At 35.6% G+C, this 72,089-nt stretch overlaps 3 protein-coding genes and 2 long non-coding RNA genes across 5 annotated transcripts; 4 read left to right on the top strand and 1 right to left on the bottom strand.

Annotated features, from left to right (window-relative positions):
* Nucleotides 1–14,602: 14,602 nt before the first annotated feature.
* Nucleotides 14,603–16,806, top strand: LOC109133644 (uncharacterized). The gene is made up of 3 exons (XR_002038772.3): nucleotides 14,603–14,868; nucleotides 15,733–15,798; nucleotides 16,497–16,806. It is a non-coding gene; the product is annotated as an uncharacterized LOC109133644 (long non-coding RNA).
* A 7,915-nt stretch (nucleotides 16,807–24,721) lies between these two features.
* LOC130589833 (uncharacterized) lies at nucleotides 24,722–25,108 on the top strand. Its single transcript, XM_057391429.1, has one exon. It carries the CDS (start codon nucleotides 24,722–24,724, stop codon nucleotides 25,106–25,108), a length of 387 nt encoding a protein of 128 aa, XP_057247412.1.
* Nucleotides 25,109–25,510: 402 nt separating this feature from the next.
* Nucleotides 25,511–27,796, top strand: LOC104894430 (uncharacterized). Its single transcript, XR_007268957.2, has 3 exons — nucleotides 25,511–25,928; nucleotides 26,782–26,847; nucleotides 27,547–27,796. It is a non-coding gene; the product is annotated as an uncharacterized LOC104894430 (long non-coding RNA).
* A 16,745-nt stretch (nucleotides 27,797–44,541) lies between these two features.
* LOC104882814 (probable dolichyl-diphosphooligosaccharide--protein glycosyltransferase subunit 3B) lies at nucleotides 44,542–45,835 on the bottom strand. Its single transcript, XM_010667213.4, has one exon. The coding sequence runs from the start codon at nucleotides 45,663–45,665 to the stop codon at nucleotides 44,667–44,669; it is 999 nt and encodes a 332-aa protein (XP_010665515.1). The 5' UTR covers nucleotides 45,666–45,835; the 3' UTR covers nucleotides 44,542–44,666.
* Nucleotides 45,836–66,015: 20,180 nt separating this feature from the next.
* LOC104882815 (nuclear transport factor 2A) lies at nucleotides 66,016–69,977 on the top strand. Its single transcript, XM_010667215.4, has 2 exons — nucleotides 66,016–66,373; nucleotides 69,781–69,977. The coding sequence occupies exons 1-2, from the start codon at nucleotides 66,074–66,076 to the stop codon at nucleotides 69,853–69,855; spliced, it is 375 nt and encodes a 124-aa protein (XP_010665517.1). The 5' UTR covers nucleotides 66,016–66,073; the 3' UTR covers nucleotides 69,856–69,977.
* Nucleotides 69,978–72,089: the final 2,112 nt, after the last annotated feature.

Raw genomic sequence — 72,089 nt, 5'->3', positions numbered from 1 at the left:
CTACACAAAGATAAGTGCAATTGAAGCACATTCTATACTAAACCTGAAGTTTACTGATGACTTTACAATTTGGCATGACCGGTTAGGCCATCCCGGTTCTGTGATGATGCGAAAAATCATTGAAGAGCCAGCAGATTCTTCAAAGTCATTATTGTGCTGCTTGCTCATAAGGCAAGTTAATTATTCGGCCATCACCAGCCAAGATAAATTCTGAATCTATTAATTTCTTAGAGCATATACAAGGAGATATTTGTGGGCCAATACACCCACCATGTGGACCATTTTGATATTTTATGGTTTTACTTGACGCATCAACTAGATGGTCACATGTATCATTGTTATCAACTCGTAACCTGGCGTTTGCGAGACTACTTGCCCAATTGATCAGATTACGGGTACATTTTCCAGATTATACCATCAAGACTATTCGTCTTGACAATGCTGGTGAATTTATTTCTAAGGCCTTTTATAATTATTGCATGTCAATTGGAATAAGTGTTGAACATCCTGTAGCGCATGTTCACACACAAAATGGTCTTGCAGAGTCATTCATTAAGCGACTTCAGTTCATTGATAGACCATTGCTCAATAAATCTAAACTTCCCATTTCTGCTTGGAGACATGCCATATTACATGCAGCAGCACTCATTCGCATGAGGCCAACAAGTCATCATAAGTTATCCCCATCACAATTGGTTTTGGGTCAGGAACCAAATATCTCCCATCTAAGAATTTTTTGATGTACTGTATATGTTCCAATTGCTCCACCACAACGTACTAAGATGGGTCCTCAAAGGAGGTTAGGAATATATGTTGGGTATGAATCCTCATAAATAATCAAATATTTAAAGCCGACAATAGGGGGATCTGTTCACAGCTCGTTTTGCAGATTGTCACTTTAACGAGTCGGTTTTACCAATATTAGGGGGATAAAACAAACAGCTGGTAAAGGAAATCAGTTAGAATGAATTATCATTATCTCATCTTGATCCTCGTACTAGATAGTGTGAAATAGAAGTTCAAAAGATAATTCATTTACAGAACTTAGCTAATCAACTGCTAGATGCATTTTCTGACCCAAATAGAGTGACTAAGTCACATATACCAGCTGTGAATGCTCCTATAAAAATTGATGTCCCAGAAGGACAACATCAAGTTGCTAATGATTCAAAACCACGCTTAAAACGTGGTAGACCAGTTGGTTCCAAAGATAAGAATCCTCGAAAAAGGAAAAACAATTGACAATGGCCAATTTGAGGATCTGACACATTCTGGTGGATCTCCAGAAGAGATCGTGGACATGACAAAGAATATTATTCCAGAAGAAATTCAGGTACCTGAAAATGAAGAGATCTCAACAAATTATGTCATGTCTGGAATAACATGGAACCGAAATAAAGTCGACGTCGATAATGTTTTTGCATATAATATAACACTTGATGTCATGAATAATGAAGAGGATCAAGAATGAAGATCCATGGATCAGTGTAGACAAAGAGATGATTGGCCAAAATGGAAAGAAGCAATTGATGCAGAATTAAAATCTCTGGCAAAGAGAGAAGTGTTTGGACCAGTAGTCCCACACCTGCAGGTGTTAAACCAGTGGGATATAAATGGGTCTTTGTGCGCAAGAGAAATGAAAAGGGCGAAATTGTAAGATATAAAGCACGTTTAGTTGCACAAGGATTTTCACAAAGACCTGGGATTGATTATGAGGAGACCTACTCCCCTGTGGTGGATGCGACTACTTTTAGATTCTTGATCAGTCTGGCAGTAAGAGAAGGACTTGATTTACGCTTATTAGATGTAGTCACAGCTTATTGTATGGCCCACTGGATAATGAGATATATATGAGACTTCCGGAAGGATTTAGGCTGCCAGAAGCAGCAAGTTCAGGATCTCGAGGACAATATTCTATTAAATTGAATAGATCCCTGTATGGATTGAAACAATCTGGGCGCATGTGGTACAATCGCCTTAGTGAATATTTGTTGAAAGAAAATTATAAGAATGACCCTATTAGCCCATGCATTTTTATAAAGAGATTTGGGTCAGGTTTTGTCATTGTTGCTGTATATGTTGACGATCTAAATATCATCGGAACTCCGAAGAGATTTCGGTGACAATAGAATACTTGAAGAGGGAATTTGAGATGAAAGACCTTGGAAAAAAAAATTTTGTCTAGGACTGCAAATTGAGCACCTGAAAGATGGAATCCTTGTGCATCAAACATCATACACAGACAAGGTGCTTAAGAGATTTTATATGGATAAAGCACATCCGTTGACCAGTCCGATGGTAGTTAGATCACTTGATGTAAATAATGATCCATTTCGTCCTCGGGAAAGTAATGAGGACATCCTTGGTCCTGAAATACCATATCAAGTGCAATAGGAGCATTGATGTACCTTGCTAGTCATACAGCCTGACATATCATTTTCTGTTAATTTATTAGCAAGGTTTAGCTCATGCCCTACCCGAAGGCATTGGAATGGAATTAAGCACATATTTCGTTACCTCCAAGGTACAAAGGATAAGGGCTTATTCTTTTCTAACCTATCGAAAGAAGCAATGATTGGTTTTGCAGATGCAGGGTATTTATCTGATCCTCACAATGCTCGATCACAAACTGGATATGTGTTTACACATGGTGGTACTGCCATCTCCTGGCGCTCAATGAAGCAAACCATTGTAGCTACTTCTTCCAACCATGCAGAAATTCTAGCAATTCATGAGGCTAGTCGTGAATGTGTGTGGTTAAGATCTCTAATCCAGCATATACAAGAAGATTGTGGTCTATCATCTGAGAGGTTGACTCCAACAGTTTTGTATGAGGAAATGCAGCATGTATTGCACAGCTCTCGGAAGGATACATCAAGGGCGATAGGACAAAACATATCTCACCAAAATTCTTCTTCACTCATGAACTACAGAAAAGTGGCGATATTGATGTTCAACAAGTTCGTTCAAGTGAAAATTTGGCAGATCTATTTACTAAGGCACTTCCAACCGCTACTTTTAAGAGGCTGGTTCGACAAATTGGAATGCGTTCTCTCAGAGAACTTCACTGACATTTTTATGAGGGGGAGTTAATGCGCGCTGTACTCTTTTTTCCTTAACCATGGTTTTTTTCCCACTGGGTTTTTCCTGGTAAGGTTTTTAATGAGGCAGCATATCTTATGCGCATTATGAGACATGTTTTGTATGTAGGGCATCCAAGGGGGAGTGTTATGTAATAATTATTATGCATGGAATAATTATAGGTGGATGTCCAACCCTTTACATTACCTAACCTTTAACATCCCCTCATGACTTTTCGCATTATGTAACTCTAGACTCTTCCATTATTGTGTATATATATATGTACCCCATGAGGTGAATGAGAATAACCTTCTCCATCATCTTTCTTCTCAACACTCTATAATCCTCTCAATTTTATAATAATTTAAAGTTGTCAAAATTATGGAGGAAGACTCCATTAAGTGTTGAAGTAAGGTGTAATACCCCGTAATTTTCACCCTTTATTTTTGGTGTTTGTTTATATTAAAATGATATTTTTTTTTTAAAAATAAATAATTAATTATTTAAATTATTTTGGAATGTGTTGTGAAATGTGTATATATTTTTATATATTGTGATATATTTATGTATATTTATTTGAAAGGTTGGTTATTTATTTTATTAGTTATGTTAGTTTCGTTATTTATTTAGGCGTTTAGGATGTGGTGTTGTCGCGTAGCGTGTTTGTATCATTGATTGACCGACTTGGGTGATGAAATGTTGCATCACATATGGCGTGTCATGTTGGCCAAAAATCAGCAATGATGGTATGGATGATGAAGAGTTTTGGTGCTCATTAAGCTAACCTTTGAATCTCTTGTAACCCCCTCACTTAGGGTGCGTTCTCTTCAACTTATTGGCCCTGAACTTATCTGAACTAAACTTATTGAACCTGAACTGAACTGATTGGAACTTAGTAAACTTGATTGGACCTGATTCAACTTATTGGACCTGATTGGAACTTATTGAATCTGATTGAAACTTATTAGACCTTATTGGCTCTAATTGAAACTTATTAGACCTTATTGGACCTGACTGAAATTTATTAGACCTTATTGGACTTGATTGAAACTTATTTGACCTTATTAGACATGAAAATTGACGAGTAATAACATTAATATTACCCCTAACTTAAATACACCCCTCAAATTTTATTATGCAGTAATAAGTATTAAAATTCGTCCTTTAAAAAATAATTATTATTAATTATCACTTATGATAAATAATTTAACAATTTTTTTTTTACTATTTATATATTTGCCTATACATAACTTTCACCACTTATATATCTAATACTCTTGTTTTGATTTCATAAAGCACTAGTATTAGAAAATCAAAAGTTGATTAACATTTATTGCTAACAAGTGAGAAATTGGCACATATGAAAAATTTATGACTAAGTAGTAGAACTCATTAATTCTTCGATGAAGAAAGATACTCCGATGAAGAAAGATACGCCAATGAAGAAAGATACTCTGGTGATGATAATAAAGTAATCAATTGATAACATTTATATCTTTCATTGTTATTAGTAACGAAAACATGTTATCTCTAGTTATTTAAAGATGAATTGCAAAATATTGTAATTATAATGATTATTATTGTTAACCTTATTTGATCATGATTATAATATTTTTTTTAATAATAATATAATCAGCTAATAGTAATATGAATAATCAAACAATAGAAATAATACAAGTACAATACTATATATTGTGGTACTTTAATAAAAAATTCTAATAATAACATAATCAGCTAATAGTAATATGAATAATAAAATAATAGACAATAATACAAATATTTAATAAAATAATAGACAATAATACAAGTATAATACTATATAATCAGTGTGGTACTTTAATTAAAATTCTAATAATAACATAATCAGTTAATAGTGATATGAATAATAAAATAATGGACAATAGTACAAACCGTTAATTGAACATTGACTATTTGGCCCTTATTGGACCTGATTATACCCGATTAAAACTCATTGTACGTAACTAGAACTTATTGGACCTTATTAGACCTGATTGTAACTTATTGCACCCGATTGGAACTTATGGGACCTTATTAGACCTGATTGAAACTTATTACCCTGATCGAACCTGATTGCAACTTATTACCCTGATCGAACCTGATTGCAACTTATCTGAACTTATTGGACCTGAAACTTAATTTTTTAAGTTGAAGACAACGCACCCTTAATTCCTCATTAACCCACCTTAATGCACCCTTAACCTTTTGCTTAATGAGGTGAATAATATCATTCTTGTACTGCACTTTAACCCCCTCTATTATGCTGGAAATAAGTCAGGAAATTCGTGCATAACAACTCCTCTTCTTCTCTCTTCCGCATTTTCGGCTATTTTCGTACCCCTATCTTGTTTGCTTCATAACTCCTTAGTCTCTTATCGAAATTGGACGTGTGAGTAGTCAAAATTCATCTACTCGGAAAGATCTTGCTCATGGTGTAATTTTTTTTGAAAAAAGTGAAAGATGCATCTGCAATTTCCATTTCAAACAGACGACTCATCCGCTTTCTTGGAGTTTTTAGGAGCAATGTTATTCTCTTCTTTTTCTAGTATTATTTTCCACCTAAAATTTAGATAACTAGCATCTCTTCTAGCACATTAGGATTAGAGTAGTGATTTTGGTATTGTTAGGATTTATGTTAGTAGGCTAGAAATCATGTTATTAGGCTTACGAATATGTTAGGATGCTATTAGAATTGTTCTTGTTATTTTTTTTATTCATGTTAGTATCATGTTAGAATTATATAAATGTGTTTCTTCATTCCTAATGATACTCTTGTGATGTTATATGTATTTTTATCATGCAAGTATTAGTAATTTGTGAAAAATTAGTAGCATGATGTTAGGTTTATGTTTAAGCATGTTTGTTGAATGTTGCTTAAGGTTGTATGTAGTTTTGGATGAATTTCGGTGGTTTTAGTGATATGGAATTTATTTATTTTGAGCCATGATTCACGTATTTTGTGATTAATCATGTTAGAATAGAATATATATGTTGAATTATCATGTTTGGTGACTATGTAATTTATGTTTCATGTTAATCCTCTTGTTAAACTAGTTAATTTCTATGCTATAATCATATATTGGCTTGGGTATACTTCGTTATGGTGTATGAGTATATGTGGTGAAAGTTTGGGTGAAATAACATACCTACTATTGTGCATGAGAAAAATAAACAAAAGGCATTTCGCGGCTCGCGAGCTATTTCACGACCCGCGACCAGTTTGGACAGTGTATGTTCAAAGTGTCATATGTCACCCGTTTTAGATCGAAATTGAGCTTATGACCATTCGTTAGAAAACTATTGAGACAATATTTATCATAAAATTGGAATCTCATAAAAATATGGTGTATGCTAAAAGTTATGTATATTTTAAGTTGCTGCTTATGTTTAAAATTATTTCAAAAGGCGTGGTTTGTTGTGTTGAAGCATGTTAAGACTTGTTTTGAGGTGAAATCTTGTTTTGGAGTTTTTTTTTTGAAGAGCTGTTGGATGTTTTATTTATTTATTTCACTATGATTTTTTTTTATATAATTATTTTTACTTTTGGAAGAATAAATATTGTTGAATTGAGATTCTTGTGTTGCAATCCTAGTCTCTGCTGATTTTAGGTGTAAGGCCTTAAGGGCAACCTTATTAATTTTATTTGAGGGTTAATTGATGAATAAATTATAGTATTTATTTGTGGAACTATTTTTTTTGAGATTTAAGATATCCAGCGGGATAGATGTAGTCCCTGGTGAAGAACATGCCAACCACCTAGGTTGCGATTTAGGGGTATTACATGGGTTAAATATTGTCGTCCGAGAGGTTGGGAAGTACTGAGCTGGGTACTATCCTGCATCAGGAGTTTGGCCATTCTTAGACACGGGCAGTCTAAAGATTTCGATCTTACAAATTTTAGGAAGTGGGTTGCAATCCACTCGCGTTCTGCTCTTTCTCAAAACCTATTATAATATTTTGTTTAATTATTTTGGAGGCTTATGCTACGGATCTTGTGTGACTATTTTAAGTTCATTATTGTTGATTTACTTATTGTTACCAGAAGCGTGTTGTTGTGTAGTAATATTTATTTTAACTTTACTTAAAATTGCTATTTGGATCCTATATTAGGCTGGGATCGGAGAGCTGTTAGTTACTCCCCACTGATTGTGGATATTTGTTGTATATTTGTAGGTTTTGTTGATGGGGATTTTCTTTTATTTTGGGCTCGGGTTGAGATGCGAGAAATAATGTATTAGGTGTTTTAGTTTTAGACTTCTTTTTAGTTGGAGATAGTTTTCTCATTTCGATTTTAATTTAAGTAATTAACTTATTTAAGTTTGTTTCTATCACTTAGTTATTTAAAAGCATTTCTTGTAGTTGTGACATTCCCAGAAGATGATGTTTCTGTCATCGTCCTATAATACTATTACTATTTCTTTCTTTTTTCGCTTTGAAATTATGGGGTGTTATATAAGGAGTGAAGAAAATGTAAGAAAGAGGGAGAACAGATTATGAGGAAAGAAAGATATAGAATATTGAATGAAATAAAATTACAAAATATCAACATATTTCTAGAAGATCTAAAAGTAATCTAATAGTAGTCACTAAGCAAGAGATAAGCATGCATAAGCGAAGAAAAAGACAATCTTGCCATTAATAGAAAACTGGATTGACCACTCTATAAGTATTTGTGTTATAGGTATAAATTAGCACCCCTCAAAAAAAAGGTATAAATTAGCAATTAGAATATGACAATTTGAACAATGAAGTGTGAATTTTATTTAAGACTTTAATTAGATATAATAATCAATATATTTATGAATCATGAAGTAAACAAAAAAAAAAAAGGCATATTTCATGCTTTCCAATTAAAATGTGGCGTAGACACAAACACACAACCTAGAGCCTTAACAAGCACAATCTTGTGCCATGTTGTGCTTGCCTCGTACTTGTGTTGTGTCGTCCTTTTCGTAGTGATGGATCATAACAGAAAATGCATAGATCAAAAGATACCAAGGGATATCGATCATATATTTCTTGATATCTCTATTCACTGAGAGGTCATGCTAAACTACGGGATGCTCCTAACCAGTGCCATCGTTAATCTGACTCTGAGCCAGATAACTATTTTGACAGCATGGAGAAAACAACTATACTACATTCAAGCAAAGAGTTACGTTTCTGGTGTACGAACTTAAATGTAATCTACTAAATATTGAAGAAAGCCAACATTGAGTTCTGAACTCTAAATTTACCACTAGCAGAGCGTTACACGGACGGACGGACCTCACATATTAGTACACTTCCACACAAAACTAAAATCTTCCAAGTACCACACTATATATAAGACTGTCATATTTAGTCCCATTTCCCATATCCATTCCCCAGCTAAACTTTTCACAACACAACAAAGAAAAAATGGCAGCTAGATCAATGTCACTCTTGTTCCTTGCCATCAGCTTGGCCATTATAACGATTTCCCGTCCTTCAGTAGCAAGCATTTACGAGCTCGACCTTGCCCCCGAAAATAGCTTGGCACCTGACTCTGACATCATCTATTCTCCATCACCTTCCTCCGACCCAGCATTTTTGGCTTGCGCATCAAAAATTACCTTAGATTGTGCCGTGGAGGTTGTAAGTAACGACTTCTTTCCAATTCATTTTGAAGCCAAGTGCTGCAGGCAGCTCATTCGAATGGGGAAGAAGTGCAATGGCTTGATTGTGGATGACATGTGTGCTGAGATTGACAAGGATAGGTCTTTTGGAATGCATAAAAGGAGTGATCATTTATGGAACAAGTGCCTTAAGGTTCTGGAGAAGTCAAAGTAGTATCAAATTACAAAAATGCTTGCCATTGGCAGCATATCTAGAATGCACTAATGAAGTAATGATTTTGAGCAGCTTGTAATGAAATTAGTAGAAATGGCTTGTTATATGAAGTAATGTATTATCCTATATGAAGTAATCTATTATCCTATAGTGCTTGATTGTTCTTTCTTCTTCAACTAATTCAAAACATTAAAAAGATTTGGCTTTGGAGGAAATTTGTACTGATTTATAAAATTTTATTACAATTGTGTCACTATTAAATTAACACAACCACTCACGTAAACACACATAAATTTATCACCTATCTACCTAACAACAATTAATAATCTGGCCTTTCCCTTCCTTTTTTTATCCCCCTCCCAAACATCATATTTGTTTTAACACTCTATCACATTCTCGATTCTTCTCAATTCTTCTTATTCCTCTTTCTCTCTCTCCTCAATTATTGAGAGTTCTCTAAAGAACCCTAATTTTGAAATTTCTCTCTTCTTGAAGAATCCTAAGGTTCCTTCCTCTTTCTTCAACACAATTTCACTTTGCGATTCTCTCTCTTCTTCATAAGAACCCTAAATTTCACTCCTCTTCTTTGTGATTCATTCTCTCAACGACCCTACTTTATGATCGAGCCTCTGTTTTTGGGTAGAGATTGGGATTTTTTTACCCCATTTGGTTGTACATCTAAGATGGCCTCTAAAGTTACATACGAGTTGCTTTTCGGAGAATCGGACACCAGATCCGAAGAGGAGTCTTGGTTGCTGCCGCTACAACAATGACTCCTTTTATAATTCATCTTTGAACTTGGCTTATGTTCAGTCTGAGACACCGACTTCAAATTTAGGGTATGTTCTCTTCGGCATAAAACAGCTGAACTGAACTGAGCGGAGCGGAGCGGAGCGGAGTTGAGTTGAACTGAACTGAACTGAACTGAATTGAACTGAACTCAACTGAATAAAATAAAATAAAATAAATATATAAATAATATTTAAACAATAATAATATGAATATTAAATAATTATTATAATGATAAGTAATAATAATGAATAATTAATTATGAATAATAATAATAATAATATTTTAGATATTTTCAAATGATAATAATAAATAAATAATATTAATAATCATAAATTATTAATAATAATAATTAATGATAATAATGATAATTAATAATAATTATTTTATATTATTTTTATTAATATATTAATACTAGATGATGATTATATAATCACAATAATATCTAAAAAGTAAGTTAATATTACTATTTTAATAATTAGATTTAATATATAATAATATTTAGTAAAAAAAATAATGATTGGGTCGGACCGCACAAAATTGCATCATAAATTATATTGACGCGATTTGATTGGTTTATGGGCTGAAAAACGTGGGTTTATTTATGCTTTTAATCTAAACCATGTTCCTCCTAATAATAATAGCAATAATAATGAGTAATGCTATAATAAACAAAATAATATATAGAAATAATAATAATAATAATAATAATATATAAAAATAAATAATAATAAGAGTAATTAGTAAAATAAATTAGACCAACATAATAATAATATTTTACAAAATAGTTATAAAAGAATAGAGCTGAACTGAACTGAACTAAACTGAACTGAGCTGAACTGAACTGAACTGAAAAAAACATGGGGAGAATAAGCCCTTAATGACGTCAGAGCTTCATTCTAGTTCCGAAGATGAAGCATCTGGGTTCAATGTATGGAAGAAAATCATTTTTGATGATTCAAGTCCTCTAAAATCTACTGATCTTAGAGAAAGTGATGATTTACCTACTAAGTTTGGTAAATCTGGCGATGTTGGTGATGGAGATTAGTCTTCTAGAGAAGATGATGTGCCAAGTACTTCATCCCAAAATACTAAAAAATAGGATTCTCTAAACAAATGATGTTGCAATGTCTCTCCAATAGTGAAATGATCTTAAACTCTTGTCAATTTTCAGGTTTTTGTTAATTAATCTATGTGAATTCTTGTGTGTGGCTTTAATTGTTCATAAATCTATTAGGATTTAGGGGGTTGAGATTTGTGGCTCAAATGTTGGAATTTATGTTGGTTGTTGATGAGCTTTGCCTGTGTGTTAGGATTGCTGTTAGTTGCTTTTAATTGTTGTTAGTTAATTAAGGTTTCATAAATTTGACTTAAATGGTGCTTTTTATGGATCATTTTTGCTGTTCATTGATGATCTTTGACTGTGGGTTAAGATTGCTTTAGTTGGTTATGCTTTGAATTGTTGTTAGTTGATTAGGGTTTCATAAAATTTGGCTTAAATGTTGTTATTTATGGATCAATTTTGTTGTTGATGATCTTTGACTAGGACCGGCAAAAACTAACCCAACCTGATAACCCGACTTGAAACTGACCTGAAATTTAGGGTTTGGGTTGAGATTTTCGACCTGAAAAAAAATGAGTCGACCCAACCCGACCTGAAAAAATAATGGGTTAGGTTCAGGTTGACCATTTGAACCTGAAAATAACCCAAAATGACCTGATTTAAAAATAATTTATATCATGTTAGGTTAGCCCTTAGCCGGTTAGGTTATAATATTGGGCCAAGCCCAACTCACTTCAAAGTTCAACCTGAAAATTCTGGCTTTGAATGTTGGAACTTAAACATGTTACATGTACAATACCAACCTGAACTAAGTTGGCAGTTTTATTACCATTGGATATTTAGATTTTTATTTCAGGTCATTTTGGGTTGGTTTTGGGTCAACACGAAAAATATAAGGTCGAGTTTGGGTTGAGGTTTTCGACCTGAAATATAAATCAGGTCGGGTTTGGGTCAGGGATAAGTGACCTGAAATATAAATCAGGTCAACCTGAAACTGACCCAACCCGACCTGATTGCCAGCCCAATATTTGACTATGGGTTAAGATTGCTGTTAGTTGATTAAGATTTGAATTGTTGTTAGTTAATTAGGGTAATTTAGCTTAAATGGTGTTATTTATGGATCTTTTTTGTTGTTTGTTGATGATCTTTGACCGTGGGTTGAGATTGTTGTTAGTCGATTAAGCTTTGAATTGTTGTTAGTTGATTAGGGTTGCATAACGGTATGTCCTAGCATGATATCATGTTAAAATTGTGTATGGTATGTTTATCATGTTAGGTACATCTTCCAATCTGAGACAAGAACATCCCTGGATGGAGTGATATGGTCACATGACAATAATGGTTTGTTATGTGCCATTCCACCCTATTTGGGATACGTATGTGTCAATGGTTTGGCAGATGGGATATGTCAGTAAGGGTTGATCCTCCATGATGTGAAACTTATTTCACTCTTTACACAAACTACATTTAGTTGGCCTACTTGTATGCCACCCAAAGAGTAATTGTTAACATTTGTAGAAGCAAAAATAGGGGATAATTAGCCTTTGTGAAATGTCTTGTTTTATGATTGATAACATTGACCTAAGATGTTTATATCCTCTATGATGAATGAGGCCATTTATGATATAGATTTTGTACAAGACCTTACTAGTTAACCAACACCCCATACTACCACTCATGTTTCAACTCTTGTTCTGTTTAGGAGGCTACATATATGGTCATTTTTGTTGTTTCTATGGGTGATTGGGGACTTCCTGAGTGGACAACCTTATTCCTGATTTTGTTTTTTTGGTTCCCTTTACATGTATCATCAGATGAAAACCAAATTATGATTTTGGTTTCAATAAAAATTCCATTCATATTCACTTTTACACATGTTTATGATTTACAAAAAGTTGATATACCAACCTCTAAGTATCCTAAATCACATGTTGCTGAGTTAGTTCTTTGATGAGTCTTCTGTAATATGACCTCTGTTGTGTGATCTGCCTAGCTTCTACACCTCATCTGAACCAAGGACCATTCCATCCCACACAAGTCGAGACCATTGACTATGTCTTGATTAAGGAAACTAATTGTGTTAGTTAACAACTCATCATAAACTTCTACATAAATTGGTAGATGACCAAGTCTATCAAATTTTCTCTTGCCTTTGTGGGGATTTCTGTAATTTTTTCCACCCTTTACCTTCAATATTTCAACCATGACATACATTAGGTGCAACCAAGTGTAGCTGATCAACTTGGGATCATAGATGTTATAGGCATCCACTACACTTTGAAAAAACTTGGGAATGCTTGGTGTTGTATAGACTATTTGCTACAGAAAAAACCTAAGTCAAGTACGTTGAGATCTGGGGACTGAGCTAGTTGTTGGATTAGGTTGATGTCAAACCCATCCTGTTTTGCTGCTTCTAACTACAGTGGATCATTTGGTGCTTTGTGTGGTCTGGCATTGTCCTGTTGTATCCAAATAGTTTTGCATCCAAAAGTTGGTCATTTAGCCATGATTGTCGCCAACAGTGTGTTTATAAGCATGTGTTTCATGGTTTTCTTGGTGATACTTTATTTTGCTTTTAATTCTAAAGGGCCCCTTTCTCTGTTGTTGCTCCTTCTTTAGGCTGCCACTTCATCAATACATGAGTATGTGCCTATTTTACCATCATATGTACACACCCCATTATCAACAAAAATAGTTCTTGAAATCCCCCATAAACACAACTTTTGTTGTGAAGTGTTTTGCTTGACATGTTTTGTATGGATCTTCCGCTTTTGATAATAAATATTACCTCTGTGTTATCTTGCTCATGAAAAACCATTTTTCATATATCTGTATCATATTGTAAAGTATGTCAAACCTTGGTTTCTCTGTTATTATTCTTGAGATTATATGTGACAGAACAAACTGCAATCTTGTGGTTTTGTGTCTATCTGTGAGATTTGGTTTGATGGTGTAACACCCCGTATTTTTATACCCGTTCAATAATTATTTGTATTAATTTATTTAATGAAAATGATTCCATATTTCTTTTATTAAAAATATATATTTTTTTACTAACTTTGACTCTACCTTTTGAAGTAGTAAAAAAAAAAAGAAAAAAACTAAATCCTAGATTTCCTAGGTGAACTAAGTCACCTAACTAATCTATTATAAAGATGGAGTAAGCAAAAGAAAAAAAAAAACAAAAGAAAAAAAAAGAGGCAAAAAGGGTTCAGTAAGCTTCCCCGTAGCCCTTCCCCTTTTATTTCTTTTTTTTTTTTTTGAAAGTAACATTAATTCATTGATTCAAAGTCATACGACATCTACAATAAAAGTCAATACTAAACAAATACATATCAAATGAAATAAATACAATTCTAATATGATAAAACCACGATCGTTGAGTAGATCTAACACTTCTGAAAACCCTTGTCTTTCACATCGCTGTCTGATGCAGCCTTCTGCAAGGGGTCTATCGATCTTTTGTAGTTTTGAAGTAGAATCGGATTCAATTCAAGTGATTGTAAACGAAGTCTTGACATCTGTTGCAACTCCGCACAAATTTTGATCAACAAATCAACATCTTGAAATACAGAAAAACCCAAAAATAAATTCTCTAAACTCTCACATGGAGAGAGATAAAACCCAATATATGGGTAGACATAACCCAATATATGGGTAGAAAAACTCTCCATTAGAGAGAACTAAGATTTATTGGAAACATAAACGTAAAAAGCTAGTAATAAAACCAGAAAAGGGCTTACCACCGCCCAAAAGGGTGGTGGTAGCCCCTAGATTGAAAATTAGGGTTTTGTGGGAGAGGAGAGAGAAGAGAGAAAAAGGAGGAGAGAGGAGGCTTCCCCTTTTATTTCTTCATTCTTCTTCATTCACCTTATTCTCCATCTATCTTTTCTCTAATTCTTGATCCAACACCATGAATTTATAAATTTTGTTCAACTTTATCACAATTCAAACCTTCTTCTCATCTATCTTTTATATTACTTGAGTTTGTGGGTATTTCAAAGAAGGAAAACTTGGCTCTTGATCTAGTGAATGTTTGGGGCGAAAATCAGATCAAAGGGGTGACTTTTGAGTCTTTTCTTGAGTAATTTCATTTCACTGTTCAAGTAAGTTCTAACTTATAGTTTCAATTTCGAATTTCAGTTTTGTTTAAGTTTCAAAGTTTGGGTATGTTAAATTAGGGTTCTTGGGTAAATTAAATTGGGGAAAATTTATGGTGTGCGAAATTTTTATGAAAGGTTCATGTTTGATGGTTAATTTGATTTAGTTAACATAATTTGGGGGTTTGATTTGCTAGTTGTTAGTTTCAAAATTATTATGAAATTTCCATTATGTTGGTTTGATGTGTATTGGTGTAGGTTGTGGTTTCATTACAAAACAGAGTAGTAATCTAAGCTTGATTCAATATGGTTTACTGTTATAAAAGTTTGTTTTCATTGTATGTTCTGTTTTGCACGCAGTTACTGTTTTGGCAATTTCTCAATGATTCTGTCGTTTTTAGACCTTGCTTCCTGCATGAAAGTTGTAGAGCTTGAAGAGTTAATGAATTTAGGCTCAAGAATTGCGTGATTTGGAGTTGTATACTAGGAGTTATGCCTTGTGCAAGTTCTTGCTGTTTAGCTGTTTTGGTGTTATGGTGGTGGCGGTAATATGTTATAGGGTAGTGAATAGTGATCATCTAAATTAGTTTTACAAAGTTCTAATACTGACATATTATTCTTTGGTCTTAAATACCAATTAGTTATATATTAGTATACTACACATATACTATTATCATATATATAGTACGTGTTTAGATTTTTGCTTTACCCACAAATGTTGCCACTTTCCTATACGATATGACTATAAATGCTGTATTATTTTAGAGTTAGGATATCTAGTAAGTCCTAATTATGCAATGATAAAATAGTTTGTGAGACAACTCTAGGTATACCACGAGTAATTATACTACATCTGTTATTATATTGTAGATTCCGGATTTATAGAAGAATCCTTCTGACTTGAGGTTGAGTTTGTTTGACTTTATTGCTGATAAGGTAAGATTTCATACTGTGCTTGTACAGATGAGTTGAGAAATTGTTTCATAATGTTTGGAAATTTATTTTTCCAATGAGATTGTTTTATGAAGTTTATACGTTGAGATTTAAATGGTTCTCGATATTTATATTGAAAGAGTTTATGAGATTATTCATGAGATTTATATAAAAGGAGGAAGTTCCTCAATGTTACCAAGTTGAGATTTTGAAAGGAGGAAGTTCCTCACCCTTACGAGGGTTTATAGAGTTTTATTGTGGGGTTGCCGGTAAGCGGTATTCTCCGAGTTTGGAAGTATGTTGAGTTAACATTGTCTCAACAATATATTTTAGTACTTGGGTGTATGTTGATCAATACACTTGCCATTAGTCTTCCTTCTTGGTTTGTTATCAAGTTAGGGGTATGCATACTAGGGACTTTGGTGTTTACCTTGTCTAGTGAGCCTAGCTAACTCATTGGATTTCTATTACTTCCTACTCACAGATTTCGAAAGGTTATATTTGAAAGTTTTACAGAATAGTTTAGAAAGAAAGAAAGATGGTTATTAGAAAGTTAATTTTTATATATATAATCTGTACACCTTTTAAATGAATTTGTAAGATATTCCTACATATCTTACCTATACATTGAACAGTTTTGTTTTATTACAGTAATAAATCTTGCTCAGCCTTTGGTTGATATTGTAGTGTTGAATGTGCAGGGACTTGAAGATAGTTAGCGCCAGTTGGGTTAAAGAGTGCGTTGGATCCCTTTTGATTTAATAGGACTTTTAAAAAGACTTCCGCTGTTATTCATTTGATTATAAGATTTATGTTCTGGTTTGTAATAATTATTTTACATTCTATTTAGTTGGTCTGTAATAATTAGTTAAAACTTTTGGTTATTGTTTTAGTTAGAACCATTAGCCTTGCGGTTATTATTAATAATTATCGCGGCGTAGCACCTTTGGATTTCCGAGTTTATTTTTATTAAGTTGATTTTAGAAGTATTGGAAATTCAGGGTTGTTACAGTTGGTATCAGAGCCAGGTTACTAAGATTTCCTTAAGATGACTTTAAACAAGAATAGGTAATTAAACTTATTAAAATTGAAAAGCCGTTGTGAGGAAGTGATATGGGAAGGCAAGGAATTATACTATTATGAGCTGATATATACTTCTCTTTTCGTGTTCTTGCTTGATTCATTTATTTAATTTCTTTTCTTTCTTTTGTTAAGAGTAATTTGGTAAGGGTGAATCATTTTTGGTTTATCTTTGTTTCTATTTTGCTTTTAAGATGTTGCATAGACACGCGCGTGCCAGAAACTCGAGCTCGAATCGTATGATGCATGGGATAGCTCAATCCACTCGAGCCTTAACTGATGCTATGGAGAAACTTGCTGAGGCTCAAGCGGCTGCTCTTAATACTCCTGTTACTCCTAATGATGGCAATGTTAGTTCAAAAACCGCTGTGATTTCTAAGGCAATTGACCAGAAGAAACCCTCTTCTTTTGATGGAAAAGGTGACCCTACTAAGATGGAGAACTGGATTAGAGAATTTGACAAATTTTTTACCACTTTCACTAGTAGAAAAAGGTCAATTCGCGTCGCCCCATTTGCGTCGCACAAACACGGAAACGACGCAAAAATACTATTTGCGTCGCATGCAACAATGAATCGACGCACATAACGAACGATGTGTGTCGTTTGTAACTAATGTGCGATGCAAATCATCTATGTGCGTCGCATGAAGCCTGTAGTGCGACGCACATAACAAAGTAATCTGCGTCGGACCCTTGGCCCATCCGACGCAGATCGGCCCAAAATCCACAATGCACGACTTTTAAACACTCCTCTCCTCTAACTTCTCTCAAACCCAAACTTCTCCCAAACCCTAACTTCATCTCTCTCTCTCTCACCTACCGTCATCTCTCTCTCTCACCTTACCAGCGTCTCTTGCTCTCTCACCTTACCATCGTATTCTTTCTCTCACCTTACCATCGTCTCTCTCTCACCTTATATTACCATCGTCTCTCTCTCACCCACCTTATACAGAACTCAACAACGACGCACCTTACCTTCGACGCAAGTGAATCTCAACAACGAAATCATTCATCTTCTTAGTTTCGTGAATCTCAACAATGAAATCTCAACAACGCAAGTGAATCGCACCTTACCTTCGACGCAAGTGACTTTCAAATTCGTTTTGTGAAGGTTTCTTTTCTTTCTTATTTTTCTTATATCTGATTTTTTTGTTTATTTTGACCTTTTTTTCGTTTTCAGATCTTTCGAAGTCTTGTAGTTGCGTTTGAGGTGAAGATCTGGATTGCTATGAAATTATATGAAATTCTCGAAGATCTGAAATTTCGACTGATTGCTATGAAGATTGCGTTTGAGTTTTGTATTTTTATTTTTAATTTTATCTCCCCTTCATCTTCTGATTAGGGTTAGAATTTCTTTTTTCTATTTTTGATTTAGTTTCTTGATTGTTCGTTTTTTTTTAGATCTGATGAGGATTAATAGTTACGATAAGTCCCATAGTGGGTGGGCTATTTTTAGATCTGATGAGGATTATTTTTAGATCTGATGAGGATCGACAATCATCGTTCATGGACAGGATAAACTTGTGTTGGGTACCCTTCAAGAACTCGAGCTTTGGAAGGAGAATGCGCTCAAAGATGGGTTTGAAGTGGGATATAGAAATCATCTAAATCTTTACAGAAAGGGATTTACTGCTTGTAAAGATTAACTCTGCACTCCTCTCTTTCTCATCACTCAGTTATATTTTTTTCAATTAAAATTATATAAAACCATGTAACATCTAGTATTTTTTGCTGTTTTTAAATTTAGATCTGATGATTTATAAAACAGCTGTATTCGAGTTTTTTGATTGTTTCAATTGTTTATTATCATCAAGTTGTATTTTAGATCTGATGTTCTTCATTTCCTTTTCAATTACTGCACACCTGTAACTTCTAGTTTTCGCTGTTCTCGTTACCACTACCAACTCCACTTTCTACGTTTTCTAGTTTTTTTTAAATAAAAAAATTTTTTTTTTTTAAAAAAAATTACAATTTGCGTCGCACGTGGCCCAAGGTGCGACGCAAATGATTCATCTGCGTCGCATCCTAGGCGATGTGCGACGCACATTACCCTTTGAGCTTGGTGAATTAGGCTAGCAAGATTCACTTGCGTCGCACCGTATACAGGTGCGACGCAAATAGGTGAACCATTTGCGTCGCACCTGTATACGACGCAAATCGTTATGAGTCATTTGCGTCGAGGGCTTTGGCGTCGCACCAAAGTCCGACGCAAATAGGCGCCTCACATCCGACGCAAATTGCCTTTTCTGCACTAGTGTTTCCAAGTCCCGAATGAGATGAGGGTTGATGCTGCTGCCTATTATCTGGTTGAGGATGCTGATATTTGGTGGACTCACAACAAGTTTGATCTGACTACTAAGGTGACTGTGGATGAGGAAGGAGAAGAGCTCATGGAAGAGAGAGAGTTTGGTTGGACTGAGTTCAAGAAGGCAATCCGTGATGAGTTCTTTCAGCCCATATGAGGAAGAGGAAGAGGAGCGGAGTTTAATGATCTCGTGCAGGGAGATATGTCAGTTCATGAGTTCTATGTGAATTCTAGGAGTTGTGCTCGTTTCGCTAAGGGGTTAGTTCCTGATGGAGCAGGAGAGAGCGGTGAAATTCGAGGAGAAGTTAGACCCCGTTCTTCATTCTAGGATGGGAGCTGGTGAGTATGCCACAGTGAAGGAGGTGTATACTCGTGCTTGTAATGCTGAGAGGATTGAGGAAAAGAGAGTAGCTGCAAAGAAGTTGAAATCCACTCCAGCAGGGTCTACTCAGGCGACAGAAAAGGTTGACAATCTGGTTCACTGGTTACAACAAAGGCAGAGGGGGGTTTCAATAAAAATGAAACTTTGGAACCGTGATTCTGGTGGTAACTATAACAAGGAGGTTCCAGTCAGCAGTATTCAAAGGACAACCAGAACTCCACTCCTTCCCGTAGCCAGCCCAAGGTGGATTCAGAGGACTGATCGGATTTTCTATTGCAAACGTTGTAGTGAGAACCACCCTGGCAAGGATTGTGATGGTAATTTAGTGGAGTGTAATCACTGTGGGAGGAAAGGGCATCGTGCTTATGAATGTTTTAGTAACCCTAGATCGAGGAACTTCAAGCCTGAGATGAGTTTGAGGAATGAGGCAAAGCAGATAAGAGACCACAGAATGGTAAACAGTCGCCCTGCTTTTCTAACCAGGGAATGCTGCACCTAATCCCAATGGAGGGACTGCAAATGCTACTCAGGGGCATAGAGGTGATGTGAGGAGGAACACTGGGCAGGTTCATGTGATGAACCAGACTGAGGCAAACACCAAGGGCAACGTGGTTACTGGTACTTTTTCTATTCATTCGATGTCCGTTTATGTGCTATTTGATTCTGGTGCTTCTCATTCTTTTGTGTCTGAACTTCTTGTGAAAAAGTTAGGGTTAGAGAACTCTAGGACTTGTATGTAGACATCTCTATTCCTTCTGATGTGATCATAACTTGTAATAATTTGTATCCAGATGTCCCTATTATGTGTGGTAGTAACACCCTAGTAGCTGATTTGATAGCTTTTCCTTTACATGATTTTGATGTAATTATAGGGATGGATTGACTTAGTAGGCATAAAGCCAAGATAGATTGTGAGAAACAAAAGGTGTCTGTAATTGGTCCTAGTGGAGTTCATGAGTTTTATAGAGGGTCTTCTTTGAAAATCATTTCTGCGTTGACTCTAAAATCCTATTTGAGGAAGGGTTGTCCTATGTACTTGTGCCATGTTCACGACACTAGTAAGGAAGAGCCACGTGTTGAGGATGTTCGTATTGCTAATGAGTTTGTAGATGTTTTTCCTGATGATATTCCTGGCATGCCTCCGAGACGTGATGTTGAGTTCAGTGTTGACTTGATGCCTGGAACTGGACCTATTTCTAAGCCTCCTTATAGAATGGCGCCTGCTGAAATGAAAGAATTTAAGGCTCAATTAGAAGAGTTGCTGGATAAGGGCTACATTCGGCCTAGTGTATCCCCATGGGGTGCACCTGTTTTGTTTGTGAAGAAGAAGGATGGGAGTCTTCGTCTATGCATTGATTATAGAGAACTGAACAATGTTACGGTGAAAAACAAGTACCCCTTGCCAAGAATAGATGATTTGTTTGATCAGTTGGTGGGAGCTGGAGTTTTCTCGAAGATTAATCTGAGATCTGGATACCATCAACTTCGTATTGCAGAGAATGATATTCCTAAGACAGCTTTCAGAACTCGCTATGGGCACTATGAGTTTACTGTTATGCCCTTTGGGTTGACTAATTCCACTAGTAGAAAAACGACAATTTGCGTCCCCTGATGTGCGTCGCACTTAAACGGAAATGACGCAAAAACCCTATTTGCGTCGCACATGAAGAAGAGTGCGACGCACATCTAAGCTATCTGCGTCGCATCGACCAAAGGTGCGTTGCAAAAGCTCAATGTGCGTCGGACCACGTGGCCCATATGACGCAAATGATTTTCACTATCTGCGTCGCATCGTATTTGTGTGCGTTGCAAAAGACCAAATTGCGTCGGACCACATGGCCCATCCGACGCAGATTTTGGCCCATCCAAATATTTAACCTAAAAACTCACCGCGCCTCTTCATTTTCCCCTCTCTCTCTCTCTCGCGCCTCTCTCCTCACAGTCTCTCAAACCCTAAAATTCCCCTCTCTCTCTCGCGCCTCTCTCCTCACATTCTCTCAAACCCTAAAACTCTATCTCTCTCCTCAAACTCTCTCTCTCTCTGGCGGTTCGTTCACCATCTCAGGCACAGATCTACGAATCGACGAACTCAATCAGATCTACGAATGCGTTCATCGTTCGTTTCAGGAACAGAGTTGGAGCATGTAATCCGTTTTTCGTTTACATCTCGTTCCCCATCTCTCTCTCCGACGGTTCGTTCACCATCTAAGGCACCGACGGTTCGTTCTTTCTTTTTCGTTTCATTTCGTCACAACCTCTCTCTCTCCGACGCAGGAACGCAACCTCTCCGGCGAAGTTTTTGATGTGAAGTTCAACGAAAAACGCCCCGACATCTTTGTTCATCTCTAGATCTGCTCCATCTTCGTTCAAAGAAACGCGCTGACATCCATGGCGAAGCGAAATACGAATGGTTAGGGTTCTGATTTCAATTCTTTCTCGATTTTTGTAAAAATAATAAGTCTCTACTAATTTCGTTTCGTCATAATCATAGTCGATGAATTACATCAGTTTAGTGCTCATCTTAAATTAGGATTTTGATTTTTTTTTTATCTTTTCTCATTTCAGAGATTTCGGTATTGTGCTCGAGTATGAGACACGAGCAGCAATTGATAGCCCAAACAGGAAGAAGATATCAGATCATTTGTTGATTTCACCAACTTCTGTATTGTTGTAATTTTCTTTTTTAATTTTCAGTAATTTTCTCATCTTAAGTTTCTGTAAATCATGTATTGTTTTTAGTTTTTTTTTCTGTAAACGGATGATTTGGATTTTAGTTTGGACACAACGCAGATTAATTTTTGCAATACTATTAAGATTTTCATTCTGTTTTAGATCTGATGTTTGAAGGATGCAAAAATATTTTTTTTTTAATAAAAAAGACCTGATTTGCGTCGCACATAATCACGGATGCGACGCAAATTCATTTTTTTTAAGCAAAAAATACCTGATTTGCGTAGCTCCAAGTGATTCATGCGACGCAAATCACTTAATGGGGTTAGAAATAGGGGGCTGGCAAGATCCACTTGCGTCGTACCATATACAGGTGCGACGCAAATAGCTGAACCATCTGCGTCGTTTCGCATACGACGCATATCTTTTCTGAGTCATTTGCGTCGAGGGCTTTGGCGTCGCACCAAAGTACGACGCAAATAGGCGCCTCACATCCGACGCAAATCGCCTTTTCTTCAGGCCGTACCTGGATAAGTTTGTGGTGGTGTTCATAGATGATATACTGATTTACTCAAAGGATGCTAGTGAGCATGAAGAGCATCTTCGCACTGTTCTGCAGGTATTGAGGGAGAATAAGTTGTATGCTAAGTTTTCCAAGTGCGAATTTTGGCTGGAGAAAGTTGCTTTTCTTGGTCATATCATTTCTAGGGATGGTGTCTCAGTTGATCCATCAAAGATCCAAGCTGTTTCAGAATGGCCTACTCCAAAGAGTGTGACTGAGATTCGCAGTTTCCTTGGCTTGGCAGGTTACTATAGGAGGTTTGTGAAGGACTTCTCGAAAATAGCTCGGCCATTGACTGCATTGATGAAGAAGGATACTAGGTATCATTGGGATGATGATTGTGAGAAGGCATTCCAGATTTTGAAGGAGCGTCTCACCACAACTCCTGTGTTGACCTTACTTGATGGGAACCTTGAGTACAAAGTGTTCACAGATGTTTCGAAGAATGGTCTTGGTTGTGTGCTTATGCAGGATAAAAAGGTTGTTGCTTACGCTTCTAGGCAACTGAAGAACCATGAGTTGAATTATCCGACGCATGATCTAGAATTGGCAGCTGTTGTTTTTGCACTTAAGATCTGGCGTCATTATTTGCTTGGCACATCATTCAAGATATTTTCGGACCACAAGAGTCTGATATACATCTTCACTCAGAGAGAGTTGAACATGAGGCAGAGGAGATGGTTAGAGCTGATCAAGGATTATGATATGGAGATTCAATACGATGAGGGTAAGGCTAATGTTGTTGCTGATGCACTTAGTAGGAAATCTTCTCACTATTTGCAGACCATGCGTTCTAGGAATCGTCTTCGAGAGGAGTTCCATAATCTTGATGTGGAGATAGTGCAATTGGGAGCTCAGCTTAACTCTCTTATGATTCAGTCCACTTTGTATGATGAGATCAAGAAAGCACAAGTACATGGTCAATTCTTGAAGGACAAGCAAGCTAATGAGCCTGTCAATTTCATGGTGGTTGAGGATGGTAGCGTGAGATTCAAGGGGAGATGGTGTGTTCCTAATGTTCCTGAGTTAAAGGAAAAGATCTTAGAAGAAGCTCATTCAGCACAGTATTCAGTTTATCCTGGAGGGGATAAGATGTACAAGGATCTCAAGCAGACTTTTTGGTGGCCTCATATGAAGACGGATGTTGCTAAGTATGTCTCGAGATGCTTGACTTGTGAGAAGGTCAAGAGTGAGCACAAGAGGCCTCAGGGGATGATTCAGCCTTTAGAGGTTCCTATATGGAAATGGGACTCGATCTCAATGGATTTCGTTTGTGGACTTCCGAGGACACCAAAGGGGAATAATATGATTTGGGTTATTGTGGATCGTCTTACCAAGTCTGCTCATTTCGTTCCCATGAAGGATACTTGGAAGCATGAACGATTGGCTACTGCTTACAGAGCGCACGTGACTAGACTTCATGGTGTTCCGAGTGATATTGTTTCGGACAGAGATCGCAGATTCTTGTCTAACTTTTGGCAGAAGCTTCAAGAAGCTTTGGGGACTAAGTTGAAGATGAGTACAACTTTTCATCCTGTTACAGATGGTCATACGGAGCGCACTATTCAAACATTGGAAGATATGTTGAGAGCTTGTGCCTTAGAGTTTCAGAGTTCATGGGAGGATAAACTTGATTTGATAGAGTTCTCATATAATAACAGTTATCATTCTACCATTCAGATGGCACCATTTGAAGCTTTGTATGGTAGGCGTTGTCGTACTCCTTTGTGTTGGAGTGATATTGGTGAGTCGGTTGTGATTGGTCCAGAGATGATTCACGAGACTGTTGAGCTGGTCAAGCTCATCCAGCAGAAAATGAAGGCGGCGCAAGATAGACAGAAGAAGCTATGGTGATAAGCATCGTCGCCATGAGGAGTTTCAGGTGGGAGAGAAGGTGTTGCTTAGGGTCTCTCCTATGAAAGGAGTTATGAGATTTGGGAAGAAGGGCAAGTTGAGCCCTAAGTTCATTGGCCCGTATGAGATTCTGGAGAGAATAGGAGAGGTGGCTTATATATTGGCATTGCCGCCAGGCGTTGATCGTGCGCATAACGTGTTCCATGTTTCTCAGTTGCGGCGATACATTAGTGACCCTTCGCATGTGCTACAACCAGAGTCTCTCCAGTTAGATGATAACATGACTTATGAGGAGTTTCCAGTTCAGATTCTAGATCATAAAGTTCGAAAGACTCGCAAAGGTGACACAAAGATCGTGAAGGTGTTGTGGTCAAACCACAACTCGGAGGAGTCTACCTGGGAAGCTGAGGATGCGATGCGTCTTAAGTATCCCCATCTCTTCACCCAGGTAAATTTTTAGTTACGATGACGTAACTCCCTTTTAAGGGGGATAGAATTCATAATAATTTCATAGATGTGTGATTGAAAGTTATATGATAAAGTTTGTGCATGTGTGATTGAAAGTTTTATGATAAAGCTTCGATGTGTTCCACTCCCTACTTGTTATATTACGATGATTCCTATGATAAAGTTCGTGAGTTGTTTAAGAAACAAGAGTATAAGTTTAATCATTTGAGTAATACTTTAAGTTTTGGGACGAAACTTATTTTAAGGGGGGTAGATTGTAACACCCCGTATTTTTATACCCGTTCAATAATTATTTGTATTAATTTATTTAATGAAAATGATTCCAGATTTCTTTTATTAAAAATATATATTTTTTTACTAACTTTGACTCTACCTTTAAAGTAGTCAAAAAAAAAAAAAAAAACTAAATCCTAGATTTCCTAGGTGAACTAAGTCACCTAACTAATCTATTATAAAGATAGAGTAAGCAAAAGAAAAAAAAAAACAAAACAAAAGAAAAAAAAAAAGAGGCAAAAAGGGTTCAGTAAGCTTCCCCGTAGCCCTTCCCCTTTTATTTCTTCATTCTTCTTCATTCACCTTATTCTCCATCTATCTTTTCTCTAATTCTTGATCCAACACCATGAATTTATAAATTTTGTTCAACTTTATCACAATTCAAACCTTCTTCTCATCTATCTTTTATATTACTTGAGTTTGTGGGTATTTCAAAGAAGGAAAACTTGGCTCTTGATCTAGTGAACGTTTGGGGCGAAAACCAGATCAAAGGGGTGACTTTTGAGTCTTTTCTTGAGTAATTTCATTTCACTGTTCAAGTAAGTTCTAACTTATAGTTTCAATTTCGAATTTCAGTTTTGTTTAAGTTTCAAAGTTTTGGTATGTTAAATTAGGGTTCTTGGGTAAATTAAATTGGGGAAAATTTATGGTGTGCGAAATTTTTATGAAAGGTTCATGTTTGATGGTTAATTTGATTTAGTTAACATAATTTGGGGGTTTGATTGGCTAGTTGTTAGTTTCGAAATTATTATGAAATTTCCATTATACTGGTTTGATGTGTATTGGTGTAGGTTGTGGTTTCATTACAAAACAGAGTAGTAATCTTAGCTTGATTCAATATGGTTTACTGTGATAAAAGTTTGTTTTCATTGTATGTTCTGTTTTGCACGCAGCCACTGTTTTGGCAATTTCTCAATGATTCTGTCGTTTTTAGACCTTGCTTCCTTCATGAAAGTTGTAGAGCTTGAAGATTTAATGAATATATTGTGTGATTTGGAGTTGTATACTAGGAGTTATGCCTTGTGCAAGTTCTTGCTGTTTAGCTGTTTTGGTGTTATGGTGGTGGCGGTAATATGTTATACGGTAGTGAATAGTGATCATCTAAATTAGTTTTACAAAGTTCTAATACTGACATATTATTCTTTGGTCTTAAATACCAATTAGTTATATATTAGTATACTACACATATACTATTATCATATATATAGTACGTGTTTAGATTTTTGCTTTACCCACAAGTTGCCACTTTCCTATACGATATGACTATAAATGTTGTATTATTTTAGAGTTAGGATATCTAGTAAGTCCTAATTATGCAATGATAAAATAGTTTGTGAGACAACTCTAGGTATACCACGAGTAACTTATACTACATCTGTTATTATATTGTAGATTCCGGATTTATAGAAGAATCCTTCTGACTTGAGGTTGAGTTTGTTTGACTTTATTGCTGATAAGGTAAGATTTCATACTGTGCTTGTACAGATGAGTTGAGAAACTGTTTCATAATGTTTGGAAATTTATTTTTCCAATGAGATTGTTTTATGAAGTTTATACGTTGAGATTTAAATGGTTCTCGATATTTATATTGAAAGAGTTTATGAGATTATTCATGAGATTTATATTAAAAGGAGGAAGTTCCTCAATGTTACCAAGTTGAGATTTTGAAAGGAGGAAGTTCCTCACCCTTACGAGGGTTTATAGAGTTTTATTGTGGGGTTGCCGGTAAGCGGTATTCTCCGAGTTTGGAAGTATGTTGAGTTAACATTGTCTCAACAATATATTTTAGTAGTTGGGTGTATGTTGATCAATACACTTGCCATTAGTCTTCCTTCTTGGTTCGTTATCAAGTTAGGGGTATGCATACTAGGGACTTTGGTGTTTACCTTGTCTAGTGAGCCTAGCTAACTCATTGGATTTCTATTACTTCCTACTCACAGATTTCGAAAGGTTATATTTAAAAGTTTTACAGAATAGTTCAGAAAGAAAGAAAGATGGTTATTAGAAAGTTAATTTTTATATATATAATCTGTACACCTTTTAAATGAATTTGTATGATATTCCTACATATCTTACCTGCACATTGAATAGTTTTGTTTTATTACAGTAATAAATCTTGCTCAGCCTTTGGCTGATATTACAGTGTTTAATGTGCAGGGACTTGAAGATAGTTAGCGCCAGTTGGGTTAAAGAGTGCGTTGGATCCCTTTTGATTTAATAGGACTTTTAAAAAGACTTCCGCTGTTATTCATTTGATTATAAGATTTATGTTCTGGTTTGTAATAATTATTTTACATTCTATTTAGTTGGTCTGTAATAATTAGTTAAAACTTTTGGTTATTGTTTTAGTTAGAACCATTAGCCTTGCAGTTATTATTAATAATTATCGCGGCGTAGCACCTTTGGATTTCCGAGTTTATTTTTATTAAGTTGATTTTAGAAGTATTGGAAATTCAGGGTTGTTACAGATGGCGTTTGTATGGCATCTAAGAATACCCCTTTTGATTAGCCTATACACTATTGATGGACTAACTTCCAAAGTTGTAGCAAAGTACCTGATTGTGGTCTTCTACTTCATTGGAACCTCTCTCAGTTCTTCCTCTCCCATGATAACAAACCTCCTCCCATAGTTGCAAGCTTTCTTGCTTGCAACAATGACCTCAACTCCACTAATTTATGCTATTTAGCTATTCTCCACAATTTGAAAAGTGTTGTTTTACTAATTGCATAATTGAAGACTACATACTTGACACAACCTCTTGGTAAGGACAAGTCATGTGATGCTTATGAGAATAACTCAATTATGATTTCTCTTCTAATGTTGTTTGGTGATTTAGGTTTTTTTTGCCTAAATTGCAATTAATGTCATTAACAATGTTTTCATCTTCCATTTCAATGTCTATATCATAAAAGTCTGAAAAATACCATACCTCAGCATCATCCTCAACATCATCAACTCCATTCATGTATGACTCCAAAAACAGTAGCTCATCAACATCAATTTGTCACCTTCATGATGTTTTTCTTGTTGTTCTTGAAGCTGCATCAGCTCCTCTTCACAAATTTCAACACAATCCCCTATTCCACATGATAAAATCCACTGCTCTAGGCCCCCCATCTTCCATGGCATCAAATTAATTACAGTGTTATGTGTGCTTGTGTTAGAATTTTTGAAAAAGGACCTTTGTGCTTGTGTGTGCAAATGAGTGTATTCACTTGAATTTTTAGAATTTTTAATGTAAGTGTGTGCTGGTGTGTGTACAGAAGTGGAATTGAGGAGAAATTTTCTATCAATAGTTGTATATAAATAGGGTTGTGTAGAAATTTTGGTGGGAAATACCCCAAAAATCACCTTTGAATGTGAATAAATTTGAAAATGTTGGCGAAAATTCAGATTTGGTGCAAAAGTTAAAGTTTTCTCTTTTTTGGATGGAAAAACCTGGGTACATTAACTTTTAGTGACCCATGTGTTATTGTTTAAAAATCCTAATTGCTCTACTAATACGTGGGGTCCCAAATTTCTCTCTTTATCATCGCTATGCATGTACTTTCTCTATGTTTCACTTATTGTGAAACGGATCGGATGAAGTAACTTTGAAGCTTCAATTCACAAGCTTACAAATTTAAGAGAGCAAAAACAAACAAGTTTTTAAGATAATTTGACAAGAACATCATTTTGGACACTCTTTTTTTGCATCCACATTATGAGTCGAGCTGATGTATTGCCCTGAACATGCTTGTGAAGGGCCAACAATGCTAAAGGCTAGGCCGAGGCATGACATGATGGCTTGTCCATTCCAGGTAATGTAAAAAAGTCGTAATTTTGCCTAGCAAATTCACAAAAGAACCCCTAATGGACAAAATACGAAATTAATAAATTTTTATCAAGGTCAATTTATCGGCTTTACAAAAGTTCTTTTTTCTAAAATAAATCAATTTTTATAAGAAAAACCTCCGATAATTGCAAATTCAAGTGGGGGATTGACTCACTACTATCAATGTAGCTACACTCCTTTCCAATCGTGATCTTTTGCAGCGAAGTTCATGCCTAATATCGATCCATGCTTTCCAATTAAAATGCGGCGTAGACACTGACAGAACCTAGAGTCGTAACAAGCACAATCTTGTACCGTGCTGTGTTTGCATCGTACTTGTGATTTTCATAGTGATGGATCATATTAGAGAATACATATACCAAAAGATACAAAAGGGATATCATATATTTCTTGATATCCCTATTCACTGAGAGGTCATGCTAAGCTCCGGGATGCTCCAAACTAGTGCCAGAGTTGATCTGACTATGAGCCGGCTAATTATTTTGACAGCATGGAGAAAACAACTATACTACATTAAAGCAAAGAGTTACGTTTCTGGTGTACAAACTTAAATATAATCCATTAAATATTGAAGAAAGCCCACGTTGAGTTCTCAACTCTAAATTTACCTCTAGCAGAGCGTTATACGGACCTAACATATTAGTACACTTCCACGCAAAACTAAAATCTTCCCACACTATGAAACATATCTAGTCGCATTTTCCATATACATTCCCCGCTAAATTTTTCGCAGCACAACGACAAAGAAAAAATGGCAGCTAGATCAATGGCACTCTTGTTCCTAGCCATCACCTTAGCCATTATAGTGATTTCCCGCCCTTCAGTAGCAAGCGTTATCGAGTTCGATCTTGCTCCCGAAAATAGCTTAGCACCTGACTCTGACATCATCTATTCCCCATCACCTTCCTCCAACCCAGCATCTTTGGCTTGCGCATCAAAAATAACCTTAGATTGTGCCGTAGAGATTGTAAGCAACGACTTTTTTCCAATTCATTTTGAAGCCAGGTGCTGTAGGCAGCTCATTCGAATGGGGAAGAAGTGCAATGACTTGATTGTGGATGACATGTGTGCTGAGATTGACAAGGATAGGTATTTTGGAATGCATAAAAGGAGTGATCATTTATGGAACAAGTGCCTTGAGGTTTTGGAGAAGTACTATTAAGTAGTATCATATTACAAAAATGCTTGCCATAGGCAGCATATTCAGATGCACTAATGAAATAATGATGTTGAGCAACTTGTAATGAAATTAGTAGAATTGGCTTGTATTATATGAAATATTGTATTGTCCTGTATCAAGTAATCTATTATCCTATAGTGCTTGATCTTTTTTTCTTCTTTAACTAATTCAAAACACGAAAAAGATCTGGTATTGAAGGAAATTTGTACTGCTTTATAAAATTTTATTTAGTATAATCTGGCATACGGGAACAATTTGGAGCTCCCAGGATACTAACGGTCCGTTTGATAGTTGGGACTAAAAGGGTCGGAATGGTAATGAAAATTTCATTTTCGTGCTTTGGTTGTTTGGTAGTTTGGAATGGTAATGCCTAGTAATAAAATGGCTCAATAGAAGTGAATAGAAATGCGTCATTCCTAGGGGAATGAACAAAACGCGCGCGAATCATTAAAGTTGTTTAGAATACGCGTACATATATAAGCCTTTATTTTCTCTCTCCTCCCATAATCTCATCAATCAGCTTAAAAAACCCTACTTTTCTCTCTCCTCTCATATCTACATCCATGACTACAGGATAATTTCATTACCATTTGCTCAAATTTTTCAGTTGAATTGGAGTGAATCTGAAGTGAGAATTGTAGTCATTTGAATAGATTTTCGGTAATTAAATTGGTTGTAAAATTTTCGATGGAGATTTCTGTCCTTTTGATTTGTTTATCTTCTACTTAGATTTTCTCTTTCAATTTGAGAGTAGATCCGATTATCATTTTTATCTTCATATTTTGTAGTTGCGATTGTCATTGAATTCAAATTTGTTCTTTGTTGAAGGAAAATTTGCACAAAACCACCTTAAGTTTTCACATATTTAGAAACTCCCACTTTTATGTTTTTTTTCCTAAATTTCCAACTAAACTTTACAAAACCTTTATAAACTCCCACCACTTAACGGATTTTGCCAAACTCCATTAGTGGTCGGACCCACATCAGTTATATCTCTTGTTTTTCCCTCCAACCAACTCACTTACCCCTTCTTATAATTTAGAATTTCCCTCCAACTCATCACTTATCTTCCCCCCTCATTTTTTCCATCTGTCTGCCACAATTTTAGGAGGAGCAAAGCTTATAAAGCTTTCGATTTCTTCTACAAATTCAGGTAATTTTCATTCTCCTCTTCACCAGCATTGAAATTCAGTATGTAGGAATTTTCAATTTAGAATTTTAGGGTTTAGGGTTTACAATTTTTGTTTTTTCTGAAATTGAAATCCAAACGAGTGTTGTTAATTGATGAATGACTAACAAAATCTTTGCTTTGCAATGAATGGGTGAATTTGAAGGATTCTACCAAAGTGCCATTGTCGGCTCCCGATAGGTCGACAACAAACATGGACTGAGAGGAATCCAGGAAGAAGGTTTGTGGGCTGCAAATTCTATGAGCCAGAGACTGAAAAGAGGGGCTACAAGTATTTTAAGTGGGTTGATGAAGAGCAGGAGGAATGACAAAGGTTGGTGATCAACCAACTAATCTGGCAGAAGAAGGTGCTTGAGGGTGAAGTGCAAACACTTCAATCTGAAGTAAAAGAGTTGAAGGGACAAAGGAGTTGCTTTCTATAGGAGAATGAAAGCCTGAACATCAAGTACAGGGCTGTGAAGGGTAACAAGAATAAGTCCATTAACCAAGGGAATCAGGTTGGGAATTGCACGAGCGTGTTTTTAGTGGTTGTGTTGTTGTTGGTGTTGTTGATTGGTTTTTCTGTTTATAAGGGTTACATACAAGGCTGTGAGGGGCTGCATGTATTAGGTTGTTGCTGTTATGCTTGTTAGAAGCTTGGGCATGATTTGGAGTAGTATTATTTCCTTATATTGGATATGTATGCTTGAACGAAGCTTTTATATTCATTCATATGAATGACAACTTGAACTTTAATGGTTAATGAAGAAAGTTTTCTTTCTGATTTTTGTTTCTAAAATTGTGCAATCTTTATTACATTAGAATTTTCCCATAATGTAGTCAATTTTCCCATATTAACTTTCCTAATACCAGTAGAACTTATATACAAAATAAAATACCAGAACATTACTGTTCAAATCTGAATTATCAATATCACATTTGCAACAACAGATGCTTCAGATCTGCCTTGATAAAAAAAAAAATCCAAAGACTAGTGGCTACTAAAATAAAATTAGAGAACACAAAGCAAATTTTCTTGCTGTTCAAATCCAACACCAAAATCCAATACCAAAATCCAACACCAAACAAAAGTTTCATGTTGTTCTTGCTGTTCATCAAATCCAACACCAAAATCCAACACCAAACAAAAGTTTCATGTTGTTCTTGCTGTTCAAATCCAACACCAAAATCCAACACCAAAGAAAAGTATCATGTTGGTCTTGCTGTTCAAATCCAACACCAAAATCCAACGCCAAATTTTCAACAAGTAGCAAATTCAGTTCACAACACCGACATTGTTTAAAACTGAATTCCTAAGTAAAAATAGAACTAAATAAACTAATAAACTCTTCAATGTGCTTGCTGTGCAACAGAAGCTACACAATCTGACTTAGCTCCTTCGTCTTCAATTTAATCGGTAACTTTTCCCTGAATCTAGTAGTGCTTGCTTCCCCTTTCACTTGCTGTGACAGATTAGAGGATACTGCAGCAAATCTTGTTGTTCTTGCTGTTGTAGTACTTACTGCTATAGTACTTGCTGATGTTGGCGGAGCATGTGTGTTGTAGGTGGTGGTGCTGTAGCTGCAGTAGCTGTTGCATGGTAAATGTAAACCAAGTAATAATGTTAGAATGAACACTTGAAAATGAATTTTTTGTTTTAAAGCTAAGAAATTACCTTCTTTGTTACCCTAGCCTCTCTTTTCAACCTTGATCCTTCACCCACATCTTATCAGAAGGCGGTCTTCCCCCTTTGTTGCTTGTGTCCTTTGTAGCTTGAGGTTGTTTGCAAGTACGTACATTATGCCCATCTTGTCCACATTTGTTACACTTCACACTCTTCTTGGACTTTTTCAGCTTTTGTGTTCTATTTTCATCTTCCCCTTTTTCCTTCTTTCTCTTGTGAAGCTTAGGCCTCCCCTGCATGTTCTTAATCTGAGGTTGTAATGGGTGTGGCAGGTCAACCTTATCCCAATGATTCACACCAGGCATAGGCTGAATTGCATTCTCGTACGCTCGAACAAATGTAGCTCTGCTATACACCTCATCCACATAATCAAAGGGGTCCTCCCTATGTTCTAGTATGCTTCTGTATGCAAGTACACATGGTACCCCAGTTAGATCCCACTGGTAGCAAGTACATGTCCTTCGAGCTAAGATCGACTACACACTGATCTCCCCTGTAAGCAACCTCATATATATTCCTCCTCGATATTTCCACAACACATTTCCTCGATTCATCCTGAAGTCCCTCAAATATCTTATAAATGTACGGCATTCGATTGATTATTATGATACCTTTTCGGAAGCAACACGGGCCAACGAGTCAAACTAAGCCATCCGAGTTCGTTTAAGGCCCGAAATAAGCATTTTAATTATTTCCGGATTTTATTATTTTCTTAATTTCGTATTGGGGTTTAGTGTTAAGTATTTAAACAATATTAGGTCATTAATGGGAGGCAGTTTTTGACTTTTAATAATATCACAAGGTTGTAGCTAATTTATATATAACACTATGCTATTAACTCTTACCAAGGTTATAGCTCGAGCGGCATTCCAAAAAAGTTCTTTGTAGATAGTCCTGGTAAATTTGAGCTTGAAATTAGCCTAAATATGTCGAACACAGAACCGTATATCAGCCTTAGGGACAACCGTACTAAAAGCTCCAAGCAAACCCTTTAAACACAAATATAAGATTTAACAAACTAACCAAATACATCATATGTTATTAAAAACACATAAAAAAACAATATCTTACCTTCTGTCTGTCTGACATGAAGGTCAATCCAACACCTTGCTGATCTCCTCCTAAGTCCCTCATCAATAAGTCTAAAAACCAGCACCAACTTTTTGTATTCTCTACCTCCACTACATCCCATGCAAATGGAAATATATTATTATTTCCATCCTTTCCCACAACCACTAAGATTTGTTCAGGGTATGCACCCTTCAAGTGGCAACCATCTACACCGATGATTGGTCTGCAGCCACTCTTAAAACCCTCTTTACAAGCATTCAGACAAATGTACATCCTCTGGAAAATTGGGGGTTCCGGCCTCCCTAGACCTAAAACTGATACAAGTGCACTAGACCCGAGATTGTGTTTAATCATAGCAGCCACATAATCCCATAGTCTTGAGTATTGCTCATCTACATTCCCATACAATATCAACTTGACTCTTGCTCTTGTAAGCCAAGCTCTTGTAAATGAAATTTCATACCCCAAATCAAGAAAAACCCTCCTAATGAAGGCCTTCGACTTCCAACTAGGGTCTGACCTCCATTCCTCCAAGTATCTCTGACTGAGAAACTCACTACTCACCTTAGAGTTCACCACCATTCTCTTGCACTTGTGTTATGAGGTAAAAGATATACTTTGCCAACAATCCTGTCCAAATAATTTCCTACCATGCAACTTGAAATTACATTTGAAATTTCCTTTACATGTAAAATTTATAATCCTACACTTCTTTGTATCGCATTCACAATCACACTTGAATTTACAATATGCGCTTAACCTATTACCATCACTATGTAACAAGTAGTAGTCATACTTATTCTCAATAGCATGCCACTGTAATGCCTTTCTAAGTGTATTAGCAGAAAAAACTTCAAGCCAATTTGCAATTTTATACCTCTTTTGAAGTCAACATCTGCATTAAATAAGGGAGAGTTATCTGCTTCTTCATCTGAGCTTCCTACACTCCTCAAATCATCAGAATCTGCTTGTATCTCCTCATGTAAGCTAATATCATCCCTTGTCAGATCCTCTTCAAGTTGAATCTGCCTCTGCTTGCCTTTGTTTATTCTCCGCTTATCTTCTGCCCTTTGAAAAGAATTTCCTTCACCATCCTTATTTACACCAACAGCTTTTTCACCTTGGCTTGTTTGCAAAAACAGTTCATCTTCACCAACTTCTTCTTCTCTTGGCTTCCAATTCACATCAACATCACTCACATCAGAACTGTATGATGAGTTCAGAGCCTCAAGTTCATCATCCGAATCTAATTTCTTCTTAGCTTTAGGTTGCACAACCTTTCCCTTGCCCTTGTACTGTTTCTTAACTCCTTTTCTTGCAACCTGCTTCACTCTAGGTGTACTCCGAGGTTGGACAGGTGTGTTGGTGCTGGTTTGGTTTGGGTGTTCTCTTCTTCAAAAGGAAGAGATACATTAGCTGGGTTGAAACGGGATCTGTCTTCGCAAAGCTCAGTTGATTTGGTCTCATTCACCTCCCTTTCAAACACCTCCTTGCTAATTTTAAGAACATCCTCTGAATTATTGATTTGGAGGGCAGATTTTTTAGGTTTAGGCTTGGGTTTTGGCTTAGTATGTAGCTCTAGTTTCACTTTGTATATAAGATGAACAGGTTTATTTTGGCTTTCTTGAGTGCAGGGTTGAAGCTACTTTCTCCCTTTTTGTAAACTTTCACCAAATGTACCCCCAACATTCACCCTTTTGTCAACAGTAGTATTACACATTCTGAAAAAAAAATTGTAACAAAATGCCAACCATTACTCCAATAAACTAATAATTAAGTACATTAAAAATCAAAATTGATTCCAAAATCATACTTAAATCACAGCTAGGAGTTATCAATTAACAGGGAAATCAGTTTTTTAATCAATTCAAGCTTTAATTCAACAATCCCCAAATTGAAAAACAAAACCCCGAAACCCGAATTACAATGTTAACACCATTTCAGATCCGATTATTTACTTGATAACACTAATAAACAATGTAATTAACAATAAACTAACCAAATTATAAGTAGCTTACCTTAATTTCCTTGTTAGCCACACTTTGTATCACCCTCTCACTGTTGTTTCCTAGTAACTGATGCTGAGGGAGGATTTTTACAGCAGCTTCAATGCTATATGGGACCCACATATTGACCCAAATTTGAATAGAAATGAATGAAGAGAGATGAATGAAGAGAGAGAGAGAATGGAAAAAAAGGAGAACTTAAAAGTTGGAAGAGGAAGACGACATATTTTTGGAGAAGTGAATGAGGTAAGTGAATTGTTTGGAGGGAAAAGCAAGAGAAATAACTGATGTGGGTCCCACCACTAATGGAGTTTGGCAAAATCCGTTAAGTGGTGGGAGTTTATAAAGGTTTTGTAAAGTTTAGGTGGAAATTTAGGGAAAAAAAACATAAAGGTGGGAGTTTCTAAATATGTGAAAACTTAAGGTGGTTTTGTGCAAATTTTCCTTTATTTAATTATAATTTTATGTCAATTTGCTTGTTCTAATATATTTGTTTAAGATTAGTTTATGATCGAATGTGAATTTGCTTGTTCTAATGTAGTTTTTTAAGTTTAAGTTAAGTTGACCTTGTTTAATTGTGACTTGAGTAGCTCCATCTGCTGAAAAATTTATCAACATTTGATTTATGATTTGGAGTAGGAACTAAAAACAAATTAATTAAGTAGGTAAAAACTGGAAAATGGGGAAAATATGCCAAGGAAGTAGATGATTTTCTTTTTTCTTTTTTGTTTGAGATCATTAATCTAGCTACACGCAGTGGCGGAGCTAATATGGGTCACGTTGGGTCACGTGACCCCTCGAATTAAAAAAATTTAAGGATTTTTCGTAAAATAAATAAATCAGCGAAGTAACTAGCAGTCATGCTGTTAAAGATGAATGGGTGCTTCACCTGTATTCTTGTTAGTCTAATTATCATCAGGTATTAACAGAGTTTAAGTTTTAATTCTTTACATTATTTATTTCCTAATTCCTAAATTTTATATTTAAAATCTTATTTGGTTGATATTAATTGTAACATATATTTGCACATGTGTGAATTTTCAAATTTGTGAAGTGTGATAAGTGATTGATGCACTTTGTTAGAGTGTTGTTCAAGTTTTTTATGAATGTTGAATTTGTAAAATGTCAAATTGTATAAATTAGGTAGTGTTAATTAATTTATAATTTTCTATGATGATAATTTATTGATTGATTTTCATATAGTTATTTTTGTTTATGTAATTCTTTCTTAGTTTGGAATGTATGACACTGAATATTAGACAATGTGTCTTTGTTATAAAATTTTCAATATTGAATATTCTTTGTCTTTTTTGTGACTCCTCGATTTTGAAATCCTGGCTCCGCCACTGGCTACAGGAATCAGCTTGACCTCAATAAGAATGTATCTAGTCTAAACGAGTGTTCTAAACGAGCTTAATTATATGTCTACAGATACATTCTACAGATACATCATACATATAATTCTAGCTTTTCTTGACTATATCATAAACATCATCTCATAGACATTCTAGAGATGATGATATACACTCGTTTACATAAGTCTACAGATACATTCTGTTTTTCTTTATAATTGTGTTTTACTGTTATTTTTGTACAAGTCTGGCTTGTATCTAATAAATGCTTATATTATGTTGTGATTTTTTTTTCTGTTATGGTGCGCTTTCAATGGTCTTTTAGGGAATTTTTGTTTTTATTGTTTTTTGTGAAGAGATGTAGCATAAGAAAAGTGATTGTTATGATATTAATCATGTCGACTTATATTTTAAGGAGACGAATATGAAGGATGTTGAGGGAACCAAGTTCACATAATCCGATTCATAGACTAGCACATTTAGATGGCATGATACTTCGAAGTGATATCGCTTGCATTAAAAAACTTAGGATGGATCGTCACATATATTTAATATCCTTTGTTCATTGGTTCGTGAAATTGGAGGGTTAAGAGATACTAAGAATATGGTAGTGGAGGAAATGACGGCTATGTTCTTGCATATCCTTGCATTTGAGGAGAAATATGGAGAGATTAAATATGATTTTCAACTATCAGGAGAAACAATTAATTAGTAGGCATTTTCATGATGTTTTAAGAGCAGTATTTAAACTTTCGAGAGTTTTACTCAAGAAACCTGAGCAGATTCCTGAGGATAGTATTGATGAAAGGTGGAAGTCGTTTAAGGTAACAATCTGTCATTTTTCCATTTATTAAAAGGGTTAGTTGTTTACTTGTAAATTTGATGATTAATACTTTCATTTTAAGAATTGCATTGGCGCTTTAGATGAGACTTTATTTGATGTGATTTTCCTCGTTGATGACAAATAAAGATATATAGGTCATGAAAAAAAAATACTATTTCTACCAATGTTTTAGGTGCATGTGCACCAGATTTGCAATTCATATATGTGCTAGCTAGTTGGCAAGGTTCAACAGGCAATGGAAGAGTACTTCAAAGTGCTTTAGATAGAGATAATGGGTTGAAAGTCCCTGAGGTTGAGATGTCAAATTTTTAGTATATGAATTAAAGTTTACATAGAAGTAGATTATAATTGTTTTCCTATTGGATTTTGTTTCTTTTTCTCGTTTTACATATGTAACTATTATCTATCTGATTTGGGGTATAAGCATTGTGAAGGCGTCGTTGTCCCATATAGAAATATACATTATCAAGAATGGAGAAGGGTGAATGAGCAAACAAATTCAAAGGAAAAATTATACAACATGAAGCATGCTTCAGCTATAAATGTGATTGAAAGAGCATTTGGATTATTGAAAATGCGATGGGGAGCTCTTTCTAAAGGCACAAAGTACCCCCCTAGAGATGGTCACTGGTGCGGGCTGGGTGGGTTGGTCCATGGGTCGTAGTGGGTTGGGTTGAGATTTCACGGCCCAGGACCAGACTGTGAAATTCATGGTTTGGGTGGGCTGTTCATAAACTGAAAAATCTTAGCCAATACCAGTCTGTTACCGGTTTTCACGATTCGGGAAGCGGTTACGGCGGTTCGTGGGCCTGTCGGGCTAGGGGGCTGGCATGAGAATTTTTGTTTCAAAGTTTTATAATCATTTATTATTATTACATAAAACCTTTAATATTAATTAAAATACATACAATTATTAATATTAATGAATGATTTCATTATTTTTGAATTTGATTGAATTATAATATATGCAATTTGACTAAAATATACACAATTTGATTAAAATATACACAATGTGGTTGAATAATTACTTGCCCTCAAAATTCAATTAATTTGCTCTATCTTATATTCTTATCGCCCACTATTTAAGTCTATATCATACTCATACTATTTTGATGTGTTGATGTTGGTGCTATTTTAGTGTTGGTTTGAGGTTTGTTTGGTTATTGTAGGTGAAGGCGTCAAGTGTTTATTGTGTTATACTTGGTTGAGCTTAGATTTGGTATTGAGCTTACAAAGCTTAGTTTGGACTTGGGGCCTGGGGGTAATTCAATGTGCTGAGCTTACAAAGCTTAGTTTAAACTTGGGGGTAATTCAATGTGCTGAGCTTACAAAGCCTAGTTTGGACTTCGGGGTAAATCAATGTGTTGATTTTGATTGGTTTATTTTGGGTAGTGAATTCTGAGTACAATCACAGCTAATTTTTGAGTCTTTTGATGGAAATTTTAGGTAGGTGGGTTGTTTGTAATTTTTGTCCATTTTTGGCTTTGTTATGTATTTTTTTTCATTCTCTGCCTTACTGTTGGATGTATTGTGCTATTCCTTAGTTATTGTTCAATTTGGACATAATTTGAATGAGTGTGTATGTGTGTGTCTATTGTCTGTTTGAGAGAGAAAAGTTTCTCTCTTCTTTTTTTCTCTCCCGTTCTTGCTCAAATTCACTTGTACATTTTTGCAGAAGCTGAAACTACATGAAGATGCTAGCAAGTATATTTTTTTTATTTTGTGGGCGATTGCAAATTTTCCCACAACATTTTTGTCTTGATTTATACAAAATTTGGTTTTGTTAATGTTGATCAACAAATTTGATCTGGTTGTCTTGCATTTGACTGTTAAGAATGTTTGAATTGTGAGTGAAGTAGATGGGATCTTACTTTGTAAGTGATTCATTTTGGAATTTTGAGTAAAATTTTGCAGATGTATGATGTTTTTGGTGTGTAAATTTGTGGATTCAATTCATACTTTTTTTTTTTTTTGCATGATTGAGAGTTTGAGAATTTTTGCAAGTTCAATTGACACTTGAATCACTTTTGTAGTTTGTCTTGTCTTCAAGTACTAGTAATTAAGCTGCTGCATTTAAAATATAAGGGTCATTTCTGAGCTTCTATTCACCTACTCTTTTCTATCTTGACACAAAATTGTTAAGCTTAATGAATTGTGGGAACACTTTTTCAGTTTTATTGTGCAATTCTCCAGTTTTATGATAGTCTTGCTAACTTCCTCGTGATGCATATATTTGCTTAGGGTCGTGATGGGCTTTCGCTTTTTATATGAAGCCTTTTCCACTCTATGAGAAGTTATGTGAGATTTATGTCAAGAATCGTGCAAGTGGGAGTATGTGCAAGGGCCCTCGAGATGACGAATGAGATAACAAAAATGAGGGTGAAAAGCAAGATAATGGCTCGGCTAGCTCTACAACTCAAGCAACTGAACCTTCTAATGGTAGAGGAGATCGTAAAAGAAGAAGGGAAATAGAGAATGAGGAGCTTGGTGGATTGTCAAAAACACTTGTTTTTCTAATTGATGTTAAGAAGGAGTCCACCGTAATTATGAATGATTTGAAGAAATCATTTATGCGTGATGTGGAGATGGGTGAAAAGAGAACCAAGCTTTTTCAAGCTTTGAGCGAAGTTGAAGAATTGTTTTTTATAGAAATTGTTGAAGCTTCAACATCTATAGGTTTAGATGATAAAAGGTTGAACTTTTTTTTTTTTAAGTATGTTCGATTAGTTTAAAGTTATGTTCATCAAATCTCAATTTTAAAAGTAATTAGGATCGATATATGGAAGATATGTCTAGTTTTTCTATCGAAGAGATGTGCATTGTTGTTTAACAAAATTGTTGTACGTAATGGCTTGCTATTTTTGTAGCATGGACTTATAATTAATTAGTACTCCCTCAGTTTCATATCAATTTACTCACTTCACTTTGGGGGAGAATCAAGGAGGAGATACAAAAGTATGAGAGAGAAACTTAAAAGGTAGAGAGAGAAACTGAAAAGTGAGAGATGAGAGAGAGAAACAAAAGAGTGGGTTAAAATATTAAAAAGTGAATGACATGGGTGGAAAAAGAGGAAAAAGTAGATGTGCTAGGTTGCAAAATATAGAAAAAGCAACAGTTTGTAGATTAAAAAGAAATGGACTAAAAAAGACAGTGTGTAGATTAAAAAGAAACGGAGGTAGTAACTTTTTAAAAGAACTTGAAGATCATATGGTTTCAAATATATAGTTGTTTGATGTTATAGTTGGTTTTGCAATTTTCATTTCCTTTTATATAAAAATAAAGTGAGTTTTGTAATATTTTATTCAACACAAATTAATACTTCTACTTTTTTGTAGTAGTATTAAATTATAAACATGTTTTTTATATAAAAGAAATTGGATATAAAAGTGTTTGTTACGAAAATCATGTCATCTCACAAGAGGGAAAATAGTGACAATAAGTTTCTAGAAAAAAATTGAAGGATTAAAACTTAACAGTGTGTTAAATACAAAATAAAATCTTGTGGGGAATCCAATTACATTATATACCAAATGCAAAGAATGAGATTTCTCATTCCATTACCATTCTTTGTTGATACATACCAAACAAACTTATTACCATTACCAAATCTCATATCCATTCCTTCATTACCATTGCCATTACCTTATTTGATTCCTATTCCTTTATTACTAGCTACCAAATGGGCCTTAAGTAGGGATGGCAATTGGGCGGGGCGGGTGCGGAGGATGGTACCTCCACACTCGCACCCGCATAAAATTCCAATCCCCATCCCCGCCCCACCACTCGCATGGGTACCCGAACCCATAATATCTGACCCATCCCCGCCCCACCAGGTACATATTTAAGGCCCTTAAGTAGTACTCCTAGGTAGTAAGTAGAAGTCCTGTGAAAGGCTAGTTCACTTTATATCACCCTTTTTTTCCCCTCCAAGTACAATAAGGCAGACTGCAAACTTAGACCACAGCTCTTAGGAAAAAGAGAATTTTCTGATATCTGATATACTAACAAAATAACAGTAAACATCTGATAAACCATAAAAGCGTTGAAAATATAAGCTGCAGAGTTTCAATCTTGGGTATCAATCTATCAGACAGCTAAATCCTGAACATTCTGCTAAAATCTTCTACAGGGCGGTGTCAGATATTATGGAAATAATACAACGTATACTAACTGAAGAGCAACAACATTTGCACAAGATGAGGAAAGAATTTTTGTATCTATCTCCCAATGCTGTAGCCAGAGTTGCATATCTTAGCAAATGCAACACCCTATGTTGCATGGAGATAAGCATGGTGAAGGAACTTAAGTTCCCTGACATCTTAAGAGCTAAAAGAACCCAGTTTTCTTGGCTTTGTGTATTAATCACTCAAATTCGTTAATGTGCCTTAGCCCTGAGCCATAGGCACATATGAAAACAGAACTAAGAGGAGTAGCTAGGATATGGCACCTTATCCACTCAGGCTGCCCAACTTTTTTGTGGTCCTTTTACTATTGACAGTAATGGGTGTAGAAACCTTGCCAATCTTGGTTAGAGAAAGAACTTCTTAAAAGAGGGGAATAACATCTATTATATCCCCTTAGAAGTCACGAACCTCATACTAATCACCCTTTTTAAGAGATTGGTAGAAATCAAAGGCCCGCAAAGACTAAAAGCCTAGAGATAGGGATTTAGAGGTTTTAAAATTTCCTAGTAGTTTATTTGGATAGGGAATTCGGAGGGAAAAGTAGATTATTTTTCCTTGTTTGGATACAACGTGGAGGAAGGGAAGGAAAGGGAATTGAACTAAAAGCATACATTTGTTTCCGCTCTTAATAAACCAACTCTTTCCATATTCTTATTTCTTAATGAATACATGGAAGATTTGGAAGGAATATGCAAGGTCACTGTTCCCTCTTTATCCCCCTTCCCCTTCTTTCACTCCATCATTGCTCTCCAAATGAAGTGTAAGAGTTTCTAATAAAAGATGTGTTTCTAAAGTGAGAAACATGACATACATATTAATCTCCTGGAGCAAAATAAAAACCTGACAGTCTCTTATTACATGCCACCCCAAGACCTCAGTCCACTAATTCACATGGAACTAAACTAAGAAAACCTTCAAAACTAGAGACTCCTGGAGTCCTGGTCCATTTCCAAGTTGCAGGAAAAACAAAATGTGGGTTCTGTAAAAATGTTGGTATCAGCAAAACAAGGAAGACAACAGCCACAGAATGAGGGTTACCAGAGATCCATTTCTTTTCTCCTTCTGTTCTTTTCCAATTCAAAGCACACATTCAGATAGAAAGGTCTATCATCTATCATGCCTGAGGTATATAATCCTCTCAAGTGCATTAATCTGATAACAGGAACTAATCCCTTACTGAGTACAAAATGAAGAATGATATCCATCATCAAGACAATATGCCCCCTTTAGATAATTGGAATCAAACACTTTCACATTCTAATTCATCCCACTTCAAGTTCAACAAAGAGAACAGGCCCGACAAGCAAAGGGAACATCATAGGTTCGGGACAAGCAGCTATTTTGCTGATTCTACAGGTACATCACATCCTAATAATATCCTGTTCAGTTCGCACACCCTCATCCACCATTCAATCACCAGAATTCACCACTGCACTGGGTAGTTGTGACTTGTGGTGTTGTTTGACATCTATCTACTAACACATCGATTCTAATAGAAAACCAAAATTACTTAACATGACTCATTTATTAGCACCTATCGATCTACTTTTCTTATAGTCACTGATCAATAGATTTCTCACACTAGGTGGCTATGTTGAAGACATCTTATAAGAAACCACATTAAACCCAATCTCACTTGTTTCGGTACCGCACTATCAGCCAAATTAGTAGTTCATGAATCTAACTTCTGCCATACACCCATCTCCATCTAGGAGCAAATTATGCATATCCCAATCACAGTGTACATCACACATGAAAAATCAGATTAACATTAAGCAAAAACATATCTACTAGATAATCTATCAAAAGCATACAACTCAAAGAAGCTACGCTCAAACTTTCCATTCTATGTATATGTCCGAGGCAACAACAAAAATGTCAATGGTTACACATTCTAATCAAACGTTCTTACAAGTTACAACCAACAAAATTCCAACTTAATACTTGAGAAATCACCAACTGGACGGCCAGTAGGCATGAACGCCATAGCCGGTCTTCCAATTATCAAGAAAGACAACCTTCTTAACAGCCCAGAACGAAACGATCAAAGCCAATGCCATAGCGATCCGCTGAAACTTAACACTCCTAACCTTAACAAGTCCATGAGTAACAAAACCAAGAAGCAAACCAACAAGAGTATACAAACCACCAACAGCAAAACCCTCAGCACCCAATTGCATCCCAGACCCTTGGTAAAAAAACACCAACTTATTTGGATCATTTCTATCAGTTATAAACATAGGCATCTTCCTAATTATATTATGCATAGTCCCAGAAACACTAAAAAAGTAAACAAAAACCGCACCAAACAACCATAACTTATAATCATGCAACAATGTCTGACCAGCAACAACCTTCTTCACCGCAAATGGGACCCACATGATGAAAACAAGGCAAAAGAAGGCGATCTGCTTACCAGAGAACATAGGTGGTCGATGAAGTGGACCCACCTTGAGTTTAGTCCTTAACTCGACGAACTCAGACATTGACTCAGCGAGTCGAGAGAAATCACCAGGGTCCATATGGTCGGAATCTTTAAGAACCTGGACATTGGGGGAGACGAGACGGATGTGGGGGAGAGAGTTGACGGAGAAGAGAGCGAAAGAGCGTTGAGAGTCTTTGAATTCGATGTCGAAGAAGAAGAGATGATTGGGGGAAGTGGGGTTGTTGATGAGAAAAGAGGAAGAGAGGATTGAGAATTCGGATTTGAGAGTGGGGAGTTGGAGTTCGGATTTGTCGTGGAGTTGTGCGGCGTCGAAGAAGATGAGGAAGGAGAAAGGGCGGGGACGAGGGAGGGAGATGATGCGGTTTAGGAGCTGGTCATTGAGACGGATGACGCCGTTGGGGGAGGTGGATTGGAGGTGTTGGAGGTCGGAGAGGAGGTCGGAGGAGGTTGTGAGGGAGAGGGTGAGGAGGAGAGAGAGGAGAAAGGTGGAGGTTAGAGGAGACATTGTTTTGGGGATTTTGAGATCTGAGTGAGGGTGAAGAAGGTGGACTATGTGGAGGTTTTACAAGTCATCTATGAGGGAAAGACTTTGGAGTTTGGAAGCACATAGTGACTTTGTGCCTTAGGCGGGTAGGCCGACTCGAGTCGAGTTCGAGAGGTTATGTTGCTCCCTCTTTCTCTTTTTAGTTACTACATCATACGAACGACTTATAGGTTGTAGACATGTAGTTGAGTTGTTTGATTTGGGTTAGGATCGAGTTATTTAATAGGTGAGCAAGTGAATGACTAACTAGTGAGAAAAGAGTTGAGCTTGCTATAGTATTAGGAAAGTCGACAAGTCTTAACTTAGTCGTTGCAGATAAAAATTTAGATATTATTCTACATTTTATTATTTTTAGCCCTAGTTTACTTTTAGTTGCAATTCGAAGATTTAAGATTGAGTGTTGGTACAAGATTTCATATTTATCTTTTACTCCGGCATTATTAATCAAGTATTTCTTTTACCTCTCTTTATTTATTTCAATTATGTTTTTAATTAAGTTTGTTTTTTTGTTCCTATGATTAGTAAGTATGTTTTTCATCTAAGTTTGCGTTAAGCCCTAACATGGATTGATTATATGAATTTTCTCTAATTTCTATGTTATTGGATTATATGCTTAGGGTTTGATGATTGCTTTAGTAGTGAATCAATATCATGATTTAGTCCTCATTATATGTTATCAAGGAAAGTTGCAACTGAAATCAATTCAGGATCCATTTGTTGTTAGATGGTTATTTCATTAATTGAGTTCATCAACGAAAGTTGGATCTAATTTAGATAATCTTGTCATTAATTTGAATTCTCCCATGAGGATATATAGGTGAGAATTAGGATTGAAAAATGTTTTGACATTGGCTCTGAATGATGTTAATTGTGTATGTAAGCCATGAAAATATGAGACATGCATGCATGATAGTTAGGGCTTTTGCTATCACGAAAATGAGCTCTAGGTATTAATGATTAAGTAAGGACTTAGCTTCGATATGCATCTGTACTTTATTAGTGAGTTATAAGAAAATGTCAATTTTACCTAAGCTATAATTGAATGACTGGGATGTGATGTGTCGTATCTTTATATAGTTTTATGTGTATTTAGGTTGCATTTTAGGAATATTTAGGTGCATTGTAGTTCATAATTGCATACTATTACTTAATTTGCGAAATATTACTCCTTTTGTGTGTGTTTTGTATTCTTTGATGAATTTCAAGTATTAAAAACATAATTGGAGTATCATTGAACAAGTTTGAGTAATTAGGAGCAACTGGAAGCAAGCTACGTTGATAAGGATCGTTTTGATATCTTTGAGTGCAATTAGGAGTTAAAATGAAGTTGGAATTTGATAAAGATCGAATTTGTGGAAATTGAGTTATGTTTACTCTTTTATCCATACCTTATGACTCGATATTGATAATTGAATGATTTTAGCAGCATTGAAAATTATGCTTGAAGAGCTTTCAAACAATAAGTTGCACAACCCAATCTAATAAGCTTCCTCCAAAAGTTGAGTAATCCTGGAAGCTTCTTGATTCCTTGTTCCATTGGGGATGTGAACATTCAAAGGACACTCTGTGATCTTGTAGCCAATATAAGTCTCACTCTTAATACTATTCTCAAGAAGATTAACTTTGCTGATGTTATCCCTTCTCCCGTCTCTTTACATCTAGCAAATAGTTCTATCAGATATCCTTTGGGGGTTTTGGAGCGAGGATCCATCCAACTTGGTAAATTGACAAGCCCGTGTGACTTTTTTTCATGGAGATGCCGGAAGATGTGCACACTCCAATCATGCTAGGTAGACCATGTGTTGCTAGTGGTGAAGCTTTGATTGATATGGAACGTGATAAATTGTCTCTCAATATGGGTAAAGACAAGGTAGAATTTGAACTCCACAAAGCTTTATATATTCCTTCTTTTGGAGATACTTGTTATCATGTTGATGTTGCTGAGGGATGGGAATAAGAGTCACCTACGGAGAGTAGAGATGTTACTGCTCTCCAACGCTGTCTAACTTACGATGGGGTTCATGATGAAGATACTACAGTTTACTGGAAGATGTTAGATGATGCACCGATTTGTGAGAACGACAATCCCCTATTGGAGGTCCTACAAGTTGATCAAGCCATGAATAAGGAGTGTTCTAAGCTTTGTTGAGGTCGAGTTGAAACCCTTCCCCTCTAATTTGAAATGCTTTTGTGGGTGAAAATTCAACCTATCCTATTATTATGAATAGTGAAATTAATGAATCTTAACTTGAACGGTTGCTATGTCTTATTCGCAAGTATATTAGTATCATTGGGTATACTATTGATAATATTAAGGGGATCAGTCCATCTTTTTTTACTCATAGAATTTTGCTAGAACAAGAAAATCCTTCATCTATTGAGTCACAATGCTGCCTTAACCCTAATATGAAACGAGTTGTGAAGAACGAAGATTTGAAACTCATTGCGGTCGGCATTATCTATCCTATCTTCGATAGTAAGTGGTTAAGCCCAGTTCAAGTCGTTCCCAAAAAAGGCGGCATGACAGTTGTGAAAAATTAAAATGGTGAACTCATCTCCACTCGCACTATCACTGGATGGAGACCATGCATCGACTACCGTAATTTGAACAAGACTACTCGTAAGGATCACTACCCTCTCCCTTTTATTGATCAAATGTTGGAGCATCTTGCAAAACATCCTTCGTTTGTTACTTATATGAATTTTCTGATTTTTTCCAAAATTCTGTCCACCCAAGTGACCAAGAGAAGACGACTTTTACATGTCCCTATGGCACCTTTGCTTATCGAAGGATGTCATTTGGTCTATGTAACGTTCCAACGACTTTTCAAAGATGCATGATAGATATTTTATCTAAGCTATATAACACTTTATGGAAGTTTTTATGGATGATTTCTCTATTTATGGTACTTCTTTTGATGAATGTTTGAAAAAGTGCTACATAGGTGTTAAGAAGTCCATTTATTACTCAATTGTGTGAAGTGTCATTTTGTGGTGTAAGAAGGGGAAGTCCTAGCCCATGTTGTGTTTCATAAGGATATCGACGTCGATAGAGCAAAAGTCGAGATTATAGAGAAGCTTCCATCCCCAATCAATTTAAAAGGAGTAAGGAGTTTCCTTGGTCATGCGGGGTTCTATCGCCATTTTATCAAGAATTTCTCTAAAATCTCTAGACCCTTGACCGAAATCTTAGCCAAAGATATCCCATTTGTGTTTACTGATGCTTGTCTTGAAGCTTTTCACAAGTTGAAGAATGCATTGATTTCTGCACTCATTATTCAACCTCCAAATTGGAGTCTTCTATTGAGTGATGCCAGTGACCATGTTGTTGGCACTGTATTAGGGCAAAAGCACAATGGCAAGATGCATGTTATTTACTATGCTAGTAAAACATTATATGGTGCTCAGATAAACTATGTCACCACTGAAAAGGAGTTGCTAGGTGTTGTGTTTGCTGTGGAGAAGTTTCGATCGTCTTTGGTAGGATCGAAGGTGATAGTGCATACAAATCATGCGACACTCAAGTTTCTATTAGCAAAAAGGATGCCAAGCTCTGTTTGATTCGTTGGATACTATTTCTCCAAGAGTTTGACATGGAGATCAAGGACAAGAAAGGAATTAACAATGTCGTAGTGGACCATATCTTTCTCGTCTCACCTTAGAAGATCTAAAAGATCATATCCCAATCGACAATTCCTTCCTCGATGATCAATTATTCTGTATTTACTCTACTAGACTTGGTCCATCTCCTTGGTTTGCTGATGTTGTGAATTTTCTGGCTAGTGGAGTTTGTCCTCCTGATTACTCTTCCTATCAACGCAAGAAGTTCTTCCATGATGTTGAACATTACTTTTACGATGATCCTTGTCTTATAAGTCTTGTGCCAATGTGCTCATTCGTCGATGTTTGCCAGAAAAGAGGTGACATATGCTCTCTCTCTCATTGCCATGATGTGCCTTGTGAAGGCCATGCTAGTACTTTTAAAACCGCCGCAAAGTTGTTGTAATGTGGTTTTTATTGGCCTTCTCTATTCAAGGATGCTCATCATTTTGTCAAGGCATGTGATGTATGTCAGCCCACAAAGAATATTTCACATTGAAACAAGATGCTTCTCAATTTCATTCTCGAGGTTAAGATCTTTGATGTGTGGGATATTGACTTTATGGGACCATTCCCATCTTCTAATTCGAACAAGGTTATCTTGGTAGCCTTTAACTATGTATTCATGTAGGTGGAAGCTCTGGCTTCTCCAGCGAATGATGCTCGCGTGGTTTCCAAGTTTTTTTCAAGAAGGTAATCTTTCCCCACTTTGGTGTCTCCTAAGTTGTGATTAGTGATGGAGGAAGTCACTTTATTGGACGAAAGATCGAAGCTCTTCTCAAGAAATATGGTGTGCAACATCGCGCTGGTCTTTTCTATGATCCGTTAACAAGTGGACAAGTTTAGATTTCAAATAGGGAGATCAAATCTATAATTGAGAAGATCGTGGATAGATTGCACAAGGATTGGTCTATAAAGTTTGATGATGCACTATCTCTATTATATAAGGCAAGACATGGGGGACACCAAAAAATAAAAAATAAAAGGAATAAAAGAAGAAAAGAAAAGAAGATAACTAACTGTTTCATTTGAATGAAAAAGGGGGGAAGTAAGACATTTAAATTGAACATTAGTTTTTTGAGAAAGAAAAAAAATATAAAAACAGTTTTTTACCCAATTAATTTTATTTTTACTTCATTTGTTATCACACATGATCGCACGCATTGCGTGCATTTAAGACTAGTGGGCATATAGGACAACCTTTAAGCCTCTTATTAGTACCACACCCTATCGTCTAATATATGAAAAGGTATGTCGCTTACCCTTCAAGCTAGAATACAGAGCATTTTTGGGCTATCAAAAGCCTAAATTATGGCTTTGACCGAGCGGGTGAACATCGAGCTTTGCAATTGAACGAGCTTGATGATAACTGTTTAGATGTTTATGAGAGTTCACGTCTCTACAAAGAGAGAACCAGGAAGTGGCACAACAAGCTAACTATGAGACGCGAATTCCATATTGGTGACTCCGTCCTCTTATTCAACTCCAGATTGAAGCTTTTTCCTGGTAAACTACGCTCTAGGTGGTCTAGATTCCAGGTTACTAAGGTCTTTCCATATGGTTCTGTGGAGGTCACTAGTGAAGCAGCCGACTCTTTTGAGGTGAATGGTAGTCGCCTCAAGCATTATGTCACCAGTGAGCCAATGCAAGGGAAGCAATTGTTTTTTCTATCCCTTCTACCAAATATCGACTGATTTCTGAGGAGTCGAGCTTATTAACTTTAAATGAACGCTTTTTCGAGGCAACTCAAATTCCTCTAACCCTCTCTTCCTTTTACTTTCCTTATTACTTCTCCCTTTGTAATTTTTCCCTGTAGATTATAAGCTAATTTACACTCGGTTCAATTTGCTTACACTAGTAGAATAATATTAAATTGCTGCGATTTTAGCAATACGCAACAATATATCGTGTAAGAAAAAACAACGCATCCCAATATCTCTCGCAATTTCCCTCCATCTCTGTCCCAAACCCTCATATCTCAATTTGTATCTCTCTATCCCCCATCTCTCAAATTCCCCTTCCCTATCGTCAATGGTCTGGGTGCACTCGTGCCTATTTCACCCTCTCTAATCTAGCCTCTCTCGCCTCGATGTCCCAATCGAGTATGCCTCTTTCGACTCCCTCGCGTCTTTCTCATTTATTGAGCTTCCCAACTGCTTTTGCCGTTGTCACTTACCCCGTCTGACATCCTCTAAATTTAGGTGAACTTTAGGCAGTGGTGAAGCAAAATTTAGGAGCTGAAGTGAGACTTATGGTGGTCAATTCAGGCAATGAAGTTACACTTATCGTGACAAAATTCAGGCGATAAAGCGACACTTGTCGTAGTGGGATTCAGGCAACGAAGCTGGAATTGGCACGACGGAATTCAGGCGATGGAGCAACACTTGTCGCGGCAGGATTCAAGCGCCGAAGCTGGAATCAACACAACGAAATTCGAGCGGTGGAGGACTTCGTTATTGTATTCTTATTTTTCCTACAATTAGGTTTTTATTTTTATTTTTATTTCTTGTAAATTAGAGGACAGGTCTAGGATTTTTTTTATTTGTCTTTGTTTCATTCTTGTTTTCTCTGATCTAGTTTTGCTGATTTTTTGCATAATCTTAGCATTTTAGTTAATTATTTGTTGGTTTTATTTAGTGTTGATTTGAGGTATTGGATTTATCTAGTGTTTTTATGGAATTAGGGGTTTTCGGATTTATGTTCTTGAGGTGTTTGATTTATGTTGTAATTTATTCTATTTATCTATCACGCGGTTAATATTATCAAGCCTTTTGCAATCTACGTTGGTTTTTTGTAATCAACTGCTAGATGAAATGATTTTAAGTAATGAGAAAAACTCCCTACTCACCTATTGATGTTGTTTTTCTAAACGACCACAATAATAGGATAATATGTTGTTACAGATAAAAACTACAACAATAGATTATTACCTTATTAATGCGCCTTGATTTGCTGCGCACAAATATCAGCCGCAATAAGCTATCTGAAAACCGCGGCAATTCATGTTCTTTCTACTAGCGTTATCTAGAACAAACAAACAAACAACAATAACAACAACAACAAAGAAAAAAAAAAGGAGAAAACACACACAATTAAAAAATATTTTCCTTATGTTGACTTAGCTAGCATTTTTTTCGCCCCTTGACTTTCTTATAGGCACCCTTGTTCTGCTTTTTGGTGGAGAATTTCGACCTACCAGAAATCCATGGACTTAGACCGTACAACAATGAGCATTTTCATTCGCCAAGATCTATGGGTGAAGGACGAATAACACAATAATGCAGCAGTAACTAACACAGTTTAGTCGTGGTCTTCACTATCCTTGTACAGTGACGTCAGGATGATAGTTGATTCCGTCTGTACGACAATTGATTTCGTGTGGTGTGACAGTTGAGTTATATTGGACGATAATTGATTCCATCTGGATGACGGTTAAGTTCGTCTGGACAACAGATGAATGACATCTGGATGCCAGGTGAGTAACGTCTGGACGACGGATGAGGACGACGGACGAATGACGTCTGGAAGACAGGCGGGTGACGCTGACGTATGGATGACGAACAAGTGATGTCTGGACAACGGATGAATGACGTCTGGATGATGGTCGAATGACAGGTGAGTGATGTCTGGACAAGCGACAAATGATGTCCGCATGACGGATCATTAACATCGTGACGGCAAGAACGTGACGTCGCGATGAAAGGTGAGTATCGTTGTGATGCCCGAAAGTCAACAATCGACGGCCAGCAACATAACCAACTCAGAAGAAATCCCCAAATACTAGGAGGTGGTTACCAATATAAAAAAAAAGTCAAAAGTTGTTCCTATATTTGTCGGATCCTTGTTCCACTCACTTGACTTTTTAAATGACTCACGGGATAAAGGATTATTTGCCAATCAAGGTCAAACAGTTGGAGAGAATCAAGGAGCCAATCAATGACATTTATAACTAATTTGTGACCTTAGTTGTATTGATTGACGCGACAGATGCAGTTGGCTGAGGAGAAGGAGTAATAGACCAGACAAAGTTGTTGCATTCGTACCTATAATCCAAGAAGCACTTACTACTACTGTAGAACGAGTCAACACAATGTATATTACTTTGAGTAGTTTACAAACAACAAGAGGACTAAGTGATGGATACAACCACTATGTCCTATATTGTAGGAGACATGTGTGTCTTTAGTTAACCTATAAAAGTTACATCATCAAAGGCCATCATCACTAGAACACCTCCCACTCCACGATCATCATAAGTGAATATATTTTCTAAACTCTTCTCTTAGTTATACAATTTAGATTAGCAAAGATGAGCATCATATAAACATCCAATGTACATGTATTAAATGTGGATTTAACATCGTCTTCATAGTGGATTGATAGATTCACAAGCCACCCGTGGTCTTTACCCATCTTCATTGGGGTTTTACGTATCATCGTTTCTTGTCTTCCCTTTCTTTATTTTTGTTACTTGAATTCTATCCTTTATTTCTCTTGTTTTATTCTAGTTTTCAATATCCCAACCAAACATTGTCCCTTAGTCAATTTTTGGCATAAACAATTTAGCGCCTACCGTGGGGCCGATGGCTAAATTTTCTATCTAAGCACATATCCGCAAAAATCTTTCCAAAGCACAAAGTCCAGTCCATCATCATATATCCTCATTTAAAGCTAATTGTCGGAGTAGTGTTTCATCATCTTCTTTGCGTCACAACCGTGTGCATGGTGATGTTATAATATGTCTTGACGTCTAGACGCCAATTGTGATATGAAAATTCAGCAAAATCACTTGGAAAATTGAAATCAGTAGCCATTGTAATTTGTGGAGAGCATGGTGACACGGATGTGTCGCCCTCAAAACATGCTTCCTTGAATTACAGCTAAAGGACACGGACGTGTCTCATAGAACATGTTCGTGTTCACCTGCTTCAGCCCATCTTCACTTCTATAGCCATCTACAACACCTCACAAGCGATTGAATATGTTTGATTAACGTGAAAAATTAACTCAAACATAACAAAACACCTCGTGAAGTAACATGGAACTAAAAAGAGCCAAAATAAATCAAGAGTTAGTCCTAAATGCTCTAAAATAAGCTAAATGAGACTTAAAAACGCATCTAAAATATGAACTATTATTGACTTATCAAATGACAAGGTGGAATTTGAATTCCACACGGCTTCAAATGCTCCTTGTTTGAGAGATACTTGTTATCATGTTGGTGTTGTTGAGAGATGAGAAGAAGAGTCACCTATGGAGAGTAGAGATGTTGATGTTTTTATCACTTGCAGTATTAAAATAAAAACCTAACAAGATTTTAATATTGCAAGTAACGGTGTCGTAGCATATACAGGTTGGACACAAGGAGGTGCAAGATTAAACACTAGTTGATTCTCGACTATGAAATAACTACACAATCCAGATATCAAGAAAAATATATAGACTAATAACTAAACTAATAACAAAAGATGATCAAAGATTAATACTATGATAATTAAACACTAAGATCGATTAAGCATCACCACTAATATGAATTGATCAAAATATAATTTACATCCCAGTTATTCAATTATAGCTTAGGCGAGATTGACATTCCCTTATGACTCAGTAATAAAGCATACTAGTTGCAAACTGAAACTAAATTGTCGGTTATTTCTCAATACCTAGAGCTCACTTTCGTGATAGCAAAAGGCCTAACTAATATTTATGTCTCCTATTTTCATGGCTTACAGATATAATTGGAAGCACTAAGAACCAATTTCAAATAATTAACAATTCTAGTTCTCACCTTTTTTCATGGGAGAATTCAAATCAATGAGATTATCGAAATCATCAAGACTCAACTTTCGTTGATGAACTTAATTAACAATAAAAATTTAGAATTAAACAAATAATCCTAATCGCAGCTCTAACTTTCATTGATAATATAAAATGTGGGCTAAATCAAGATGCAAAATTGACAACAGGAACAATCCTATGAAACCCTAAGCATATAACTCAACAACCTGGGAACTAGAGACAGATCACATGATCAATCCATACTAGGGTTTAACTCAATCCTAGCGATAAAAATACTACTCACTAATCATGGCAATAAAAACAACAAAATTAATTGAAAAAATTATTAAAATATAATAAGGAGAAGAGAAAAAAAATAAAACTTGACTAGCAATGGTTGAATAGAAGAGGAATCTGAAATCTTGGTCCAAGTCACAATCTTAAAACTCCAAAATAAGAATAGGAAATAAACTAGGGAAAAACTAGAGAGGAAAATCTAAAAATAAAAGAATGCGTACTTTTAAGAATGAATGATAGATATCCTAACCTAATTAGAAATACTCTAACCTAAAATTGTATCTCCTAATACTAGTAATAGGAAACTAGTTTACGAGATAAGGAAAACCTATTAAATCATCATAGCAAAACAGGTTCAACTTGCAAAGCCTATATTTCCTATAATATAACTTACATTGGGTCGTGAAACCTATTATTAGAGAGCTCTTCAAACCTACTTTTTAATGGCGCTAGAATCATCAAATTATCATTATGGAGTTAGAAGTTACGAATAAAAGAGTAGCCATGGCTCAATTTCTAGAATTCTTTCATTGAGTTCCAACTCCAATTTAGCTCCAAATTACACTCAAAGATATCCAAAACGATCCTTATTAACGTAGATTTCTTTTAATTGCTTCTACTTACTCAATTTTGTCCAATAATACTCCAATTATGTCCTCAATACTTGAAATTCATCAAACAATACCAAACACACACAAAAGGAGTAATATCTCGCAAATTATGTAATAGTATGCAATTATGATCTATAATGCACCAAAATACTCCGAAAATGCAACCTAACTGTACCTAAAATCTATATAAAAATATGAAACATCAGAATTAGAGTTAGGTTTTGATTAATTTATATTAGTGGAGATGCTCAATTTCAGTGTTTTGATCATCATAGTTATTATCGTTGGTCATATTTTGTTACTAGTTTGCTTTTTGTTTTTTAAGACCAACTTGAATTTAACATTATGTAGCTATTTTATAATCTATAATCAATTAGTATTTTGATTATTCAACTTTCTCAATTCAAATCATTTGTGCTACAACATCATTCACTTGTTATATTATAATAAAATTCTAACATATATCTCCTCCAATGTGGGTGGGACGAAGAATGTGAATGAGATTTTTAGGCTGGTACAGGGTGGAGGGATCATCCTCCGTACCTGCCCCACTGAAACCTAAACTCATTAGTAGAGAAATTAAGGAGTGACCTCATTGTTTATAGCTTAAACAAGTAGTGTTTGAAAATAGCTAATAGGAAAAACCGACTAGAACTCAACTCTCTCAATTTCTTAGTTTGTTACTCGTTGATCAAACACTTTTAGATTAAGGAGAAAATAAGGGGATCATTACCACCAAGTAGGAAAATTGGAAGGATTTGATCTTGTGAGATTAAGGTAACAAGGTCAATCTCCAACCAACTACACCAAACAAGCTTGGTATCACTTGTAGAGCTACTAGTCTACTAAATATTGCCTTAAAGTACAATTTCAATAAGTTTTACTATTTCAAGAGTTATTGGGTGCTGAATACCTATTTCAAACACCTAATTTGACAACTATACCTAACTTCTAGTCTATAACTAATAACTAATTCCATGAGTATAAGCTTGCTCCTACAACTAAATACTACCACTACAACTAATTTGGCTTGATAGACCCACAAAAGTTTAAGTGGTTTCACATATTAAGAAGCCATTTAGGATTTTTTGGCCACGGTGATGGCATGTCGCGTGGGTGTTAAACCTACTAGACCAGATGATATTGACTAATGAATATGATGAATAATTAGGTCCAAAATGGTCCAACTTGAATGATTTCATGTAAGTTTATAACTGGTCTCCTCTTACACTGTTTGAAATTGATTAAGCTAAGTATCAATTACACGAAAACAAAAAGAAGCATAAGCGCAAAAAGTTACCTTTTTAAATTAGCTTATAACATTTTCACATGTTTGATAAATCAAAGCAATATTCCAATGGTAGATTATAAGAGTGAGCAAACCGGATACCCGATCAAAAAAGCTAGAACTAGACCCAGACTCAACCAGTTTTGAGATTTCGGAACCAATGACCAACTAAATCGGGTACAAATTTTTCAAAACTAGTCCAAAATGGTGGGAACTTGTTCCATAACCGGTTACCAACTCGCATAGGCTTTTGATTTTATAAATTAATTTTCGGTTTATTCACCGAATACCCCTCAGATTTCATGAAATGCAGCAGGTACCCATCTTGTTTAAAAAATGCACCAGATTCTCTTGTGATTCAGATTAAATCCACCAAATACCCTTAATGACTAACAACGTCAAGTTTTCGTTAGTTATCAAAGGCAAATCAACCTAATTATTCCAAATAACCTATAATTAACTAAATTAATGCTAATTATCCTTATTTATTCTAGTTAAACCCCTATTAATCTTAGTTAATTAAATCCATCACCCCAGCCACCCCCGCCCACCCATCACACCAACCTCCGAAACCACCCCCTTACCCACCCCCCAAAACGATCCCTTACCACCTTAACCCCTAAAACTACTCCAACCCCTAAAACTACCCTTTCCTCTTCCCCAACCGTGACTCATCCCGCCCAAAAACACCTTCCCCTTCCCCAACACATGATTTACCCTGCCACAAAACACCTTCCCCTTTCCAAACCCTAACCTACCTTACCACAAAAAACATAATATTAGAACAAGAGCAAGACTGGAACTAATTTAGTAATGATGAATCTATTCCACCAAACTAGCTGAAAGTTCATAAGCATCCTTCATCTTTGCCTTCCTAGTTCTACTAGAGATGGAAGCTAAGACACTAGAGTGAAGCTCGAAGATAGTGTCAAATATTCACTTGAAACAATCCAATTTATATGAATTAAAACCTAATGAATTCCTGTAATGCACAACAAAAATATGAATTTCAAGTAGAAATGAGAACAAAAGGAAAAGGGCATAAAAAGAAAAGGAAGGCAAAGAAAAAAAAAGATGAAACCTAATTAAAGATTGAAATCGTAGGAAGTAATTTCTTTGCCATATCATTCATTAGGTTAACAATATATACAATGTAATTAGGATCTAAGCTATCCTAAAATATCTCAACTAATCTTTGACCGGTATACATTGGATACAATACAATACATACTAAAACACCCCGAAAATGAAAGCGGGAGGTTGACGCACACCAAGATTAGCTCTAAACTCATCCAAAAAAAATAGGGGAAGCTCTTTAGTGAAAATATCAGCAATTTGGTAGCAGGAGGGAACTTGGAGAACGCGAACTTCATCTCGAGCAATTTTCTCGCCTACGAAGTGGATATCCATTTCAACTCGTTTTGTTTTCTAATGATGCACGGGATTACCAGAAAGATTAATCGCACTTACATTGTCGCAATATACTAATGTAGCTTTGTAAACTGGTAATGAAGTTCAAGCAATAAGTTTCGGAGCCAACACGTTTCAACTACTACATTTGTAACACCACTGTATTCGGCCTAACACTGGAACAGGATAAAGTAGGTTGGCGTTAGAGGACCAGGACACTAATTATCACTAAGGAAAATACGATACACAGAGGTTGAACAATGAGTAACAAGACGTCCAACCAAATCAACATTAGTATAAAAGATAAGAGAGGTTGAGACACATTTATAAAGATGGAGTCCACAGTTGAAAGTTCCCTGAACACAATGAATAATGCTTTTCAATGCGGTCATATGAGCGTCCCGGGGATCATGCATATAGATACAAATTTGCTGAACTGCATAGGAGATGTTAGGACGAGTGAAAATGAGATATTATAATGCACCTGCAAAACTACGATATGTACTCGGATCCATATAGGGATCACTCATGTCAGCACCTAACTTGGATTTGGTGTCATCTGGAGTGTGAGTAGGTTTACATGAATACATCCCAACGCGATCAATGATCTTAAATACATATTTTTCCAGCAAAAAAAACAACCACTAGAGTGTCGGGTAACACCGATACCCAAGAAATAACTGAGAAGATCCAAATCTTCCATGGGAAAATTTAGATCCAAGTAGAGACATAACCTTCCGGCGAAGAGCTATATAAGATGTATTGAGAATAATATTATCCATATAGAGTAAAACATAAGTAATGTCACTAGCATGATGATAAATAAATAGAGAGTGATCAGATTGACCGTGGATGAAACCAATAAAGGAAACATAGTTAGAAAATCGTTGATAGCAAGCCCGGGGAGCTTGTTTATGGCAATAGAGATATTTTTGGAGGAAGCAAACATAGTCTGGATGGTCAGGGTCACATAATCCCATAGGCTGATGCATAAAGATAGTCACATGAAGACGACCATGTAAGAAGGCATTATTAACATTCATCTGATGAATGGGACAATCTTTAGATTAAGTAAGACTGAGTACAGTATGGATGGTAGCTGGTTTAACCACAGGATTAAAAGTTTCATCAAAATCCACACCAACAAGATGAGGGAGGGGAAATCTAGGCTGGGAAAATATGAGACAACAGCACGCTAGGAAGGAGGGGAAGATTAGGCAGAAGGAGTTGTGTTGGGTCTAGCAACAGGGAAACACAGAGCATGGGGAGCAGTCATAGTTGGGATGGGCTGGGGAGGCGAGATATCACCAGGAGAAGAGAGTGGAGAGTGAAGTGGACTAGATTAACTTAGGGAAATTAGGCTTCGTGTTTGGTGTGGACGGGGAGGATAGAATGTGCTAGATAGCAATTTGTGATAAACTTGCATCCAAGAAATGATATGTTGAAGTAGTACGAGTATGAATTTTAGAGAACGGAAAGGTAGATTCATCAAATACCATATGGAGAGAAATGATAATTTTGTTGTTTGAGAAATCATAGCACTTATAGCCACGGTGATTAGAAGGGTATCGTAAGAAAACACAAGGAGTGGAACGAGGTCAAAGTTTGTTGATTGTAGTGGAGGAAAATAGAGGATAACACAAACAACCAAATAGGCGAAGACGAGAGTAAGAAGGAGTTTTTTGATATAAGAGTTGAGTAGGAGATTGATTTTGTCGAGTCTTGCTGGAAAGAATATTGTGTAAGTAAGTTTCGATTTTGAGGGTGATGCCAGAAGGAAGGAAGGATGGAGGCATGATTAAGTAAGGTGCGGGTGAAATTGTTAATGATATTTTTCATTATGCTTTGCCATTTTGAGGAGAGGTGTGAGGACAAGAGAGGCAAAAATCCATACCAAACTTAGCACAAAAGGTGGTGAAAGAAGAGTTGTCATATTCCGGACCATTATCACATTGCAAGCATTTTATAGAGCAACCACATTGAAGATAAGTCTTAATGTAGCTAATCGCTTGGGCAGGATAAATGGGCTTCTTGGAGTCAGGCATGGTGGTCGAGAGCAGCGGAAGGTATAGAAAGGAAGAAGAGGACGACATAGAGAGAAAAGAAGAAACCCTAACCTAGATGATATCATGTAGGAAGTAATTCCCTTGTCATATAATTCATTATATATATATATATATATATATATATATATATATATATATATATATATATCCAACATAATTAGGATCTAAGCTATCCTAACATATCTCAACTAATCTTTGACCAATATACATTGGATACAATATAATACTTAATACAATATATACTAATAGAAACCAAAGGAGGAGACCAAAACCACAAAATAAGGAAATTGAAGGAGAAATAAATCAATCTTAATAATTATACAACTTGAACCGAATTAAAAACCAAAAAACCCTAAAAGATTAACAAATACTCCATATTAAAGAAGAAGACAAGTGAAACCACAAAGAAGTAATATGAATGAGGAAATACAAAAATAGATATGAACAAATTACATAGGGCACATAGATTGTGTAAAGGGAGGCGCCAAAATAGAGAGGAGAAAGGAGAAGGTGGTATGGTGTAGTGGTTAGTTCAAAGGAGATAGAGGAGGAATGAGAAGGTGGTGGGTGGTGTAGGGCGGTGAGTGCGGAGGGGTAAGAGGAGGAAAGAGAAGGTGGTGAGTGATGACTGATGCAAGGGTGTTGTGGGGGTGGGTCACCCAAAATAGAAGAGAGAATGGGTAGCTTGGGTAAAACAAAGTAAGAGGAATTAGTTTTATAAACCTAATGGAAATTTGAGATAGGTAGCTTGGGTAAAACAAAGAAAGGGGAATTAGTTTTATAAACCTAATGGAAATATGATGCCATTAGTAATTAAGGTGTGTTGTGCATTTTAGGAGAATCTAAAGCACAAGGACATCAGGTGCATTTCTAAAATAAGAAGGATACCTCATACATTTCGTAAAACCTCAGGGGTACCTTGGGAAAAAAATCAATTAATTTTCCCTTTATTTAGCCTAAAAAATCTTAATTTAGCTAGTCTTTATAAATTCTTGTTTATTAAGAGCTTCAATTTGAGAGAACATGTTTTTATTATTTATGGACTTGAGCTGTTGGCATTTTATTAAAAGTGCGCGAAGTATTATTTCCTATGAAATCTTTACCATATATCCCCACACAAATTTTTTATATTCACCATATATCCTCGAACTTTTCAAGATTCACCATACACCCCTCAATTTTTTCGAATTCACCATATGTCCTGAATGACAAATGGTCATCAATGTAATACCCAATATATTTTAGTATTTGTTTAAACAATTAAATATTTATTTTATATTTATTTTCTAAAATAAATATTTTAAGCAAAGGGTATTTTAGTATTTTCACTGTTTATTTTGGCTTGAATATGGCGCCAACATTGGATTTGCTAATCTTTTGGTATTAAATCCTAGTCAGAAAATTTCAGAAAACCAAAAAAACGATTTTTTTTTTTTGCCATATTTTCCTATGGGACTCTATAGTGATTGGAGGGAGTTTTGTTTTCATATAACTTCCAAATTTATGATGGAGGTTACAAATCTTGGTTTAATCTCTTCATTTATGGTAAAGGTTACAAACTATTTAGTTTTGGAAGTTAAGTACTACATATTCTACTCGTATAAATACCCCATACCTTAATCCATCTTTTCCACACAAAACTTTGGAGAATCCACACTCTCTTACTTCATTCTTCCATCTCTTCTTACTAGAATTTTTTGTGCGCGATGTGTGCTTGAATTTTTTTCAAGATAGAAATTCGATTCTTTTCGACTTATGTAAAAGTCTGAATTTGAACATTAAACATACAAATTATAATTGTTTTTAGTTAAAAAATTTAATTGGTTTAGTCTCTGTCACTTAAGTCTCTCACCAGTCTTTTTTTTTTACTTTTCAAAGTTAAATTCTATGAAAAAAATAAAATTTTTATTAAATTTATCTATGATTTCTAATATTATAATTTTTTAGTTGATTTTTGAATTAAGTACATTACTTCATATATTGTGAGAAAGTCGACACTTGAATTTCAAGTTAAATTTTTGTGAGTATGTATTGACGTTGTAGTGTATTGGTTGTAAGTTAATTTTTTGGTTATTGTAAAGTTTACTCATTTGAGTGATTTATATAATGTAAATCATGCAATTTTATGATTTTAGTTGAATTGTGAGTGATTGTTATAATTTTATTTTCAGTATTTTTATTTGAATCTCCCTTTGGTTTGTAAGTGAATTTGTAATTTAGAAAGGAAAAGGGGTAAAATAGTCTCTTTATTCGGGGACACCATAGCTCCCCCCTTCCCTTATATAATAGAGATAATAGAGATGATGATTTTCAAGAACAATGATTTGTAAGTGAATTTTGTCAATGTTTTGTATGTATTGACGTCCTAGTATATTAGTTTTAGTTTGTAAGTAAAATATTTTGTTTTTGTAAAGTTTCCCGATCATTTTCGTGATTTTCGTGATTTTTTGTGATTTTCTCAATTCTATGAGTCATTTGTAAGTAACCTGATATAAGTGATTTTTGAGTGATGTTGAAATTTATTTTCCGGTGGCTTTGTTAGAACCCCCATTTAGTATTGACATTCCTTTTGTAATTTAGAAATGGAAGGAGGGTAAAATAGATATTTCAAAAGAGGACACCATTGCTCCCCCTTCCCTTATGTAATAGAGATCTATTCTAGTTTTATATTTCTTATTAAAGTTCTAATTTTCTTTGGTTAAGAAAAATATTTCATATTCCTTACTCAAAAATATTATGCTCATGATAGGTCATTCATGTTTAAATTCATGATTAAGTTCATGTGAATAATTACTTATTGGTTGGTTAAGAAAGCTCAAGATAAGAATAAGTGGAGATACTAGTATACTTTTGTGCAAGATCAAGGTACGTTATGTAGCTAGATCTTTTAAATGTGGTTTTATGTGATAAAGTTGTTTATTGATTTAATGGTTGGATTGGTTTAGAAATTTGGTTTAAAATTGTTACAATATTTTATTGCTCACTCTTGAAAGTGAAAAGAAGTAATGATTTTATCAATCATTTTCTATAAATATTTTGTTACCCTTTTTGGAAAATTAAATTATTTTTACAAGGAAAGGTTGATTGGTTTTGTTGAACTTTGAATATTAAAAAGTTGTTTATGAGAAAAGGAGGTTTATTAATAACTTACAAGTCATATTTTATTATTATTTCGCTTGATTAACATCTAGAGTTTCAAAGTCCACTTGTTGGCAATTATAGTTACCCCTTGATATAGCTCCGTGATGGGATGACTAGCTTGGGGGTGTGCACACTTAGCAAAATAGAAGGGGAGATAAGAAGAGGAATTGTTTTCAGGATTATTTTTAATCCAAGTTGTTTGGAAAAAGTTTTCTCTTAAAAGGTTATTCTTGAATTATTATCCAAGTGTTTGGAAAGAGTTTGTTCTTAAAAGGTTTTCTTGAATTATTATTCAAGTGTTTGGAAAGAGTTTGTTCTTAAAAGTTATTCTTGAATTATTATTAAGTGTTTGAAAATAGTTTATTCTTAAAGAGTTATTCTTGAATATTGGTAGGAGTTTTCGAAATGAAAAAAATGTTGCGAACTAACAAATGTGTTACTTATCTAGTACATTTCGTACTCAGTTTTATACTGACGCGTATTTTCTTTTTCCTATTTGGCTTTGCCCTGTTTACCTTTTTGGTAAGCAATTTGCAGGTAAATTTTGGATGTGCATGGGAGCATACTAGGAAGGGGATCTTCACCTAGATTAGGATGTTTTATTTATATTGAGTTATTGAGAACAATATTTACTTTTATTAATAAAGTATTATTATTTTTGGTTAAAGTCTTCCGCTGCAAGTTAGTTTGATAGTTAATAGTTGGTTGCCGAAAGCGTGTTAGTAACGTGGCAGTAATACTCCCCAGTTACTCAAATATTGTTTACTAAATTATTAATTTGGAGGTGTTATAATCAACGTTTTTAGTCATTAACCCATAATTCTATTATCAAACCCTGATTAACCCCTTTTTTGAGGCATTAATCTTAATCAACCATCATCAAAACACCACCAATGACCCCTTTACTCACCCTTTCTCATAACTCTCTTCATTCTTCTTTAGCCTTAGATGTTGTTCCAATGCTAATTTGATAGGATAAATGAGTGATATAGAGATTAATTAAGGTTTAGTAATTGAGTTAGGGGTTAGTAATAAAAATTTGTGATAGTAGTTAATCATTAAAGGCATATGGTGATCAAATATCAACAAATTGAGGGGATATAGTGACTTTTGAAAACATCGAGGGTATATGGTGAATAAAAAAATTTGTCGGGGTATATGGTGAAAATCCGTGTTTCCTAAGATTTATAATTGGTCAATTAGTTGAAAAAACACCAAGGACTCTTGGGTCCAATGGTATGACTTCCTATCTCCAACATGGGAAACCAAGGTTCAAATCTTGGTATTAGAAGCAAAATATCAACATTGTTGTTGGGAGGGGGGGGGGAGGTTTGGGGCTTGTTGGGCCTCTAGGTGAGTGGTCTTGTGAGAGGGTAGCCCAGAGAAATTTCATCTTACCACGGGTTCTCGAAAGGGGGCCTAAAACAAAAGTTGAAACATATTAATTTCACTTCCGGATACTCGATTCCCATCCCAGTTCACTAGATACTCAGTGGAAACGGGTACCTAGAGGATATTGGATCCAAAAATTCGAGACTCGCAAATTGAAATTGGTTAAATCGGGTTTCATTTTTAGACCTAGACCCGAGTTCAATGGAACCAGTTTTCATCGGGATCCGACAAAACCTGACCAGTTCTCGGTCTGGGACCGGGTATACAATTTTTTTGCTCACCCTTAGGCAAAAGTCTAATATTGAGATATGTACGGCTAAAAAAAGGTACTAGCAAAAAAAAAAAAGGCCCAATGAGCAATGGAATAATATGCAAAAAGAGATGCTCTTCTACAAAATAGTCACCCTTTTTCCAGATTTATGCCTTTGCGTAGAACCACAGCGAACAATTCTCATTCAAACTTTCAGGCCTAATTCCATTAATACCCCCAATGAATATCAGGAAATATAATCTTATGTACTATGATACATTCTCTTGTACTAGTACTATAGTTTAAACATCATACCGATAATTCAAGGGCCTAAATGGTAAAATTTGATGCTTCAAAAGCTAGAAAGAGGTAGTGCCATGCGACCTTAGAGTATCTTTGTTCTTTGCTTAAACTTTATGTTGAGCCATCTTATTCCTTCTATATATATATATTAATATTCCGCGTTGCAAGGAAGTTTTTAAGTGTAAGAAAAAAAAAGGAGAGAAAAAAAAAAAGAGGAGAGAATTGAAAGAAAAATGGAAGAGTATGAAGGTGTAGGAAGAGCATTTGTAGATCATTACTACCATTTATTTGACAACGAACGTCCTTCTCTTATTACACTTTATCATCCAGCTTCATTGCTCAATTTTGAAGGCCAAAAATTTCAAGGGATAGAGGAGATTTCTAGTAAGCTTAATGGTTTGCCGTTTGATCAATGTCGTCATGCAATCAGCACCATTGATTCTCAACCTTCGTCCATCAATGGAGGTATTGTTGTCTTTGTAAGTGGTAGCTTACAATTGACGGGGGAGGAGCATCAGCTAAGATTCAGCCAGGTCTGACATGAACAGTTCTTGTATCCGCTTTTTGTTTTGTTTTGTTTTGATCTGTCTTAGATTATTTTTTTTTGTTGGTGTTGGAGAGCGATCGACTAAGCTTAGTGATGTATGTAGATGAGATGCGATCCCTAGTTTTAATTATCATCTTTACGAAAATTTACCAACTAATGACATCTAGTCATCCACGTATGTTTGAAATAATTAAGTTGATCAAAGTTTATTAAAAAAGGAAACATTAAAAGACCTATTAAGGGCTTGTTTTCTTCGGCATAACACAGCTAAACTGAAATGAATTGAATTAAACTAAATTGAATTAAATTAAATGTAATAAATATATAAAATAATATTTAAATAATAATAATATGAATATTAAATAATAATTATAATGATAAGTAATAATAATAAATAATAATAATAGTATTTTGAATATTTTTAAAAGATAGTTATGAATAAATAATATTAATAATCATAAATTAATAATAATAATAATTAATGATAATAATGATAATTAATAATTATTATTTTATATTATTTGTATTAATATATTAATACTTGATGATGATGATATGATAACAATAATATATAAGAAGTAAACTAATATTACTATTTTAATAATTAGATTTAATAATATAATAATACTCCATCCGTATCCTAAAGATCTTTCCTCTTTCCGTTTAAGTGCGTTTCCAAAAGATTTTCCCTCTTCTACTTTATTCCTTATTTGGAATTTTTTCCCCCTTTTCCCCTCTCATGTCCCTATCATATGGTCCATCATTACATTATTAATTCAATTTTATTCTCTTTCTCTCTCCTACTTTAACCCCTTTTTATTTGTTTATTTATCTTAATCTTTTTCTCTCTCCTACTTTACCCACCACATACCCCACACAAATAGTTCCTCCTTGATATCTATAGGAATAGTATCAAGGAAGATCTTTAGGAAACGGAGGTAGTATTTAGTAATAAAAATAATGATTGTGTCGGACCGTGCAAAATAATTAATAATAATAATAATAATAATAATAATAATAATAATAATAATAATAATAATAATAATAATAATAATAAGAGTAATTAGTAAAATAAATTAGACCAATATAATAATAATATTTAATAAAATGATTATAAAAGAATGAAGTTGAGCTGAACTGAACTGAGTTGAGCTGAATTGAAAATAAATTGGGAAGAACAGACCCTAAAATAGCTATTTTATTGAGAAGTACCTAATAAAAACTTGTTTGTTTAAAAAAACCTATTTATTACTTAAGACCACATCAACGTTTTCGACTAAATGATCAATTTTATGGCATTAATTTCTTCCCCTTTCTTTCTCATTAAATAAGACCAACCTATTTTTTTTTTCTCTCTCCTAATTCCTTAACACTACCAAGTCTTTCCTCTTGCTTACCAATTTGAAGAGATTAGGATAGAAAAAAACAAAGAGATTATTGGTTCGATTAAATAAGAAAGGGAGGAAAAGAAAAGGCAATATTTAAAAATTGACTTTATTTTTTGTTGAAAAATATTAAGGTGGTCTTAATAACCAAGGAAAGTATCATAATATTTTTTTTAATAATTTTTTTATTAGGTCTTTCCAACAAAATATCTTAATAGAATTTTCCCAATAAAAGTTTTAAAAACACTTAAAACAATGATTTGTGTAGAAAATCCTTAACACTACCGTCTGACGAGGCAGAGTAATCCGGCAAGGCGGCGAACCCAACAAAGTACTCGTAAGAAAAAAAAATCGCCGAATATCCGAATCACAGTCGAATAAAAATTCCCAAAACCCTTACTTATGTTCTTAATTTCATAAATATCTTAATAACTTCACTTGATTCAGACTAAATCGTATGAGTATTGCATTATACAAATCAAATTATCTCCTATTTAAATTGTAGAAAAGAATTCTTGTTGCCATAAGGAAGGTTAATAGCTATTTTTTTGGGAAAATATGAAAATTTTCAGGAGTTTAATGGAGGTTGGAGAAATTTTTGGGAATTAAAAGACGAATTTAATTTGCTTGGAAAAGAGTGGGAGTAGAAGAATTGAATTAAGAACAGCTGAAGAAGACGATGAGTCGCATTTACTGTTTCAGTTTTTGAGAGAGCGTTAAGTGTTGATTGTTCAGATTTTGTTTTAAATTTTTTGGAGATTGGGCCCCTTAGAGGCTTGGGCCCTTGGCCAGCGCCCCTCCAAACATCCCTCAGGACCGGGCCTGACATTTGGGGATGAGGAAGGGTTAAAAGAGTTCCTTTGGCTGATTCCTGATAATTAAATAGGCCTGATAATTATCACGTTTCTCTTAAAACAGAAATAAACCCTCCTCAATTTCATCTTAAAGATGTTCCAATAATTTTGGAGAAAATCTTACTAGGATGATAACCTTTTTTTTTCTAAGGTAATATATTCACACCAAAAATCATTTACAACCTATTCTTCCTCTTAGTTGGACAAACCAACTAGTTGGACCTCCCAAGATTAAGAGAAAGACAACAAGACTATACATTTGTATAACACAAAGTATCTAACCAAGAGGTCCAAGACTTGTCCGTAACTGAAATTTTCCTAAGACACATCAACTGCAGTCTGCTAGTAGCTATCAGCTTAATCTTGTCAAATATTCTCTCAGGCTGCCACACCATCTTGTTCCATATTGCTTCATTCCTCGCCCACCATATGTAATACACAAGGCAGTTGATAACAGCTCCCAAATATTCTATCTGAATCTGGTTCTTTTACTGTGATCAATAAACATAATCAGCCTTTCATAACCTTCATCAGTATACTTAATGCTGAGCCAAGATTTTACTTTCCTTAGGATCTGCACTGCATAGTTACATCTGTAAAACAAATGGTCATGTGTTTCAAAACCATTCTCACATAACTGGCCTTGAGCATCATTTCACGCACCAACCTGCAGCTGAAATTGGTATTCAATATTTAAGCTAATATTTATGTTATTTATAGCCTTCAAAGAAAAGAAAAAATTATTGTCACATAAATATGCCAAAGGCATACTTATTAGCTAGGTGCAACTAGAGGTGTGCTTCAATTTTTTCTGGCTGACGATATTGTAAGAATGAATGTAGAAGGTGTTGCTTCACCTAAGAGGATATATTTTCATCCAAAGATTCCATTATTTGTCATCGAGATGTGGACTTTTCTGAAATTTTTCGTTAGATGAAAGTGCAATTTTAACATCATGTCAGTAATATGATGGTACTTTTGGGAATTTATCTGATGAAAAGTCGGGGTAATAATATAAGAACAATTGATCTTATGCAACAACTAAACAATCTCTAAATCTACTTTACTTGGAAATGCAGAATGATATACCATGCATGTTTTTTAGGTGCTAGGTACTAATAATCTATTTTGGGTGTGTATGTATTTTGGCACAGATGTTTCATTTGATTCCAACGGGGCAAGGCAGCTACGCTGTGCAAAATGACATATTCCGGCTTAATTACTGTTGATTTTGCTTCTACTTCTATGTCCTGCCAGGAATATCCCATGGTTGTAAACTTGTAATTGCAAACATTGTGGAATTGATGGACAAAATCCAATTAAAGTTTTTATATGAAGTATTTTTCTAGTACATGATTTGTCTCACCGAGTCAGCTGTTTTCCAAGCATGATATGAAAACTAATTTATATTAAATTTTAGACAAAATTCGCCTTAACATCACAACCGATGACACGGGTGCACCCAACAATACCAACTTTTACTAGTAGTCAAAAGACCAACTAATGGCCTTGGTGTAGCGAGTGTCATAGATGACGCTGAAACTAACTTTTCCCGACACATGTTCACGTGACTTAGGTTCTAATTAAGGAAAAATAGGATAAATGAAAGAAAAAGGGGAAAATCGAAAAGAAATAAAATTATCACGGATTCCACGCCGCCGGCGAGAAAAGTGAGTTTTCCGGTGTCATCTTTGACACTTGCTGCACCCAAGCTAACATTTTGTGGTGTTTTGGCTACTAGTCAATTTGTTGGTGTTGGGTCCACCCACGCTGTAGTTTGTGGTGTTAAGTCTAATTTTACCTAAATTTTATTACTCTGATAATCTAGTTTGTGCATAATTTAGGCCATGCCTTCTTCAACCTAATGAAACCAGTTCTAAGTAGCATGTAATTGAATAAGCACAAATTAGATTGTAACTAATCAAATGCATATTTGATAAGTAAATATGTAAATCTGCATAGGACGAAAAATATTAATGGACCTAAATTTATTTATCTTAATAGTAGGAAGTGTTGGACCATGTATATGTTTTATGTTGTGTTATATTTGGGTTGGGCCTACTCATATATATTTTGTATTCTTAGCCCAACCAGTTTTTAGTTTTGTATGGCATTAGGGTTGTATATTTGGATGTAGCTTCTGCTTTGGCAATACACGAGACACGAATTAACTTGGCCTCTACCTACATCATCATCATCGACCTTAATACCTTGGCATGGTATCAGAGCCAGAATATTCCCCGGCGCACTTGTGAACCTCATTGTCTGAGCCGACGATTTGAACATCACCCACGTGAAGTGCGATAGATCGAATAAAGCAATGGAACGTGAACCTGACTTCTCCTTATTACTTGGGCTCCAGTGATCAACCAGGAAATATGATCACACAGGTCACCTTCACTAGCGGCAACTATGTGGCGTAGGCTCGAGCCATGACTTTCTCGTCACGAGCGCAACGCAAATATGGGTTCGCTGAGGGAACGACCCCGAAAACCCACTAATCTGATAGCTGTCCTTGATTGGGACATCGTATATTCGATGATTTTATGTTGGATTTTGCGGAATATGGACATAAAGATTGCGGGGACGGTCCCGATGCATAAGAATACTCGTCACTTATAAGTGTATATTGAGAGGTGGTTTTACGTAGAAAATGGACCACGCATCCAACAGATAAAGACGAGATATCAGACTGTAAACAGGTAGGTTCGATGAGTGTCGATGAGTATTACTCGAAGCTCATGGGATATTACGATGAGTTGACTCGTTAGAAGCCCTTACCTTCATGCGAGTGCCACAAGTGTGACTCTGGTCTGGTTTCGAAGCTGGCCAGAGATAGGGAAAAGGAGATCTTCCACCAGTTTCTCATTGGCCTTGACAACATGGCTTATCGGGCTCTGCGCACCAATTTGTTGTCCCAGCAGCCCCTACATGACATTAATAGAGCCTATCAGACGTTGATACAAGAGAAGCAGTCTCGGGCATTTCTCGTGATAGAGGGGTAAGTGATGTTCATGCTTTTCATTTTAATTCTGACCGAGACAAGAGTCGCTTCACACGTATTAATAAATCAAAGCTCATTTGTACTCATTGTAAACGAAAGGGACATGAGGAGCGCTTGCATGCGCATAATTCGGGGCGCCTCGACAGGCCTCCTAGCAAAGGGTCTACTGCCGTGTCTCACACATCTGGTGGTAGTGTTGCTGGGGCAGCAGGTGATAGTGGTAGTGCTGCTGGGGCAACGCGTAATGCAGGGGGGTGCATGCCCATGTGGTGGCTGATGGTGTGTTTGGGTCGAGGGAAGGAGGAGGGACTCCTCTCGCGAGTCTTACACAAGAGCAAATTCAAGCTCTAATGACCTTGGTTAACTCCGAGCACAAGTCTGGTGATCATATGGGAGGTATGGAGTGGATTATTGACACCGGTGCATCTCATCATATAATTGGCAATCTTATCTGTATTA

This window comes from Beta vulgaris, chromosome 8, assembly GCF_026745355.1.
Source record: "Beta vulgaris subsp. vulgaris cultivar EL10 chromosome 8, EL10.2, whole genome shotgun sequence".
In the NCBI taxonomy this organism is placed as follows: Eukaryota; Viridiplantae; Streptophyta; class Magnoliopsida; order Caryophyllales; family Amaranthaceae; genus Beta; species Beta vulgaris.
The sequence above is the reverse complement of the archived record's forward strand: the minus strand, read 5'-3'. Positions and strand labels throughout refer to the sequence as shown.

Excerpts from the sequence above, each read along its gene's own strand:
- LOC104882815 (XM_010667215.4), top strand. The coding sequence starts at position 66,074 with ATGGAAGAGTATGAAGGTGTAGGAAGAGCATTTGTAGATCATTACTAC. Across the intron at positions 66,374-69,780 it reads ATCAGCTAAGATTCAGCCAG|ATGTTTCATTTGATTCCAAC; the intron begins GTCTGACATGAA and ends ATTTTGGCACAG.
- LOC130589833 (XM_057391429.1), top strand. The coding sequence starts at position 24,722 with ATGAGATTTGGGAAGAAGGGCAAGTTGAGCCCTAAGTTCATTGGCCCG.
- LOC104882814 (XM_010667213.4), bottom strand. The coding sequence starts at position 45,665 with ATGTCTCCTCTAACCTCCACCTTTCTCCTCTCTCTCCTCCTCACCCTC.